The following is a 72,089-nucleotide window of genomic DNA, read 5'->3' as shown; positions in this document are numbered from 1 at the left end:
ATTTTAACATGTCCTAATGTATTATTATATTTTAACTATATAGAGAACTTAAATTAATCCTACAATGCAAATGCTTAATAAAAAATATAATCTAACCACTTAAAAAGAAAGCACAAGCAACCTATTTTAACATGTCCTACTGAATTACTCTTGATTAGGAGTCTAGAAATATAACTTTTTTATAGACATAATCAACCCAAACTAAGGTTGTAAGGTTGAAGAGCTTGATTTCCCGATTCTACATTGGTCTTGAATTTTCAATAATCAGAGTCCAGAATCTTAAGTTATGAGCATTTTAGTGCTTTTTTGTTGTTGAAAAATAGTTAGAAAACTAATGACATGATTAAGATTAGTGGTTAATTAATCATTAATCAATGTTAAACCAAAAATGAAATATAATACATATGTTTACTTTTTAATTAATTTAATGATTAATGATTAATTAATCTAAACTAGACTAATATGCAGGTTTTTACAGAGAGCAAAAAAGTGAATTAAAATGCATTTTTATGAGCTAGATGTTAACCAAATGCTTAATCAACACTCTAATCAATCCACACAAGCATAACCTAATCTAACACACACAAGCAACATATTGAATTAAAACATTAAAAAAAAACAATCAAATCCATGACTAGAAAACTCGTTTCCATTCACTTTATTCACACCTCTCTTTTCTTTGCACAAAAAGTATAAAGAGCAAGAAATGGTAGAAAAAAGGAACTTGGAACATGCAAAAGCTACCAAATAGGCTAAGGAGATCACTCTGTTCCCGGGACAATGGCACCAATGTTAAATTAAACTCAAAGGACTAAGGGGTAAGCTAAACCATTATACTCATAGTGAAGCTTGCAAACAAAAACTAGTGAGAGTACTTGTTTATTGTGGGGGTAAGAGTGTCTATCCATTCAGAGCTTCCCAATGGAGGCTCTCCAACCACTTATTGAAGTAGCTAGCATGTGTTGTAGCTTCCATTGTCACCCGCGTGGTGTTATTATAGCTCTCCAAGGATAAATCCCTCACAACAAGAAGCTATGGGGTATGAGATAATAACCTATAATAAGCTCTCACACACTCTCACTCTCTCTCTTCACACACACATACTCAAGAGATAAGGTAGAGTAGAGAAGATAGTGCTCTTAATCTCATACAAGGGAAAGTTTCCATTCTCATTACAGAAGTTATCTTTGAGGCTAACTAATATATATCCCTTTGATGTTGGCATCACACTTAGCTCGATCATCCATTGATTATATCGTTAGCACATTAGAGCAAAAAAATTAATGATTTACACAAACTGTTCAAAAATTGCTCAGGCGGGGCCAAAAATACAAAGTAACCCAAATGAATAAATTTGTCTCAATATCGATCACTTGTATGACTCTGGCTTTATTAAAAGTGTGGCAAAGAAACTCGTCAAAGCTGTCCGCCTCTATTAACCTATGGCGGACATTGAGATGTATTACTTTTTACGTCATATAATTATTTTACGTATTCTGAGTCATGGGCCGGGCTTGTCGGCACCACATGTAAAGGGTAAGGGGATTGGGTGATTGCCGATGAGAGGCGCACCTCGAATTTCACCAGGATAAGGGTTAGGATCGGTCGGCCATGTGTGGGCGCCCATGTGTGAACGGCCAGGTCACATATAAAAGTCAAGCGTAACCTAAAACCTCTCATTCTCTGAGTGTTGAATACAAGGAGTGCTCTTGCTTCATCTTCTCCATCTCCTTCTCCAATGTGTGTGTGTGTGTGAGAGAGAGAGAGAGAGAGAGAGAGAGAGAGAGAGAGAGAGAAGGAGAGTGTAGCGATCGAGCATTGCGTGGTGGCACGGCGGTGGTAGAGTGGCAGCGACGGCTCCTTCTTCATCATCATGGCACGAGAATCCTTCACGATGGCGGTCTGAGCGGTGAGTGACACATCATTGCTCCCTGTTTTGAGCTTGCTGGTTTCCTGGTTGTATGCTTGCAGCCATTCGTGGCTCGCACAAGGTGCTTGGAAAGTCCCTAGCTCTGGCACGTGCGACAAGAGCGCACATTTTTGGCACCGCTGCCGGGGAATTGCCCTGCACCAAGCTCCAGATGCAACTCGGGCTGCTGTTTGAAGTCTATTTTATCCTGCAGGAAAGGCAAAGAAAGGCGTGTTTGTGTGTATGCTACTGTGTGCAGGTTTGTGGAGCTGTGTGTGTGTGTTTGCTGCTATTCTTCAGTCATTTTTCAGTTCTGTTTTCTTCATTTTTTGCACATTTTAGTTCTGTGTGTTAGTGTGTGCGTGCGTGCACGTAGACAGAGGGTAGAAGAGTTGCTGCATGTTGTGCTGTTGTGTTGGTAGCCGTCGTAGCGGCGGCCAGCCCTAGGTGCACATGAGCTAAAATATTATCCTTAAGATTTTTTTTTAAAAAAATATTTTTTAAGTTAAAAGAAATAAAAAAACAAAAAATAAAAAAAATAAATCAACCCAACACATGTGGAAAGAAATTTTTTATTGAAAAAAAAATTTGAAAAAGAAAAAACCCCAATCGACCCCGACCTTGGTATATATATATAGGATAGTGAGCCTCCATAGCTTTCTCTCAAGTGAAAGCTTAAGGGGAGTGAAACTCTATATATAGTCTACCCTCCCAAGGAGTGGAGTGGGCATGTGGGACAAAGCCTTCACCTTTCCCCCCACAGGCACCCTTGGACTTTCTAATTTAAGCCACACCTAGGCACAAATAGAGTGTTCTGAGGGCCACGGGAGCTCCGGATAGGTGAACACTGTGCTGTAAAGCATGCTAGGATCCCTTGAACGATACGCTCATCTCTTGAGCTATTCACAGGCCTTAGTCCAGTTTCGACCATAAGTAAGGGTGTTAGATATCCGTAACGTCGCTACGGGTGTTACCACAAGAGGGGACGGCCTCTGGCTCACCACTCACAGCCATAGAGGAAGAATGAGGATTGCCCCTCATCCCCCAGGCTATATAGTGTGTGGCCTGCCGTCCACACTAGCCTGGCCGCCCATGACTCCGCATGGGCGTCCTCTCCCATTGAACCCCAGATATGGCCATCCGGTCTGCCGTCGGTCAACAGGCATTACAGCCTACGTGACATTACCCCCCCCTTAAGAAGAGTTTTCGTCCTCGAAAACAAACTAGGGAAACCTTTTGGAAATTGCACTACGGCATTCCCAGGTTGCTACCTCCTCATCCCTATCTGTCCATTTAACAAGTACCTCCTGGTACACTTTATGTTGGGTTTGTCTATCACGATACTGTAGAATCTTTTCAGGTTCATGTGGTATCTTTGGTGGCTCTATCAAGTCCACCAAAGTCTCTGGAGAAACTACGTTCTCTAACCCGTGAACTGATTTCTTCAGTTTACTGACATGGAAGACAGGATGGACTTGAGAACTCTCCGGTAACTCAAGTTTATATGCTACGTCCCCAATCTTCTTAAGGATTTTAAAAGGACCACAATATCTCGGAGAAAGTTTATCACACTTTCCCGTTTTCATGGTTTCTGACTGCGCAGGAACCTTGAGGAATACAAAGTCACCTTTTGCAAAGGTCACCTTTCTTCGTCCTTTATCCGCATAAGTTTTAGTGCGATCCTGAGCGCTACGAATGCTCTCACGTACGGCTCTGAGCATATCATTCATATCTTCAAGGAAATCCTTGACAGATTGAATCTTCTCCTTTTCTAGGCCTACAGCCATCGGAGATCTCGGCTGGAATCCATACATTAACATGAATGGTGTAAATCCAGTCGTCGCTGAGTGTTTGGAGCTGTTATAGGCAAACTCCAATAAGGGCAAGCACTCTTCCCAACAATTAGATTGCTTCTTACTAACATAAGAACGCAACATATCCTCTAGAATTTGGTTAACTCTTTCAGTTTGACCATCAGACTCTCCGGATGATCTGCCATACTCATACTCAGAGTAGTATCCAACTTTTTGAAGACTTCCCTCCAAAAATGACTGTTGAACTTTCTATCTCTATCCGACACTATATCTGTGGGCAGGCCATATAGCTTGTAGAGAAGTTCAATAAAGAGTTTTGCCAACTCTGGCGTTTTAACAGTTTTCTTCGTGGCAATAAACTTTGCCATTTTAGTTAACCTATCCACTACCACCCACACCGAGTCATTCCCTCGACTCGTCTTGGGTAAACCGGTAATGAAATCCATGGAAATGCTTTCCCATTTCCCTTGAGGAATCTCCAGCGGATGGAGTAGTCCTCCAACCTTAAGACGTTCATGTTTATTGACCTGGCACTTACTGCATTTCAGCACATAAGTCTAGACGTCCTTAAATAAACTAGGCCAATAAAACTGTCTTTTTACTAATGCATAGGTCTTCTGAATCCTAGGATGACCCGCACTTGGACTATCATGACTTGTGCATATTGAATTGCCTTTGCTAAGTCTTTAGGCTGTAAGGGCTCTACGTACTCAAGGTAATCATCTTTGAGGCCTCTCTTAAAGCCTCGCAATGTCTGGAATGCATCGATTCCCTTTAGCTTGAGTACTATCTCCCTGTAGTTTGAGATGTACCGAGTTAGGGATTTGTTCTCCATCGAGCACTTGTCCCATAACTCCCAGCTTCTCTCTGCCTCATTAATAGGAGTACTAGCCGCGAGGCGGCTGTCAGTGCATCTAACCGTGTGGAGATGCTCTGTAGCATCGTTACTAAATCAGCCTGGACTTTACCCATAGTGTTCAATTTGGCATTAAGATATTTAAACAGTCCACTAGAGAGCTCCGTCTCTGTCAGGACATCAGCAGGGTCCAATAGGTCATAGTCGTCGTCGTCATAATCCAAGAGGTCCTTCTCGGTCCCCTCGGCGACGTCAGTGTTCATGTCCTCTGGCTCATCGGCCAGAAAGGGGTCATCAGCCAATGCAGCCACTGCGGGCTCGCTGGGTCCTAAGGCAGGGTCAATAGACGAGGAGGGCGCTGGCGGATCACGAGTGATCGACGAGCGCACTCCGGACCGAACAATGGTTGGGCGTGTACGGCCTGACAATTCGGTCGGGGGGGGTCAAACCCACGACCGAGGACAAGAGATTGGAAAAACCTAGAGAAGTAGAAGGCGGTGGGGACACACTACGCCTAGTAGACATTTTTAATTCTTACAAAAAATAATGCGAGAACTTGAAAATTACTAAAAAAAACGCTAATAAAATGAGCAGTGGTGGAGAGAGAATAGTCACCCCCCTTTACGGTCGCTTGTCGATTTGTGTTGCACTGCGAGCCTCTACAAGGACGCTTTCGGGATGCTCCGATCCACGAGGAAAATGCCTGCAACTCATATCAAAAATAAATTTTTGTTCGGGATTATCCCTCCTCCCCAGCCGAGAGAGGGTTTGTTTGAATTGAGTTTCATTTTTAATTTCATTAAAAATGAATAAAATATATATTTAAAAAAATAAATATATTTTTTTCTTTTTTTTCTTTTTTTTTCTTCTCCTCTCGCTGGTGTTTGCTGCGTTGGTCGGCTGCCTCGTCAGCTGCTCTGGTTTGGCTGGCTGCCGCTGGCTGGCCGCCCATGGCTGGCCACCGCGCTGGTTGGCCACCTAGGCATGGCTGGCCGCCTAGGCGCAAGGCCCCCACTTCAACGCATTTCTTCGCTCATGCAAGTCGCCTCCACTTCAACGTGTACGAACTTCTTCGCTTACGCAAGTCGGCGCTCAACGCAGGACTCTACACTGGTTTTTGCTTCTCCACGCAGAGTTGTCAGCATTTCAACTACTAGTCGGCTGTATTTCGCCCTGGGCTTGCTTCGCTTCAGAAAGGAAAGGCCCCCCCTTGCACAACGGCGCCAAGCCCCCCCTTTGCACAACGGCGTTACGAGAGGTAGGGGGCTGCTGTTTGCCCCCCCACACACAGCATTAACGTAGCTCGTGGGACTGGCCGGGCTGGTCTTTGCCCCCCCACACAGAGTTAACGATTTCTTTCACAGCCATTCAACGCAAAGAAGAAAAAAAAACAAAACAAAATGAAAATTGCTTTGCTTACCTGCGTGGAGACTTGGTGTGTGTGACGGGGAGAGAGAGAGAGAGAGAGAGAGAGAGAGAGAGAGAGAGAGAGAGAGAGAGAGAGAGAGAGAGAGAAAGTTCTTCCCTTCAAAAATCTTGGCCCTCTCTCTCCACACACTCCCTTGTGGAGATAAGGGTGAGAAGATTGTGGATGAAAACCATTGAGTGGGCTCCGGCGATCCCCCGTTCACGCGCGGACTCTCACGATCCCCTCGAACCACGCTCTGATACCAGTGTTAGATATCCGTAACTACGGGTGTTACCACAAGAGGGGACGGCCTCTGGCTCACCACCCAGCCATAGAGGAAGAATGAGGATTGTCCCTCATCCCCCAGGCTATATAGTGTGTGGCCTGCCGTCCACACTAACCTGGCCGCCCATGACTCCACATGGGCGTCCTCTCCCACTGAACCCCGGATATGGCCATCCGGTCTGCCGTCGGTCACAGGCATGGGCATCCTCTCCCACTGAACCCTGGATATGGCCATCCGGTCAGGCATGGGCGTCCTCTCCCACTGAACCCTGGATATGGCCATCTGGTCTGCCGTCGGTCTCACAGGCAGGGGGTAAAAAAATGGGTTGAAAACAAGTAAAAACAGGATACGAAACACCTGACAAACCACTTGTGTGGGCTTCAAGGGTAGTTACTAATGCGCGTAGGATACCCACGTCACATGCATCTACACTTTGGTCACTCTGGTTGGGTGCTAGAGTCTGAGCAACTAGAAAGCGTTTCAATTTATGCAGGCTCACACCATCCCTCCACGTTAGCATCTTGGCCTTCAGTTGGAACAACCCAAGGAAGTGCAACCCAAGATCCACGAATAGCGGCTAGTGACTCGTCCTTTGACTCTAAAGTCATGGAAGGGCATCCTACCCAGAACTCTGAGGAAGCAAGCCAAAATGTGCCAGTTTGGGCCCCATAACCTGGATCTAGCATGTTTAGTCGTCTAATAGAGACTTTTACTAGAGCTACGTGCTCTGAACCTGCACAACAAGTGAAGTAAACGAAGGAGGTGGGGAAGTAGATTCGCCATTCACATCTCATGTAGACCCTGCCCTCCCAAAGAGTGTTCATGTGGATATTCTACCCACTTCATGTAATTAAGGCCCTATTGAGCTACCACCTTCTGACGCTCTTAATAAAGTAGAGGTCCCTAGAAGTCAAACCACAAGAAGTGACATTGCGTCCACTTCGAGAGAACCTTTTGGCATGCCAAGTTTAGATGGGATATTTCTCAATGAAAATTGGGAATATGACCTACACATGGAGACTCTGACTGACCTATACATGGGTTACACATACCATGTAGGTTGGTTAGAAGTCATACGATCTACATCTAGTGCCACCAATCTAGATGAACAACAACAAATGATATGTGAAGTTATCCATAGAATTATTCAATTTGAGAGGCAGAATAGGGGAGTGAACCTAGTTTCAACTGGCCCTATGAGATTTTTGGATACAGGCAAGGCTAAACAACCAACCCTGTCACAATTGGAGACTCTCTCGGTGAGTCCCACGTAGATCCTTTGTATGTTGTTTCGCATGGAGTCTCAATGCAGGTTGAGCCCACGAGCAGTAACTTTAGCTTTCGAACTTTGGCTCAACTTTCCATTAGGGAATCCACAATGCCTACTCCGATGATGAGCATGATGGAAAGTGCACCCCTTACCCCACTGTAGTTAGTACAACACCGCTACGTAGTGGTACAGTACCTACAACAGTGCGTACTAGTGCATATCGACCATATGTACCTATCGCTACTCATGCTCATGTAGCTCCTACGCCTCTTGTTATGCCAATGGCGTATGCTCCATGAATGCTTTATTAGGACCCTTATCCAAGAGGAGCTATGCCTAGTCACATATCATATCCTACGTCAGCTGCATACATACCAAGACTAATGCCAACTCCTATCAACCAGGCCATCCGAGAAGTGCCTCCATCAGCTATGCTTGCTCACTTAGGTGATCTAGCAGCATTTGCTCAAACGATCGGACGATCTTTTGCGAAAAACATGCGTGGCATACCTGAGAGAGAGCCTAGAAGCAAGGCGGTACAAGTTACCAAGCTCACTCAAAACTTCAGTGGGTAACGAAGATGTTAGGAAGCACATTGAAGTTTTTGAGCACGTGTGTGATTCCTTGGAAGAGCACAATGAGCTACATAAGTGTAAAGCCTTAGGCTTAACCTTGAGTGGAAAAGTCGGAGATTGGTATTATCGAACTTTAAGGGTTGAAGAGCTTACTCACTATCCCACTCTCAAGAGATTGTTCTTGAAAGAATACATACGTGAGGGTGTGCTTTGGGGTGTAGCATCTCAACTCCAAAAAGCTGAACACGAGGAAGGAGAGTCAGTGAGAGACTTTATTAGTTGACTAAAGAATATAAATTCTCACTGTACTCCCGAGATGAGCGCTGCAATAACAACCAACTTCTTGATAGATTCATCTGAGGATTATGCCACGAGGACATAAACAATGGCCTAGTCATTAGAGGTCTTACGATGTGGGAAGCAGTCACTGCCAATGCAATCCAGTTAGAAGACAACTTGATGATTGCAGGTAAAAAGGTATCTTCGGAGACAAAGTCTGTTAGTTCGCAAGTATCTAGGCATGAGCCAATGACTGTAAAACCTAATTCCAAGGAGCCCAAGATATCCGAAATGTCTATAGTTGACCTTACTAAGGCTCTCCAAGAATACTTTAGGGGTAATCGAGCTCCTCAAAATAGCCATATTTACCCAAGAAGAGAGAAACAATGGTGTTTGGTTTGCTTAGGACCACATAGCATGAGTGAATGTCCCACATTCAGAGTTAAATTTAATGGGACTTGCAATACATGTGGTAAGTATGGCCATCAATCTACGGATTGTATAGTACTTAAGCGTATGTTAGCAAATCAGGCACGAGTAGCCTGATCAAACACACCTCAAGTACCCGCACTGATGCCTGCACCACCTGTCAAGCAACCGTTACAACACAGTTCCAAGGAACCCAAATTTAGTCGAGTCTGTGTCGTTACCACCGCCAGTGCTAGGACCACAACCTCCACATCCCCGAGGGTTACCCCTATAAACCAGATGGGTTGTGAGTCACATAGTGCGTGTGGGGATTGTGAAGAGGATATAGACCCCATTGTTCCATATGGGATTGATACGTTTGAAATGACTCCCCAGTACTACATGGAGGATCATTTCGGGCAAGTCAAGCCTGTATATCAAGCGGCTGCTCTCGCCCACAAGAGGGCAAAACCTTAATACCTTTGCCACAGGAGACCACCTCTTCAATGCTACGATTGTGGTGGACCGCATCGTGTAGCGGAGTGCCCTAATAGGCTACAGAAGATCGCTACTCAAATGCAACCAAATCAAGGGAGCACATCGAGAATGCCGGTACTTACATATGTAATCATTGTATAGATCATTTGATTGCTCAATGTCCACATAATCCAAGTGCACCCAAGATTACACCATTGAATTTGGTTGAGGTCACCAATGAGGCACTAGGAAAAACCACACTAGTTGTACCTGCAAATGTAGTCACACGGTCAATGCTTCAAAATCAAAACTACATTCTTGAGGAGAGGGATACTGCATCAATTGCTTGAGCAAAGAAAAAGAAAATGCGACGGAAGAGATCGCTTAATGACACAAGCTCCAAACCTAGTTTAAAGATAATGTAGGGACAGGAGACGACCTTGTGTATATGAATGATCCTGAAGATGATTCTGATTCAATAGAAACCATGGAGACCAAAGCCACTACTTTAAGGGAGGAACCCACTCGGGAGCGCAACGAAGGAGAATCAAGCAAAGACATAGATCCGGGGAAACAAAAGGAAACTCCTTCTGCCCCACAACCAAGTCAGCTAATGCCCTCTCGGCTACCCAGACTGACTGAGACTCTCACGTGGGCCAAAAACCCTTAAGAAAAAGATTAGGACTTACCCAAACCTAGTAGAGGAGATTGAACGAGTGCAACACTTAAGGGGTTTGGTGGAAGAAACACAAAGAGAACTGGAGCCAGAACCTAGAAAAATCAAGATCCCAGACATAGTGTTTCCTACACAAGTTCAGCCTCACAGGAGCCATAAACCATTAGCTATACCTAGTATCATTTGGGAAGAAAGTGAGGATAGGACATCAGGATGTGGGCAGACACCCTTCTTGCTTGAAAGAATGTTTAGTGAGGGAATGCCTGACCCCATCGAAGAGGAAGTGATTCCATCTTCACCAGTCCCTAGTCAAGGGCCGATATCTCAAAAAGTACCGTTGAATGTGTCCAAACTAATGGATTTCATGTTCTCTGAAGTCAGAACCACGTTCATATCCAAGTTATACGGAGATCCTGAGCTATTCTTAGCTCTTCGGGCATTTCTCAATGGAGAACTGAAGGTGCCCAACCTAGATGAAGACTTGATCGTTGAAATACCTGTTAACAAGTTGGGATAGTACTTTGAAGGTAACGAATCTAATGCAACCCTCCCCATTACCACCAAGGGATTAACTCTAAAGGGAATCCTTGATGGTGGTGCTGGAGTGAGCATTGTGACTAAAAACTGCTGGGAATCTATGGGAAGACCTCACCTAGAAGTCACAAACATAGTGGTTAAGATGGCAAACGGAACTATAGCTAAACCTATTGGAATGCTAAGGGACCTTAAGATCAAGGTTCTGGGATACAAGGTAAGGCATACCTTCATTGTAATGGATTTCTCTGAGCATCCTATGTCATATCAAATGATCTTAGGATGTCCTTTCAAGAGGGAAGCACAAATGGTGCATGATTGGTCAGAAAAATGATGTCTACTTACAATTCCAGGACTCTGTCATTCGAGTTGATCTTGAGAATGGTTGCACACATCCTTTAGGAAGCAAGGTTATCATTGATAATCGATCGGATACCACTATTCACTCAGCCCTATTAAAGTATTGCTATACATGCAAAAAAGAGACCGATGATGGGAAAGATTCTCCTTATATGGATGTCCTACCGTGCATGACGACTAAGTCAGATAACGTAGATTGGGTACACCTAGCGGCAACCATAAACACATGGGGAAATAGAGGCACAAGTTGGGTAACACCTGAGGGGCAAGATATGCCACCATGAATGCCAGTAAACATGATAGGTGTTATGCACTTGACTTCTGATGGTGGCAAGAAAGTGGCAAACTCCCTTGACACTGAAAGTAGCGAAGACTCTGACCAATGCGACTCTGAGTCTGAATCTCAAGAAGAAACTGACTCTGAGCCTGATAGGGGGTATGAATTGAATATTCACCCCCGTGTGGAAGCCACATGCTCAAGGCCTAGGATAGTAACCTCTTGCAGTTCATCCGAGAGTGAGGGAGACACAAGTGAAGATCGATCAAGTTAGTCTGAATGTGATATAAACAAAAATCAGAAACTAGGTAAGAAGAAGACGAGACATAAGCGACAACCCTATTGAGCTAATGTACGAGCTAGAATAAACAAAGAGAGATCCACTGTAGAATGTCTTAGTTATGTAGGAGCATATGACGCTCATCGAAAGTTAGTGGATAATTGGGGAGAATACCTCCAAAGTGTCATGTGGTGTAGTCTGCAACCTCATGACATCGCCCAATTAAAAATCGAAGAGAAGCCGAAACTAAGTCGTACTACGGAGAAGGCGTCAAAACCGAGAGCTAGCTCAGCAAAAAAAGGAAGCAGAATTTAAAGAAAAAAGCATGGCACAACAAGAACCGGTAGACTTACACCCCGCACCCAAGCATTTCAAATCTTTTCCCACGGGGGAATGTAAAGTCGTCTACACAAAAGCCCAACAAATGCGTACCAATGGGAGTAGCGGTGTCTACGATGGCTCGGCGGTAGTTAAGGAGATAGAACAAGCAGATCCAGGTGAGGAGTCTAAACCAGTTTTTATTGCTCAAGACCTCACCGAGACGGAAGAAGCTACACTTAAGATGCTTCTTAAAGAATTGAAGGACATATTTGCTTGGACATACCATGATATGAAGGGTGTTCCACCCTCTGTGGTGCAATACACAATTCTAATGATTAGCTCTGCTAAACCAGTCCAACAACATCCCTACCCAATGAATCCTAAGTATGCAAAGATTGTACAAGAGGAAATTGAAAAGCTTATAAAATGTGGATTCATATACCCTATTGAGCACTCAGAATGGGTTTCTCTGATAGTCATTGTACCAAAAAGAAGAATGGGAAACTCAGAGTGTGCGTTGATCTCAAAAAGATTAATGCAGCCACCAGAAGAGATCATTATCTCTTGCCGTATTCGGAACATGTGCTTAAAGAGTTGCAGGCAAGGAGGCTTATAGCTTTTTAGACGGGTACTTTGGTTATAATCAGATCACAATTGCAGTAGGGGACCAAGCTAAAACAGCTTTTATAACGGAGTTTGGAGTGTTTGCCTTTCGCGTCATGGCCTTTGGCTTAACCAATGCACCTGCAACATTCCAACGATTGATAAACACAGCCTTTAAGGAATATCTAAGGGACTTTTGTGAAGTCTTCTTAGATGATCTTTGTGTTCATTCCTCTTGGGACGAGCACTTGATGTGTTTACGAAAAGTATTTGAAAGGTGTAGATTATATCGCATCTCATTGAATCCTTTCAAATGCCAATTTTGGGTTAAACACGGAGTTATTCTAGGGCATATAGTGTCCAAAAATGGGATTTCCACTGACGAAAGGAAAATCAAGGTCATTCTGGAATTGCCTCCACCCACCAACTATAAGGGAGTCTAGTGCTTTATGGGCCATGTTGGTTATTATCGAAGGTTTATTTTATTCTTTGCTGAGATAGCTCGACCATTGTACAAGCTTCTCATCGAGTTTATTTGGACCGAAGATTGTGACCATGCATATATGAGTTATTAAAGAAGGCCCTGGGACGAGTGCTCCAATCTTGCCAATGCCTAACTGGGATTTGATCTTCCATGTGTATATTGATACATCAAACTTTGCTATTGGGTGTGTACTAACTCAACCTTGAGAACATAAACTAGACTACCTCATTAGCTTTGCTAGTTGAACGATGCTGAAATTAACTACACCACTACGGAGCGAGAAGGGTTGGCAATGATATATGCAGTAAAGAAATTTTGTTATTACCTTCTTGCCACCACCAAGTTTGTTTTCTATGTGGATCATCAAGCATTGTTGTATATCTGGTGAACAAACCATGTTCCACAGGAAGAATCACATGATGGTTGTTGATTCTTCTTGAGTTTGATTTCACTGTTGTTGTGAGACCTGGCAAAAAACATGTCATGGCTCATCATTTGTCTCGCATACATAATGGTGAAGCTTCTACGGGAGTTGATGATGACTTACCTGACACTTCCTTGTTCATGGTGGAGACAATGCCTGAATGGAGTGAGAAGATTGTTAACTTCTTGGTTAATGGTTTTCCACCCAAAGAGCTTCGTAAAGATCTAGCTCAAAAGCTGATCAAGGAATGTGAACCCCATTGCCTAATAGCCGAGACTCTTTATAAAAGAGGAAAGGATGACGTTCTTAGGCGTTGTGCCCGAGAGGATGAGTATCTATATATTTTACAAGAGGCACATATGGGCGTAGCTGGTGGTCACTTTTTAGGAGACTTAACTGCGCGAAAGATATTGCAATCAGGGTATTGGTGGCCCACTATGTTCCAAGATGCATCACTTTTTGTGAAGGGTTATGATGAATGCCAACGCTACAAGAAACCTCAGTGGAAAGATAAGATGCCCTTACATCCAATTAAAGTAAACCAACCATTTGAAAAGTGGGATTTAGACTTTGTAGGTCCAATTAACCCAACGGCCCGTAACACACAATCTCGCTATATTATTGTGGCCACTGACTATGTGACCAAATGGGCTGAAGCGAAAGCAACACGTAAGACAAATGCGAGGACAACAGCCAAGTTCCTCTTTGAAAATATAATCACTCGCTTCGGTTGTCCTTTTGAACTTGTGAGCGACAATGGTACGCATTTTATAAATGAAGTGATTAAGGAGCTTACAACAAATTTCATGATATCCCATTATAAATCTACTCCTTATTATCCGCAAGCGAATGGCCAAGACAAGAGTACCAACAAGACCTTAATCTCTATTCTGACAAAGACAGTTGAGGCTCATCACACGGATTGGGATCTAAAGCTTACATTAGCTTTATGGGCCTATCGTATTGCGTACAAAGTGGCTATTAATTATTGCACACCATTCAAGATGGTATATGGCTAAGAAGCAGTCATGCCATGGGAATTTGTCATTCCTAGTCTTCATGTTGCTACTCAAGAGGGCTAGGATGGTAATCCCTTGGTAGAGCGTTTCTATATCCTTGAGCGATTTGATGAAGAAAGACAATTGGCGGTGTACAATGCCCTTGTAGAGAAGGATAGAAGGAAGAAATGGTTTGATCGCCACCTGAAAAACAAGGACATCAAAGTTGGGGATAAAGTCCTGATGTATGGAGTGCGTAACGAAAAGAAGAAGCTAAAATATGATGGTAAGGGATCGTACAGAGTATGTGAAATTACCCCGCAAGGTACCATGCGAATGGAGACTTTCAACGGAGTGAAACCGTTGGATTCCTCAATGGGAGTAAATTTAAAAGATACTATGATCCCCTAAGCTAAGAGGAATTACATGCAATCCATCAGAAGAAGGCAGCTAAAGAACAGGCTGAGCTTAAGAAGATACAAGCGAGAGTTGAAGCTAAAGAATGTCAGTAGCATGTTAGGCGCCAACGAGAGGCCAACTTGGGGATTACGTAAGCATTTTTTGAGGAGACAGAGGAGGATTCACTAGAATCTGACCCACCTCTACGATACCCAATTGAACTACAGAGTCCTTACGGGGAAGGTGCTATATAATGCATTATTGGATACGGGAGCTCAACACAATTTGCTGTCATATATAGAGTGTGGTGTCAACTTGGAAAACCACCCTTATCCAAGAGTACCAACCAAGTTAAGGGTATCAATAAGAAGAAAACCACTGTCTCGGGAATTTTACACACTCCTGCTGCCTATGACAAGGGGACTGTGGTTCAAAGCTTTTTGGTTATGCCTGCTAGTACCATGGAGGGAACTATAAACTTAGGGCGCAAATGGATGTTAGCCACCAAGTGAAATATTGATTGGGCAACCAGGCGAGTTACAACACAAGAACCAGACCACTCAGGGTCCCGCACCTAAGCCATCAACTCTGGACAAAACGCTAGATAAGGAAAAATCACAAAGTCAAGTAGCTACACCATCTTTGATTGTTTGCCACCCCTCTAACGCTTCAATGCCAAGAGTGGAGATAGGCAGTGTGGTCCCCAAGGCTCCGCTTACTTTACCGAAGAGTACATACAAATGGGTCCCAAAAGCTTCGTTAACATCTACCTCTTCTGCTCAATCTCGTTCAGACAAGAAGCCTCGTAGTAGAAAAGTAGCTACCCGCCCTAGAAAAGGCAAGGTAACATCACGTTGGATTCCTGAAATATTATTAGCAGCCCAAGGGTACTACGAAGGGAATGACAAGATTTGGGTCCCTAAACATAAGCTGAATTCCTCTGCATCGCCTATAAAATCTTGTAAGCCAAATGTTGCCACCCCAATGACAATTCAACACCGTGGTAAGGGAAAGGTAATGGAGTACTCCACACTACTTCTTCCAGGGCTAGTTTGGATTCCCAAACGATATCGATCGATACCACTTAGCTCAGGAAGGGGGGAGTCACAGGAAGCTTCTAGCTCCTCATGTCACTCACACGTTGATATAGAAGTTTCTGCACGCTCTACACCTACCCTTGTCAATACCCACCAAGAAACCAATGAGTCTACGTCTCCCCTTGTAAATGTATCATTGGAAGCCATATCCTCCGTTCGTTCATGGGAGCATACACTACTATCTCTGCAACTTGATGTGGCCACAAGGGTCATAAAAAGCTATTTGCCCACATCACCACCTATAACCCACTGGACAAATTGGTTTTCCAAGGGGCTACAACATCATTGCAAAAAAAAATGATCTACCCAAGGAAGGGGGGAACATGTACTCACGTTCGACATTCTATTGCTTCCTCCCTAACCTTCTCTCCTGACCATGTAACTCCCAAATTTGAGCGAATGTATATATATAGCTTCATACACAAAAAAGAAAAGAAAAGAAAAGAAAAATAGTAAAAAGAGCAAGAGCACATTAAGAGGAGAGTTATCTACACACAATTAGAAACAAGATTGACCTATCTTCATGAACATACTGATGCTATATCTGTGTTTGTAGATATGGCAGATGCACGAGCATCACACACTTCATCCAATCCCACCTTTGGTGAGAGGTATCATTTATACCTTTCTCAGATATTTCACATGTGCTATCCTGTAATTAAAACCAAATTGGGTCATATAGATGTACTAGCCAAGCGACGAAAATGTTGAAGAATTAGAATGGCTAATTTGCCTATTGACCACTGACCCTTACTCCCCGATAGCCCAAGTCTTTACTTTTCCACAGGCCTCGCATAGTTATATTCTTGACGAGTCTATGTGGATGGGAGGACGAAGAGGATATATCTGAGACGGATGAATGGATGGATGAGACTCATGGCACTACCGAGGCTGATTTTATTTATTTGGATGATGCGGATAGAGGCTTAGTCTTAGGGCTACAGCCAGAACTCTACAACATCCTCTTACCTTGATCCTCAGTATTAGTGTGGTGATTGGTAGTTAGGTAGGTTATTGTTTTTAAATTATTTCTAGTTTTGTGTCCTTAAACGAGTCCTTATTTTTTCCTGCTGATGTGCCTCTCGAAGTATAGTGCTTGTTAGTTAATTGTACAGGTTGAAAAGTTTGAGGTGGGTTCGCTTTCATAGTCCTGGGACTGCCGCAATGTTCATACATGGATATCTACATCAAATTACGGCCATTTCTCATCAAATCAACGAGATCTCCAAAATACAGGTGTAATTCTTCCATGCCCACTCTCTTTCATTTTTACTGTTCAATTAATTGCATGAACTATAATGCATGACCACATGGAATTTGTCAAGCACTACTTAGTTTTTGAAGTTGCATAAGGTGTTAGTGTAAATCATTAATTGAGTTTAACCTTATTTTATATATTCTTGGGAATGCATGATGTCTTTAATTAGCCTTGGAATATGGTTGTCTTAGGTCTAGGGTTCATAAGGTGTTAGTGTAAATCATTAATTGAGTTTAACCTTATTTTATATATTCTTGGGAATGCATGATGTCTTTAGTTAGCCTTGGAATATGTCTTAGGTCTAGGGTTAAAACCATCTTAATGCTTGAACAACCTGACCGTGTGTGTGTTGACCTCTAAAGACATAGCTTCTACCCCTTTGTCGAAACGATGTAAGAACGCATGATAATTTGGGAACAAAAATCCAAAGAGATAAATAAAAAATAAAAAGAAAGGCCTACAAAAAATGGCAATGTATGTCTGTGATGTGCTTTCATGTCGGCCTATCGCCCTATTGACAGTTGGTAGGTGAGGAGTATTCCACTCTAGACCAATGCCCTGGGTTGGTAGGGGGTAGCCTTGCCTAAGGTAAGCTAGTAGATTCCTGGAGAAGGCCTGTGGTGGTAAACATGGCACCAGGGTCAATATGCTAGTTTTGCTTTAGGGAGGTCACCATTGTTTGTAAAAATTATCACGTGCATAAAAGAAATAAAGGCAAAAGACTTCTATGACTTTGATGTTTCTTGTGTCCTTAGGCTCTTGGGATTAGCTTGTTCTTAGAATAGACACATTGTGGTCATCTGTTTATTTATTAAGCTTGGCAATTTTCCTTGACTTAGGCCAGTTGTTGTAGACCTTGATTAACCTTTGACACCTTGCTAACTCTTGAACTACTTTCAATAGTTTTAAACTCCTATTAATTTGCTACGCTAGCTCCTTAATGTGACCTCTTAAACTAGGTTCTCATGGCATACTTCCATTGTGGTCTATGCTTGATTGTATTTTTGATACACTCTATATCTTTTGAAGACCAAGCATGCTTTCACTCTACTTCCCTGTTTTACAGATACAGTCTACCACAACAAACCCTGTCGAGCTTACCATACCATGGCTTCCGAGGACAAAATCTACAACAGGAAGGGAGGCATGTTAACAGCGGACATTGAGACGTATTACTTTTTACATCATATAATTATTTTACGTATTCTGAGTCATGGGCTGGGCTTGTCGGCACCACATGTAAAGGGTAAGGGGATTGGGTGATCGTCGATGAGAGAATCGCCGATGAGAGGCGCACCTCAAATTTCATCAGGATAATGGTTAGGATCGACCGGCCATGTGTGGGCGCCCATGTGTGAAGGGCCAGGTCACATATAAAAGTCAAATGTAACCTAAAACCTCTCATTCTCTGAGTGTTGAATATAAGGAGTGCTCTTGCTTCATCTTCTCCATCTCCTTCTCCAACGTGTGTGTGTGTGTGTGTGTGTGTGTGTGTGAGAGAGAGAGAGAGAGAGAGAGAGAGAGAGAGTGTAGCGATTGAGCATTGCAGCATGGCGACGGCGGCGAGGCGGTAGAGCGGCGACGACGGCTCCTTCTTCATCATCACGATGCGAGAATCCTTCACGACGCCGGTCTGAGCGGTGAGTGACACACCATTGCTTCCTGTTTTGAGCTTGCTGGTTTCCTGGTTGTGTGCTTGCAGCCATTCATGGCTCGCACACGGTGCTTGGCAAGTCCCTAGCTCCGACACGTGCAGCAAGAGCGCACAGCCTCATTAACCACCATTAAGTGGCTCCTTGGTTGGACATTGTTACAAGCAACAAGGATTTATGCTTCCTAGAACTTGGGCATTTTATCTAGAACTTGGGCACTTTATCCATAGCTCTAGCGATAAAAATAATTTTTGATAGAGCCCCACCAAAGTCATCCACCTAGTTAACCGTAAAAATGGGGTTAACACTATGCTACGAATTTCAGTAATATATGAACACAAATTATAAAATGCATGAACAAAAATACAACTTTCTCACTCTAATCCACACAAAATGGAGCTTGTAGCTAATCACAATTACTACGCTATTTCTTGGCTCAATACAACAAAATCAAAGCCTTTTGGGCTTCAAAATCATTCAAATGGCCAATAAAAAAGAGTTTTTTCCTTCCAAAGAATGCAAATAGAACAAAATACATTAGAATGAACTAATGTGAACAAGAATAAAAAACAAGCTTGAAACATCACAAACACATATTTTTTAGAGCGTGACCTCCTAATAATCATCGGGTTATATTATGTGATCCCAACAGCTTGGAATGGATAGGACAAAAACAAAGTTGTGTCCTAGGCTAGTCCCTATCGGTGGTGCGAGATATGTTCAAGGTAATAGCCTATCTTAGTCTTTGTGGAAACAAGTTTGGTCTTGCCTTAGAGCTATAAATGCAACTTCTCGATATGGGTGTGCTAGCCTATCTGGTTGCATCCTCACTCCATTTGACACACCATGGCTATGAGGTGTTGTAAAACATGAGTATCTCAAGCTATGACTATGAGGTGTTGTAAAACATGAGTATCTCAACCTATGGCTATTGGGAAGCCCTTGCACCATAGAAAGAGTGTAAGAACTAACCAAGGTCGTGGGGCTTTGCCCAACCGCACTTGGGATCATAAAATAGCTGAACTGAGAAACTAATATTCCATAACCTAGCTTACAATTGCATGGGCTTAGATTCTCATAGGAGATGATGTTGCCACACAACCACACTCCAAAGCTCCACTCCAACGTCGCCGCCACCGCACTCCAAAGGAAGCTCGATCCTCCTCTCACTCAATCTCCTTCTCTCACATGCACTCACACATACACAATGAGTTTATAATAGCTCTAATTAAATTAAGCAAGTAAGCAAGACACATAAGAGAGAAAGAGAGTAGAGAAGAAGAGCACTCTATTAGTTGTGTAAGAGAATGAATAGTGAGAATACAAATTGACCCTTATCTTGGCCCCCCAGCCTTTACACCTTGGCCTGCCATACTTAAAATATAGGTCCATGGCTTTCCAAGGCCGCCTAGGCTTGTGAAAATACTTAATCTAAGCATGAAAACTCCATAATTAATCTCGTGACATGCCTTTCATAGACAAGCGATGATCACACACGTAAAATATATAATATTAGCACCAAATGAAGTAACAATTATTGCCAATGGATGGCATTAACGCTGGAAAGGTGACCAATGAGGGTTAATATGCCCCCCTTCTTGATATAGATTCCTTCCTCGAAAAAGGTTTTGAAGATGCTATATATAGGAAGGTGATGATAGTTGAAGGCCAAGTGTTGGATACTTGCGTGAAAAACAAATCAACCAGTAGAGAGTTCTTTGTAATAATAAGATGAAACATGGTTATGCATGCATGTTGTTTTTTCTTTTTATTTTTAATGACTGAGTAAACTTCAAGTTGTGCTACAAAGAGGAAAGGTAAGGCCAATTTAGCTTAGAGGTTAGTAATAAGCCTATATATACCTAAACTAGTCTTAGTCATATGCCTACGCTTATGGTTCAGTCTCAAGTTACACACACTTTAGTGAACCAACGCTAAGTTGAAAGGGTTTTTATTTGGGTGTCGTAAGTATATTATAAGGGATAAGGCACCAACCCATTTTGGAGACCAAGGTAATGGTTAAGAGACCTTCACCCCCAAGAGTATCTAAGGACCACCAAGAATCTCCTAAGATGATGATGGTTAGCCTTTCTTTTATTAGTTTTTCACGACGCAAGGTCCTATCCCATAAGAATTAGGGAATTAGTCTCAAGGTACCATCACTAGTAATCCCCAAAGTCCTACTAGGATCATATATAGCGATAGTTATCGTCTTGGTCTTTTTTGTGTTATTTTTTTATTTTTTATGGGTCTTTTATTCTTCTATATATATATATATATATATATATATATATATATATATATATATAGGTTTATTTTTCACCTACAATCTACTAAACTAAAGGTCACTAAAATCTGAGTGGGAATAATTCACATACTCCATCAACATAATTTAAGGTCAGTCATTGGACATACTCCATCAACATAATTTAAGGTCAGTCACTAAAATCTGAGTGGGAATACTTCACATACTCCATCAACATAATTTAAGGTCAGTCATTGGACAAGTAGAAACATTACTAAATCTAAGAAATAATATGGCCTTAAAGTTTCCCTAAGTGGCACTTAGAAATAAAATTTTACCTAGTCATAAGGTCTTTTATTTCTATGAATGCATGTAATGATGTGCAAGAATAGTTTTAAAAATGAGAGTGAGATAGGATACACCTGAGCAAGTGGAAAAATCCGATGCATATTGAGGTTGCATGTCCACTGCTGCAAGTTTGGATCTGGTCTACACAACTACACCTCAATAACCTATAAATCAAACTCATATAGCAAGCTCATCGTCAAATAACCATAGTTCGTAATCATGCTCTGATTTGACATCACTAGGTTGATTTTCCCCCTCATTTGGGTTTTCTTTATATATATATGTGCCCTATGGTATACTAGGACGGTCTGAAAGCTGTTCTAAAACAAATAACCGGTCTAATTTATTACCATCAAGCTTTTCACTTATAGCTACCCTTAAGCTAGGGATCATGAACTCCCAAGGCATTACTACCTCAAGTTTATACACTATCTTAAATGGCATGCAATCAATTGCAACTTTGTATGATGTGCGATAGGCCCATAAAGCTGTTATGAGCTTAGACTCTCAATCAGTGTGTCGAGCCTCAAGAGTCTTTTGTCAATATCAAAATAAGAACCTTGTTGGTGCTCTCTGCTTGGCCATTTGCTTGTGGGTAATATGGCATTGACTTACAGTGAGAGATCATGAATGTATTAGTGAGATTTTGTATTACATCTTTGATGAAATGCTTACCTTGATCACTCACTAGCTCAAATGGACATCCAAAGCAGGTAATGATGTTCTCATAGAGAAACTTAGCAGTCGCCATGGCATCCACTTTTCATGGAAGCTCTTGCCTCAACCCATTTGGTTACATAATCTGTGGTAACAATGATGAAGTGTGCTTGTGTGCCACGTGCAACAGGACTAATAGGGCCAATGAAATCTAAGCCCCATTTTTCAAAAGGTTGGTTGACTCTAATAGGATGCCAATGGCATCATGCCCTCCTTTTGTGGCTTTGCATAATGTTGACACTCGTCACATACCTTGACAAATAGTGTATAATATTTGAAGGGCATGGGCACCAACACCCATATTGGAGTATTTTTCTTGCTATAACATCGCCTCCTGTGAAGTGTCCACTAGCTACCCCTTGGTGTGCTTGTTTGATGATGTATAAGTATTCATCCTCCTCCCTAGGGCAACGTCTTAATATGTCATCCTTACCTCATCTATAAAGAGTACTAGCAATAAGTTGGTAAGGTGCACTCTCTTTTAGAAACTTTCTTGCCAAATCTTTTCTCAGTTTCTTTTCTTTCGGAAAACCATTAGCTAAAAAGTCAACAATTCTCTCACTCCATCTTGGAATAGCCTTAACCTTGAATAGTGTAGCATCCGGTAGCTTGTCATCAACCTCGATTGGTTCTTTGCCATTAGGTATGCGGGATAGATTATCTGCCACTATGACATGTTTCTTGCCATGCCTCATAACCATTGTAAAATCAAACTCAAGAAGAATCAACAACCACCTTGTGATCCTTCCCATGGAGCATAATTTGTTTACTAGATACAATAAGGCTTAATGGAGCAACATAGAAAAAAAATTATTAGCAAGAAGTTAATGCCATAATTTCTTTATAGCATAAATCCTAACCCTTCATGCTCATTGGTGGTGTAATTGATTTCAGCTTCATCTAGTGCGCCGACTTGCAAAACTAATATGATAGTTTAATTTATGCTCCCCTGGCTATGCTAGGACACATCCAATTGCGAAATTAGAGGCATCAATGTGTACATGAAAGATGAGATCCCAATTAGGTATTCTTAAGATTGGAACACTAGCCAAGGCTTGTTTTAGCGCATCATAAGCTTGTTGACCCTCCTTGGTCCACATAAATACAATCAATAGCTTGTACAAAGGACAAGCTATTTCTGCATAAAAAAGGATAAACCGACGGTAGCTGACATGGCCCATGAATCTCTGAACTCCCTTGTAGTTTGTTGATGTGGGTAATTCCAAGATGACCTTGATTTTTCTCTTATTAGTGGAAATCCCATTTTTGGACACTATATGCCCAAGAATAACTATGCGTTTCACCCAAAATTGGTATTTGTAAGGGCTTGAGAATATGCGATAAAATTGACACCTTTCAAACACCCTTTTTAGGCACACTAGGTGCTCTTTCCATGACGTATAATGCATAAAGCATCCAAGAAAGCTTTGAGAAACTTTCTTGAGAAGTCCTTAAAAGTAGTATTTTCATAAGTCTTTAGAACATGGCTAGTGCATTGGTTAGACCGAATGACATAACTTTGTAAACATATACACCATCCTCCAGTGATGATAAAGGTTGTTTTGGCTTAGTCCTCAGGTGTGATCAAAATTTGATTATAGCTTGAGTATCCATCCAGAAAGCTATAAGCCTCCTTGCTCGCAACTCATTTGAGCACATGTTCTGAATATGTCAAGGGGTAGTAATCCCTATGCGTGGCATCATTCACTTTCTTGAGATTAACACACAGTCTAAGTTTTCCATTCTTCTTGGGCACAACCATAATGGGTGAGACCCATTCTACGTGTTCAATCTCATAGATGAATCCACACTCAATGAGTTTATCGATCTCTTCCTTAACAATTCTTGCATATTTGGGATGCATTGGATAGGGTCGATGTTGCATTGGTTTAGTATTGGGTACCATAGGGATGGTGTATTATACCACCTCTGCGGGAACTCCCTTCATATCACGGTATGTCCATGCAAAGTAATCACTATACTCCTTGAGAAGAGCTACAAGTTTAGCCTCCTCGGCCTTGTTTATGTCCTTGGCTATGTAGACAGGCTTAGAATCTTTTCCTGGTTCAGCCAAGTCTACTTGACCTCTACAGGCCCGTCATAGACTCCTCCACTCTCACTTGTGGGGTTACGTTTGACATTATCAAACACTAACTTGCGTTCCCCTATGGTGTATGACTTGTAATTCTCAAGTGTTAGGCACGAATCAGACTCATTTTCCTTTCCTTTGTCAGTTGCTTTAGCTGTAGCCTTGGCTTCTCGTTCCTTTTATGCGAGTTCACGTTTTGTTTCCTTCCAGCTGAGCCACTCGGTTTTCGTTAATTGGAGACTTCCACCTTAGCTATCAATTGGGGGTGGTCTACAATACTTGACCTTTTGTAATTGTTTATAAACTTTTGATGTAAGTCAAGTGCACCCATATACTGGAGCCATTGGGTAGTAGTTGTTCTTTCCTACAGCCATTTATGATGGCTCACTCCATAGCGTTTATCTTTGGAGATGCTCCTTGGCATCTTGGCGAACTTCTTCCCTTTCTTCAAATTGGAAATTCACATTAGATTTGGAGCTTCTCCATGCAGTTTCTTTTCAGATGCCTCACCACTATTGATGCTTGAGCTTGAGTCATACCATGTGGAATCAAGTTCACTATAACCAATCCCATTGGTATTAGAAGGTAGAGCATGAATCATTCATAGGGGCATGACCTTAGGGAGCTCCTCACCAATGTAGATCCTCTAACTCCCTAGCTATCAGTTGTAGCCATCATATGTATCCAGTTTAGAACATCTTCAAGCTCAATAACTTGTTTTTTAGCATCTTTGTGGAGTGGATTCTTCCCTACATCGGTCTCTTCTCTGCAAGTATAGTAGTATTGGAAAGGGGTTGAATGGATGGTAGTATCAAATCTCTGGTCGAATAGTCCACCACTACACATTGGATGTACTTGACCAGTCACCAGGTCTACTCTAAGGATTGAGTTATCAAATTGTAGGTAGACATGGTTTTTGGACCAATCATGGACCATTTTAGCTTCATGCATAAATGATCTTCCTAAGATCATTTCATAAGAATCGGGTTGCTTGGAAAAGTCCATCACAATGACCATATGTCTCACCTGATGTTTCAACACCTTAATCTTAAGATTGTGTAACACCCCCATTGGTTTGGTAATAGTACCATCAGCCATTTTAACCACAATGTTGAATGGATGGTAGTATCAAATCTCTGGTCGAATAGTCCACTGGATGTACTTGACCAGTCACCAGGTCTACTCTAAGGATTGAGTTATCTAATTGTAGGTAGACATGGTTTTTGGACCAATCATGGACCATTTTTGCTTCACGCATAAATGATCTTCCTAAGATCATTTCATAAGAATCGGGTTGCTTGGAAAAGTCCATCACAATGACCATATGTCTCACCTGATGTTTCAACACCTTGATCTTAAGATTGTGTAACACCCCCATTGGTTTGGTAATAGTACCATCAGCCTTTTTAACCACAATGTCTAATACTTCAAGCCTGGCTTTGGTCATTTTTTCCTAGCATTTTATGGTGATTATACTGACTCCCACACCATCAAGGACTCCCATTACTGTGATGCCCTTAGCGGTGACTAGTAGTAATGCATTGGATTCATCACTTTCAAAGTATTGACCCAATTTATTCAGTGGAATTTTGACCATTGATTTGGTGTACTCATCCTCTCCTTGGGTTCTTGGATCTTCTATGATTTGAGTTGGTGAAATTCCATAGTAGGGTGAGTCTTGTGGGTTTCTACAAATGGTGGTAGTCCTATGTTGGGTTCTCCATTAAAAGAGCTTTCAAAGCTATAAAGAGTTTGGGATCTCCACAAAAGCACATAGTCATCGTGGTCTTTGTTTCAGAAGCCATGAACTCCAACAATTTAGGGATGTTCAAGGGAGTACCCATCACCTCTCTACCATATGAGGGTATTGGTAATACTGGAATTTCCACCTCTTGAAGAGTCTAGGGTTCTCATACTCAGACATTCTCCTAAAGAGTTGAGAATCCATGCTTGGGATAGGTGAGTTCTCACTGACCTCAAGGGTGACACCAGGTATATCCAAGGGTTTGTGGGTTACGATTAGCTTTAGGTTATTTGGATGCACAATGTCAGAGATGTTTACTTGTTTTGGTCTTGGTTCTAGCTCCTCCTAAGTATGCGTGACCATATCCTTGAGCTCATGAAGTTGTTCCAATTCCTTTACAAGGTCGGGATATGAACCGAGTTTCTCTTTATTTGGTTTCTTGGGGGCTTGAATCCCTTCCTTTTTGGTCTCCTTAGTTTTTTTTTAATTATCTCTAGTTTTCTCAGAACCAACATGTGTGTCCACCTAAGTTCACTCATTCAATTTACTTTTTTTCCCCTTTTTTATAGATTTCTTTCTTTTATGGCCTCTCTTCTTTTTAGATCTCACTATTGAAGTAGCTTGGTTTTCTACTTTCTTTTCTACAAAACACGTGTGTTTTGAGCCATGAGTCTCGTTATTACATTCACAGATGGGTTAGGATTTCTCAAAATTGATCCCTGTGTTTGCCCGTCCACTCCAGTCATGTTGAGAGGTGTGATAGTAGGACCATTCTACTGATTTATAACCACCACTTTCATTGGGAAATCTTTGATCCAATGATCTATGACACAACGATTATAGGTTATTGGTGGCATGCTAGAAGATGCAACTTGGGTGGTTGGTTGGTTTTTAATGGGACACTCAAAGATTCAGTGTGGTCCTTGACAATGATAGAATTGAAGAGGAGTTCTCTTGAGAGTAGATTTGATGTCTTGACCTCTTCCTACTACTGTGGCTAGTTGGCATACTGGTTTGACTCTGCCTCTTGCATCGACTACATAGTAGTCCGGATAAAGCTTTGTGGAGTCCTTCGTGACATGTGAGGCATTGTCCAAGTCAATCTCGTACTCTGAACACTCAAAAGGTTCCTAAAAACCTATTTGATTCAATGGTGTGATCCTTGGGGGTGGAGGTTGAGGTCCCAAAAAATTGGTGGAGGTAATGACACATTTTGTGCATTGTAAATCCCCCTTGCAATAGGTTGTCGTGTCATTTAATTAGCATTGGGTTGAGATGTTGCCATAAGCATTATGGCTTGTGTGGCTATAAAGTCAACTGTTGAGGCCTAGAAGCATTAGCAAGGGTTTGCAAATGCGTGTGGCACTATGAAGCCTCATGACCATAATGCCCACAAAAAGTGCAATTACCATTATAGCGTGCCCTTAGGACTCGACACTCACTGGTCGAATGTCCTTATCGAAAGATTGAGCACCATTGAAGCTCTCTCCTTAGGTACATGTACGTTTTCGAGGGCTCTATTGGCCTTCATTCTATCTTGGAGCGCTTTCATGAAATATGTAGAATTCATCTTTGCTAAAGTGTTACCTTTAGCAAGGGGTTTAACTGTGAATTGCTCTGTCCCGTGACTCCGGAAGCAATAAATTTAGAATCCAATGCTTTAGCTCCTTTGACCATGAGATTATTTTCTAGTTGGATGGAATTTGTTGTGACTTCATCCCATGTAGTGATCCCTCTAATGACTAAGCCATTATAGATTGCTTCATGGTTAAGCCCATGGATGAATCTATCCAACAATTGATTATTCGAATAGCATTCATGTGGAAGGCAACAAGAGTTCAAATGCTTAAGACGACATGTAATGAAATCTCTAACCAAATCCTCTTCTTCCCTCTTGGTTTTGTGTAGCTGTGAAGCTGCACCCCATAATACTCCTTCATGCACAAATTACTTCAAGAACAATCTCCTAAGAGCGGGGAAGTTCAAGCATTCCTCAACCCTGAGAGTTCTATACCAATCTACTAAGAGCGGGGAAGTTCAAGCATTCCTCAACCCTGAGAGTTCTATATCAATCCCCAACCTTACCATCTAATGTTAGACTAAAGGCCTTGGTAGTGGAAACCTCATTTTGTTCTCCTAGGGCCTCACACAATTGATCAAATACTTGCAAATGTCTCCTAGGATCCCCATCTCCAGTGAATTTATGGGTTAGCTTAGCTATTTGGGGGAAGCCTTCCATGGCACTGTCGAGCACCATCTCTCACAACACGTGCTATGCTTTCCGCTACTGCTCTTCCCAGGGCATGTGTAAAAGCAACTAGGTATGTGGTGGTGGGTAGAGATGGTGCTCGCATAACAGGAGCAATGATAGGACTAGATGGAGGTGCAACACGTGGCATTGCATGAGGATGCTTTGGTCTAAACCTTGGTGGGGGTAGATGTGCTACATAAGGTATGTGTCCTACTAGTGCCCCAATAGGTGCTTTAGTTATGTGGGCATTAGGTGTAGCCAGTCTTGCAGTAGGAGTTAGTAGCACACTCACTCTTGGGAAGGGATGTTTCATGGGTGCACTAGAAGGAGATGTGACCCCCCTAGGAATGGTAATACTAGATATGCCAAGCGACGCAAGGGGGATCCATGTGTGAAGTGGTGTTGGCTACCGTGGTAACCGTGGTGGGCATGTGGCTCAAAGGTAATTTTGCGTCAACTGTAGGTGCCATAGTTGGTGGTGTGGTGCTTGCCACCACTAGATGAGGTAATGTACTAGTATAGTCTTGGGTGGGGCAGCTCTAGTATCTAAGAAGGTTAAGCTCATGTTAGTATGCTCGAGTCCCTGCAGCATGGCCTTGTGGGTTGTTATAGGATGTGGGTTGGTCCATGGTATAGCTGGGTGATACTACAAAAGTAGGATCCGTTGGGCTCACAGGAGGTGTTACCACTTTGCTCACTATGGGCATTCTTGCTTTGGATGTCCCAACTTGTGCATAGGTCTTTGTATCCTTTCATGTTCAATGACCCTATATATGCAATTGCAAATACCCTACAATCATTCCTCCTCTATTATGGTCCCAAATATTGATTGGACAATCCCTTCCCAAGTAACACCATAAGCTTGGCCTGTGCGAAATCCACAAGAGTCTGTTGATGCGTCATACTCCCAATCATTTGTGAGGAGACGTTGATCCATGATTTTCAAGCCTAGCTCTTTCCCCGAGGAGGTAGACGCAATGTTATTGCTTATGTTGAGACTGTCGAGCACTACTTGCGCAGTCCTAGCTTGGGACTTGTTTTGGGCGTAGTGGGCTGTTTGGGCTACTATAATCGTTCTTGTGCCACTTGCAAAGTGTCTTCTTCCTTTACTCTGGAAGCTTGGATTAGTGCCTCTACTTACTGAACTTCTTCTAATTTCCTACCATTGGGCATAAGCACTTATGCAGGGGGTGGTTTGATGGTCACAGTTGCAGCAGGTGCAACATGAGCTATACAGACAGGGATATCAGTGTGTAAACGATGAGAGTACACCAGGTATCTCTCTGGAGTTTACCTCAACTCCCTCATCATATGGTCTATATGTAGTAAGATTTGGTTCAGAGGTAGCAGTAAAGGTTGAAACTTTGAGGTAGCTAGCTCTGCGGTCAAAAAGACTCGTAGCTAGCTGGATTGGTGAGGCCTGGTTAGGGTTATTACTTCTTGGGCTTGGGATTCTTCCATTGACTCGAAATTTGACGATGTATCATTGGCCCCTAGTATAGGTCCTTGTACAATACTAAACTGGGTTTCGACCAAAGGTCATGAGTCCAATGTAGGCTGGTACATGCCTAGCTCGATAGATGCACTATCGTCTATATGAGCCTCTAATACACGCCCAGATCATAGGTACATGTGAATATGGGGTGTTAGCCTAAGGTCCTACGGATGCCATGGACAAGTTGAGAATTTTTAGATTTTTTTGGATTGTCCAAAGTTTTTTTTAAAAATTTCTTTTGTGTTTCTTAACCTGTGTGGCACCATAAATAGTGTATTTTTTTCATGTGAGTCAAGCACTGGCTCCCATAGTTAGGGACGCTCCTTAACTATGTAAGCGTAATTTTTTCGTGTGCCACACAAGTTGCATCAACACAATCGCAACAACCTAAAACATATATTAAGCAAGTTTATGCATGCACTTTTTAAAAAAATTCTACTCTTCCTGGAAAATTTTTGGATTGTCCAAAGTTTTTCCGAAACATGTCTTTTGTGTTTCTTAACCCGTCTGACACCAAAAATAGTGTATTTTTTCCGGGTCAATCGCGCTATGGGCATGGCTCCCATAGTTAAGGAAACTCAACTATGTAAAAATACAAAATTTGCGGGTGTCACACAAGTTACCTCAACACGGCAACAACCTAAAATATATATTAGGCAAGTTTGTGTGAACACTTTGGAATCGAAATTAAGATAAATACTATGCTAGGAAATCGATTTTGTAGTCTATTTAATCCAATTCTTCAATTGACTATTTTTTTATTTCAAAATTAAAAAATGTAAAAAAAATAAGAAATACAAAAAAACAAAAATTAAATTTATAAATGATAATTGGGAATAACTCATAAAATATGCAAAACATACAGAAATTGAAAAACATGCAAAAATTGAGAAACAACAAAAATTGAATATAAATTTTTTCAAATTTCAACACTAATGCAGCAATAATTTTAGCATTTCATTTGTATCATTCTTGAAAAAAACATGGAAAATAGAAATATACAAAAATTAATCATATGCACATGCATTCAAAATGCATTATGGCTATGCGATGGGACTATTCCCCGACACTACGATGCCATTTATGGGAAGCCCTTGAACCATAGAAAGAGTGCAGGAACTAACTAAGGTCGTGGGGCTTTACCCAACCTCACTTGGGAGCATAAAAAAGCTCAACCGAGAAGCTAATCTTCTATAAGGAGGAACATGCCAAACCTAGTGCATGGCTATTTCTAAGTAAGAGAGAAGCTAAGGAGAACAAAGGGAAAGAGCCCAAGCAAAACAAGATAGAAAGACTAAGAGGAAAGAAGGAATTAGTACATTAGTAGGACCATCCGAAACACTTTGTTTGCTAAACTAGCCAACATACAAATTATGCTTTAAGTTAGAGAAGCAAAAGTATATCTTTTGTCCCATTTAAAAAAAAAAAGTTATAATGATTTAAAAATACCTTAAATAATAATTGTTTAAACACGCTACAAATACAATACAAATTTCATATACTAAACTTTTTTTTCCTATGTATGTAAACCATTGATGTGTTCCTACCATCAACTAAAGACATGCATGCTATTACAACATCTTAGCTGCATTACATAATTTTGAATATCACAACTTTGCTAGATATATAATTTCTTTTCAAAACTCTTATCATGTATAGATAAATACTAACCAAGCATAGTCAAGTAATTTCCTTCACAAGAACACTTTTACACAAGAATACTTTTACACAAAAATGGTTGTTTTGTGATAAAAATCACACATCATAAAGATCCTAGACTACAAAGAAAGAATACTACTCTTGACAACTTGTGGGAATAAGCCTGTTTTGAACTCCTGTATATCGAGATATCTTCCCCACAGTTGCGACCATTTCTCTTGCTCTATTTCATATGAAAAGAGTTCACAAAAGGTCTCCATGGACAAAAGAGTAGTGTGGAGTTAGCAAGGGAGTAAATTAGAAGCATGATTTGGAAATCATCCCATGCAAAGTGTGGCTCTATGTGATAACACTAGGTAGAGCAAGGAAAAGTTGATCCAACCAAGCCTCTCCAAGTCTCACCACAGTAGTCACTTGCAACTAGTGTGGCTTACCCTCATAATAGGATTCGTGAGCCTATGATCGTGTTTATAACAGGGATTTGTGCCACCACAAAGATACAATACCAAACTGCCCATTTTGCCTTTAGAAAGCTTTCAAAAAACAAAGCTTTGATTTTGTATGTCCTTTCAAACCTCCAAGTCAAAAAGACCATGGACTTGCTCTCAAAGTTTTAGTCAAAAATATTGGTAATGAAGTAAACTAAATATAATTGAGATTAAAAGCATTGTGAGCATTCAAAATAGCAAGAACCGCATGGAACCATATTTTCACTACCATTTAGTGCCTATCTATATATGCAATAGTGCCTAGAGCTGGTGACCCACTTCACACACGCACACGCGCACACACACACACACACACACACACACACACAAAAACAGAAACCGGCTCGAAAAAAGCGGCATTTCAATGTATTTTTACCGGCTGAAATTTGGAAAAATCGGCTAGAAATATATCAAGCCCTTACAGAAAAATGATTCAGATTTACTAGTTTTTCGTTAAAATACCAGCAAAAGATGTGTGTGAGGGTGTGTGGGGGGAGGTGTCGGTCACCGCCAAAGGAAAGGCCCTTTAAAACTACGAGTGTGGGAGACTCGTAAGAGAGACACAGAACGCCATGCCTGAGAATGGATCACCGCAGACTGGGCCCGTGGGTGATGTCCCAGAGAATGCCAACCCGCGTAAGTTCCGTCATCGCCCTCCTTCTCTTTCTTCTCTGCAAGTTTTTCTCTAATTTTCTTTCCCATTCTGTACGCGCAGATTGCCCTGGAACTGAGGCAGAGGCCGCGGGAAAATCTGCTGCCTGCGCAGGATGCCCTAACCAACAGATTTGCGCAACGGCTCCTAAAGGACCTGACCCTGGTATGCCCTCTTCTTTTTCAGCTCTTTCACATGGTCATGATGATGTGCTTCGAGGGCAAATCACTTTGTTAAATCACATGGAATCTATAAGGGCAAGCCACTTGGGATTCATAAGGGTAAGTTCATATGGGTGAACTTCATAATGGTACATCACATGATGAGGGTAAATCACACAAGGCGTTGGTCACATAGGGTAACTTATATGGTAAGGGTGAAATCATAAGGGGTAAGTCACATGGGATTTATAAGGATAAATCACATGGAATCAATTGCATAGGACAAGGGTATCACATGGATATATACGATATGTTTGATTGCATAAGACAGGTAATTACATGGGTATAGTTGTGCTTTAAAGGTGGTATTCTGATGGGTTAATTACATGTTCCCCCCCTAAGTAGCCTTAGGCCCCAGATCCTCCCGCAGTTACCATTTTTCACTGCGCATTTTACACGCTTCATGTAATCGTCATGGTGTTAAGATGATTTCACATCCTGCCTAATTGCTAGGATATTTGAGCTCACTGTTTTACCTAGAATACTGGTGTTGATAGTTATGTGCTGCCTGTAGATTTGGAGCAAATTGCAGAACGTATGCAGAGTGTGAAGCACAAAATCTTGGTGTTGTCAGGCAAAGGTGGAGTTGGGAAGAGTACATTTGCATCACAGCTATCATTCGCATTAGCAGGAAAGGATAAGCAGGTTGGTCTACTTGACATTGACATCTGTGGGCCAAGCATCCCAAAAATGCTAGGACTTGAGGGTCAAGAGATTCATCAGAGCAACCTTGGCTGGTCACCTGTGTATGTTGAAGATAACTTGGGGGTCATGTCTATTGGTTTCATGTTACCAGACCCGGATGAGGCAGTCATATGGAGAGGTCCACGGAAGAATGGGTTAATAAAACAGTTTTTGAAGGATGTGTATTGGGGTGATCTGGATTATCTAGTGGTGGATGCGCCACCTGGAACCTCAGATGAGCACATCTCCATTGCACAGTATCTCAAAGCTACAGACGTGGATGGTGCCATTATTGTGACCACTCCACAAGAGGTATCAATCATTGACGTGAGGAAGGAGATAAATTTTTGCAAGAAGGTTGGAATTCCAGTTCTTGGTGTGGTCGAGAATATGAGTGGGTTACTGCAGCCATTAGCTAATTTGAAGTATAAGAATATAAAGAACGATGGCGAAGAGGAAGATGTCACTGAAGTTGTTTTGGAAGAGCTCCGGCAACTCTCTCCTCATCTGCAATCAGTCTATGCCTTTTCAGAAGTTTTCTATGTCCTGGGTGGAGGGGCAGAAAAGATGGCCAAGGATATGAAGGTTCCTTTTCTTGGGAGGGTGCCTTTGGACCCAGAGCTAAGCCGAGCAGCTGAAGAAGGACGCTCTTGTTTTTCGGACAATCGGTGTGGATCAAGTGCTCCATTTCTTAACAGGATAATCAATAAGGTTCTGGGTATTGTTGAAGCAAAGACCATGTAAACTATCCAATGTTACACAGTTTTTTCCAGCTTTTTGATCCTATAGCCTTACACATTTCTAAGCAATTGGTGAAGGAGGACATGTTACTGTACTAGATGATACATTATACTGTGTCATATTTGTTTTCTGTTTTAGGCACTGGGTTTGCACTATTAACTAAGAAACAAACACATGCACGAAGGTTATGAAAAGGGGTTTGTGATGCCTAGGGAGAGATTCATGTATGTGCAGATATCTGCATATGTATCTGAGTCTTTTAATTTGGAGTTCGTATCGGGTTCTTTTATTGGCTTGTTAGCTCTGAGTTGTGCTTGAAAGGCTTTCTTTTGGCTTCAAGCTTGATCTACACTTTAATGTTATAATTTTGGTTGCAGGGAATGTTTGGCTTCAAGATTGATCTACTCTTTAAGGTTATAATTTTTGTTACAGGGAATGCTTGGGTGTAACAACCCATGCACATTGTTTATGAAAGTTGCAAAGTTTTTGCTACTTGCAAATTGTTTAGTCAGGCTCTAAGGTGGACTATGCTGTGGGAGTGCAACTTGAAGGCCATCCTGGCTGACAGGTTACAGGTCGGCTCACTGCATAAAGCAACCATAGGGCAGCTCTTCTTCCCTTAGTTCTAGGCACACTGAATTGTAATTTGTACTGTTGGACGTTCCCTTGCAATGATATTAAAAACTATATTGTATGTGGTGAAAGCACATCAACACCAACTTGTTTAGAAGTGTGCATAGATTGTGTATCTTCTAACTGCTACTGTTAAGACTGAGGAATGTGTATCAAGTGATTGGGCCATGTTCATGTCACTTGATATGTATGGTTCTTTGGAGGTGTGTACACATACTCTTGTTATTTAAAGTATAGTCGGAGCACACAGCAGTCCTCCTAAGCTCTACTTTTATAGGAGCTATTACCCTCATGAGTAGTCACTTGTTGGACGTGACAGACATTCAGCTTTTGGTTTTTGGGCTAACAAACACAGATTTTGGTTATGAGAATATGCCCCCCCCCCCCCCCCCTCTTTTCCCCACACACGCACACCACCACCAATTTATCCCACTTGTCATATACATATAGCCATGAATACATTCAAAAGCTCTCCTTCCTCTCTTCTGGTCTTATTAAAATCCCCTATGATGGGCCGGGAGTGCTACATATGACTGGGGAGCATCCCCATCCACGCTTTGCAGTTCCCCACCCATTGTTTAAAAATGTCAAAAGTGGTAGCTTTTTGATGGGGATATGTCTATAAAGAACTTGGTGCCGACCTCATTCTTTTTAAACTTTTTTTCTCATTTTAAGGGACGCCACAAATAGGGAAAGGACAATATGCCTCTATAGAAGGGAAAGTTGCCAGCTTTCGTACGAGGTAACCATCGTCGAAAATCTTGCTAAGGAACCATGGACTTGTAAATGGTTTATGATCTTTCCTTGTTCCATCCATGGCTAGGAAGACTCCGGTAGAATTGCAATTCCTTATTCCAGATAGAGTCTTCTAGCCATGTTGGTGCTTCCAAAGTGCTCTAATTGTTGCAAAACAAAAAAAGGGACTAGGAGCCCTAGTCGCCATTGTGTGATTAGGACTCTTGGGTCCTTTTTCTTTGCTAATTAGAGCACTCTGGGGAAATCGACATGACCAAAAGACTTCATTTGGTGTAAGAAATTAATGTTTGAAAAAACATGTTCATGCAAGAAATTCAAAACTACATATTCACACCTTTTTTGCAATTGGATCACTTTAGGGGAATCAGCAAGTCCATAAGACTACACTTGGTGCAAGAAACTGATGTTTGTGAATTGAAGTATAAAAACTATATGTTTACAAATCGGGGTAGATGGACAGGGACATATGCATGCATCAACACATGAAGAATAAACCCTACAATGCATTTGAACTTCTCAATCTACTAGTCTCCTTATTGCTCTCAATGTTAAACTCAAAATCCTTAGTGAGAATAGGATAGAGCTCAACATCAGAAGCTCTTTCCATTACCCTTCTTGATGGACTTCTTTCCACTCACATAAAACTCGCATATATTTCCAAGATCATTTGGAACGTTTGTTTCATTTAGAATGTTTGTAACAACTAAACTATTGCATTTAACAAGATTCTCCACAACTATAGCCAGTTAATCTTGGACTAATGTTGCTTTGCAAAGTGCCATCAGGCTTTAAAAACTAGAATTACTCATCTCGATACCTGTACTCGATAAATGTGCAGCTATAGAAGAGTGTGTAGCATTGAATTCCAACTTTCAAGGTCCATCCATGATGAACTACCCCTTTCGTCCAATGCTTAGTCAATGAAGATGTCATTGTAAAAAAAACCCTCCCAAGATCCATCTACAAATTTGTTGGATATAGTAGACCATTTCAACCTCTCCATTCATGATAATCTCATGTCGCTTTGGTTGTCACATTATAATCTCTATCGGTTGTTGTTGTAGCCCTGCGTCCCCCCCCCCCCCAAAAGCCTCCTCAACCTGTATAAATGAGAGGGAAATGCAGGTTGCTTTTTGTTGATCCAAGAAACAACTCCAAAACTAGGAGAGAAGTAGTAACATGTCACTCGAGCACTTAGTGTCTGAATCATCCACCCACCCAATTTAAGTTACAAAAGCCGATCAAAGTGTAGTTAATGTCACACTACTCCTATGTACCTTTCGTGCATTTTAATTCTTGCATTCTTAGTTTACAATTGTTTTCTTGAACTTAATCCCCTCAACACACCAAATTGAAAAGTTGATATTTGGCCATGTGGTGTTGCACAAGAAGGTTATACTTCTTATGAGACTCTAGTACATTATACTCAACATGCAACTTCACATCATAATGGGATGCCAACTTCCATGTGCGTAGCGATGCTAAATTCCTCCAACATATATTTGAAAATAGTTATGCTAGATTCCTTTTAGCATACATTTGAAGATACTATCTAATTACTAACATACTTTGAAGATACTGTCTAATTACTACTATATATTGAAGATACTGTCTAATTACTACTATATATTGAAGATACTATCTAATTGCTACCATAATTTAATCCCCAAATAAAATTTAACATTATAAGGTCTGTCATTTCAAACTCTTTGCATTTGTATATAAGTCATTTTTACCATTAAGTAATGAATATTCATTCCCTTACATTAGAATACGTGTGAGCTCTCTCTCTTTGCTTATATTCTCATGGATCTTTGCTTAAGCTTGATGGTTTGCTTGCTTAGATAGGATTGACTTTACTTCAAATCTAGGCAAAGAGAGCTCTCCCTTCACCCTTATGTTGAGGAATACGGTGCCATGGAGCACAAGGTAGGGAGTGAGTGTAAGTCTAGCAAGCTACCACATAAGTAAGCATGACATGAGCTACCACATAAGTAAGCTACCACATAAGTAAGTCTAGCAAGCTACCACATAAGTAAGCATGAATCGTCCTACATGAGCTAACAAAACCAAGATGTACCCACCTCATATAAAAGGGATCACTTTTAAGAAATCAAATCAAGCAAGCTCTCAACTCTTTCTATGAACATTGAATACAAGTCTCAATCTTGTAACCTATCTCAACTTGAGTCTAAATCTTAATTAGTTTATTTTCTCATCATTATGAGTGCACTTAGACATCATCCACCTTAGCTTAGGGTTTTGCATCAATTCTTTAGGTCACAGCTTCTATAGCCATAGCTTGAGGTACTCATGTCCCTCTCCCCGTGAGCTTATTCATTATCATTTCTTATCATTCTTAGCAATGATCTAAATATTAAAGCATTTGCTGCTACTAGGTCTATTACTCACTAAACACTAAGTTATCAATCTCATCTACAAGCTTCTCCACTCTAGCCTCTTGTGGTCAAAATTTAGAGAGTACACAGTTCATTGGTCAAAAAAATCCTCTCAGAGGATTATTCCTAGCATCATTACGCAACCTCTTATTAGAGGAATTGTCCAATTTTGCTACAAATATGCGCATTTTGCACTCTAACAGCGATCGCATTTACAAATCATGGTTCTCCTCAACTCATTGAATTTTGATCAAGCCCTCCTAAGGGAGGCTCATGCTCTACCTAAGGAGCTTCCCTCTTGAAGGGCTCAGCTATTGGAGCTTCTTCAGAGGTGGTGAGAACGAAGCAAAAAACAAGTTGGGGTTCTCAACAGTTTTGCACCTATTCTGTGGAGATTTGAGTAAGTTTCTCAACTTGGGGCTTAGTACTTCATTAAGGGCTATTACCCTATGCAAAAATCCTCATTAATCTCTACTCATATGAGCGCAATTCAATGCTCCAATCTCTAGTCCTATTAATCATCATAATTAACATATAATGAATCAATTAATAATAAATTAGCAGTAATTAGCAAAAATTAAGCTTATCACTCACTCATTTGGGTTGGTTTACAATTTGGGAACCATCATTTTCACTTCAAATCACTCCCAAACCCTTGCATTGCACATATCTCATTTGTAGTGCCAGATTTGTAAGAGATAAAGACATTGCCTAAGCTATTAAAGCTAAGGAAGGCCACCTTAAAATGGCAATAAACACAAGAAGTCATGTTGAGAAGTTTACTAGGGAAGGGTTTTACACTTAGGCCACATAAATGAAATACCTCTTAATACACAAAAAGTTAGGGAAGATGGTTAGGGCAGATACACCTAATTAAAAAAATGATGAGTGGGTAGAGAAAGATGAGGAAGCTATTGAAATATACAAGTGAATAGGGTGTGTGCGGGAACAAGCCCTTGGTTAGAGGCTGTAAAAGAGGATGTGTAAATGTGAGAGAACCTATGAAAAGGTGAGAAGAATCTACTGGGAGAGAATAAAGGGTAACATGAGAAGATTTAGGAAGTGTGGAGATATTCTGGGAAAAGTGAAGAGGTGGAGAGAATTAAGCAAAAGAGGTGGAGTGAATCAAGCAAAAGAGGTGGAGTGAATCAAGGAGAAATCAGTGGGATTAGATGCTTGGATGTAAACTCTATAAATTGAGGCATTGGTCTAATGAGAATTTGCTAGTTTTTGATTATCCATGCCTACATTAAGCCATTTTTTAGTTACTCACTAATCACGTCTTAATTATTATCTAATCACTTTATTAATGATGTTGATTCTAGCATTTGATCCACCATAGCTCATCACAATGCTGTAAATTTAACATGGTATTAGAGCCAAGCCTAGAATCCATCAATTTGTGAGCTCATTATCTTGCTAATTATTTTGCTAATCAGGATTAGTAGAAAATTAATATTTTTTCCTCTTTTTCAACTATTCTCTGCACCCCCAGCTGGTGGAGGAACTCTATCTCCTTACACACTCAACATTAGCTCCATTACTTCTAGCCATAGATAGCCAACACCCTTGTGCTCCAGCCAGTTGAATCAACGCAGCAAACCGCCCACGCAAGCGTCGGATTTTCGCTGATTAAGAAGCGTCGTTTTTCTGCAGAGCAAATCAAAGATCTCTACTTCATCCAATCAAATGTGTCTAATTCCTCTTAGCCCCAAGTGTTTTCAAGCATGCTCTACAAGCTGGTGAAGTCAGAATTGGATTTGATCAAGTCTACAGTGAGATCCAAGCTCTTCATAAAATCTGCAGGTGACTTTGGTAAAACAGAGATTAAGCATTCAATGTTTGGTCAAATCTTGTGTTTCTTAGCTTAATACTCTACTAGACTAATTGCTATTGATGGCCTTGAAAGGATTTGAGGTCATTTGAACTCTAAGGCCTCGGATCTGGGCTCCCCGCATACTCTGTTTTCTGCACACAAAACAGAGGATTAATTTGCTAATCAGTGATTAATCAATGCTAATCACTATATTTTGGTACAATTGAGGGTTCAAATTAACAACTAGGTACCTGATACAGATCCCTATAGCTTTAGATTGTAATTCGGAGTTGGTTTGATACTCCAACCATTTCGTACAAATTGGTTACCCTTGATTTAATGTAATTTCTGGTGATTTTATGCTATTGTAATCATCTCTTAAACACCAGATTGAGTTGTAAAAGGGTAGACACTGCCCTTGAATCTTGAAATTGGATCAAGAGGTAAGACCTCCTTCACATAATCATGAGTACAGTACAAGAAATAGCCAAATTTAATGGGGAGCAGTTTTACACATGGCAGACAAAAACCATGTATTTGCTCATGAGGAAAAATCTGTGGGGGCTAGTTGAGAGAAGAGATGAATGCCTAGAGGCGAGAGGAAAAAATGAGTGGAAGAGCAGGAATGAAAAAGCATTGGGACTTATTGCACTCAGTTTAAATGATGAAATTATTCATCACATCACAGGGATACAATGGGCAAAAGATGCATGGGATGAACTCAATAAATTATTTGGCACACAAGCTAAAAATTCAAAGATAAATTTGTTAATGCAATTCTACAAATTGGATATGAAGGAAAGTGAACCTTTAATCACACACTTGAACAGATATAAAAGCATTAAGCAACAACTGGCAGCTATTGGGGCAAAAAGGTAGAAGATGATGAGGCACTAGCTGTGCTTCTGAAGAGTGTGGACAAAGGTGAATATGAAAACATTGTAGCAACACTAAAGAATGTACCTGAATTGAAGCTACACGAGATAGAAGGAGCTCTACTAGAGCAAGAGAGCAGAGGCAAAGAGAAGAAATGGGTTGACTCAACAGCAGGAGAAGAAAAAGCATTCTTCACCCGAGGAGGATTCTCTCGAGGATGAGGACAAGGAAGAGGCAGAGAAGGAGGAAGGACCTTCACTTGCCACAATTGTGGAAAACGAGGACACATGGCAAGAGACTGCTACAACAAACCCAATGGAGAAGGAACGACATCGGCAAACTTCATGGAGGCTCCAAAGGAAGTGGAGTCGAATCATCTTTTCTGTGAGAGAGAGAGCGAGAGAGACCCCACAACCCAATGTAACCTGCCCCAACAAAGTAAAACCACCTCTGAGCCACCAATGATGTAGGCCACATGGTAGATAGATGTATGTGTGAGCACTTTAGTCAAGGTCGTGGGCACTTATAGTAGCCTTGGACACTTAGAGAGAGAGAGAGAGAGTGTTAAGGGCTATGAGTTTAGGGACTTGAGGCACTGGTCGCGGGCTATCAAGTAAGAGAGAAACTTGGTACAGGGTCCAGGTGTGCTAAGTTAACTTGAGGGGAGGTGTGCTAGTAGACATTGGTCGCGGACTATCAAGTAAGAGGGAAACTTGGTATAGGGTCTAGGTGTTCTAGGAGTATTCACTTGAGGGGAGGTGTTGAAATATACAAGTGAATAGGGTGTGTGTGGAAACAAGCCCTTGGTTAGAGGCTAAAAAAGAGGATGTGTAAATGTGAGGTGAGAAGAATCTATTGGGAGAGAATAAAGGGTAGCATGAGAAGATTTAAGAAGTGTGGAGATATTTTGGGAAAAGTGAAGAGGTGGAGAGAATCAAGCAAAAGAGGTGGAGTGAATCAAGGAGAAATCAGTGGGATTAGATGCTTGATGTAAACTCTATAAATTGAGGCATTGGCCTAATGAGAATTTGCTGATTTTTGATTATCCATGCCGACATTAAGCTATTTGTTAATTACTCACTAATCACGTCTTAATTATTATTTAATCACTTTGTTAATGATGTTGATTCTAGCATTTGATCCACCATAGCTCATCACATTGCTGGTTTTTGATTATCCATGCCTATATTAAGCTATTTGTTAAGTACTGACTAATCACATCTTAATTATTATCTAATCACTTTGTTAATGATGTTGATTCTAGCATTTGATCCACCATAGCTCATCACATTGCTGTAATTTTAACAGAAGCATTGTCGCTCATTGGGTAACATTTGGGGCCTAATCTCATTCACCACATTAATCACAAGGATAATGCCAAAGATGCATGAGAAAAGTTAAACACAGATAATGCGAACGATACATGGGAAAAGTTAAACTCGGTGTTTGGAGCTAAAGCAAAAAATCAAGAAATTCATCTCAAAATTCTATGATCACAATTTGTTAGCAAGATGAAAAGTATAATGACACAACTAGATGGCATAGATGCCAAGATAGGAGATAAAGATGCATTAGCCATTCTTTTAAAAAGCATGCCAAAAGAGTACAATGCATTGGTGACTACACTTTTTTTTTTGGCTAGAACTAACCTTTGAAGGATGTGTCTCCTCTCGTCTTGAAGAAGAAAAAGAGCTAAAGCAAGGAATCACAATTGTGCAACATGCCAAAAGAGTACAATGAATTGGTGACTATATTAAAAAAATGCTAGAACCAACCTTTGAAGGATTTGTCTCCTCTCTTCTTGAAGAAGAAAAAGAGCTAAAGCAAGGAATCACAATTGTGCAACATGCACTCTTCAACAAATTAACCAAGAAATGCTTTGAATGTGGAAGGATGGGATATTACCAAAGTGAATGCAGACTCAAGCAAAAGCCAAAGTGTGACCATTACAAGAAGCTAGGACACAAAGAAGAGGAATGTAGATTTAAGAACTAAGAAGCTAACTATATGGAGTCTTCATCAAGTAAAGAGGAGATTCCCAAATGAAAGACTCTTCTAAAAGCTACACTAATAAACCTCACTACTTAAGCCTATTTTTTAGCCTACATGTTGTAGAAATAAGTCACCATATGAGTGGACACCCATCTCATCTCATTTCTATTGTTTCCACCACACCTTACCACCTTAAGTAGCTATGTTGGCTCTAAGGGAGGGTGATGACATGTTATAACCAAACGTTACCACCTAAGAGTAGCAAATCAAGTACCCAAGGGAGGTATTGGAGTTATAAACCTCACATCTAACCATCAATTGCCAAACATGGCTACTCCTCATAATAAAGAGGGACTGTACAAACTAGAGAAGAGCCTTTCTAATAAAGAATATATCAATTGTATGGGACCATGTTGTTGGGCTTATTTAAGCCTAGTTTGCAAACTTTTTCCTAGAAAGGTTGTTTTTCCTCAAGGACTTTGCTGAGAAAGCAGACTTCACATCTATCTACAACATTGCCCATCTTGCGCCACCACTACTGTGGCCAAGATTGTTTGTATCATCGTTAACCTTGCTATGGGGAAAAACATCTCTTAGAAACCTTCCACTTGATTCAAGCCTTTTATAAGGAGCCTTGCCTTGTACTTGTCTAAAGTTTCACTAGACTTGTACTTGAATTTATTCACCCACTTAGTCCCCATATTCTTAGAACTCTCTAAACAAGGTCACTAGACTTGCACTTGAATTTATTCACCCACTTAGTCCCCATATTCTTTTAATTCTCTAAACAATCAAGAAGGTCCCATTTATGGTTCCAAAGAGTGGATTCGTACTCTATTTGCATGATCGCCATCTACTACAAGATCTCCTTCTGCCTCCATGACAGAGGTGGGATTATGGACCACCTTAAGCACAAGGTCATAGTTGGCATACACTCCTCTTCTTACCACCACTTAATTTCCCACTTCAAAAATAGGGAATCCATCATGCCAATGAGATGAGAACGCAACTTGAGTTCATGGGGATGGAAATGGAATTTGTTTGTTAACTTCCATAAATAGAAACCATTATTGAACCTACACGTGATGACATTTGACTTAAAAATGACCAACAAAAGGTGACTTTCCATTTAAACTCATTTTGTTCAAAGGTTTTGAAGAGCATGTACATACATGATGATCCTTGCACATAACATTGCACAGAGTAATCCTATAAGCAATGTTCATCCCTTGGGTATCTTAAAACTATGCAAGCTAAACTTCCTTAGCAAGTCTAAGAGTGTGCAATTCACATGGCTAAGTATGCTAGGCTGGACATTGTTCTTTACACATGGTATGACCTATGGCATGATAAATGAAGAGGAGAAGAAGATGAAGAACAAAGAAACAAGGGGGGACATCTGCTTCTTCACCAAGAAGAACTACAAAGGTATCAACAAGTGTGCCCTTTGTGGTAGGAACAACGATGCAGAGAAGGATTGTTACTCAAAGAAGTCGTGCAAACATTATGGGAAAAACAACCACAATGAAAAATATTGCTTCCATAAAAAGGAAGATGCCAAATCATTAAGGAGACAGAGCTTTCCACAGAGGAAGAAGACTATTGTAAATGATGAATGAACTTTTTAAAAGTCCAAGTTTGTGTTGTGTGTTGTGATTTTGTGACCTGATCCTTTATGTACTCTTTCCTTTGGATCCATAACTGGCTTGTGAAACTAAGGCATGTGATTTATCCTTGACTAGGAAAATTAGCATGAGAAACCATGAGCCGCCTAGATTTATCTTGGACACAGTACGAGGTAATCCCTTGAGGGGGGGATTGTTGGGAATCAAGGTCTTACTTGTGTATGTGAACCACCTCTAGAGGGGTCACTTATGTGTTTGTGCATGTGTGTGTGAACCACCTCTTAGAGGGGTCACAATAATATCTAGATATTTGTGTATGATGTGTGTGAACCACATCTTAGAGGGGTCACAATAATATCTAGATATTTGTGTATGATGTGACATAAGCAATGATGTCAAGAGAACCTTTGGGCCTATAAAGGTTTTGTAATTTTTTTTGAAATAAACACATAACTATCCCATCAGACTTATGCAAGTCTCTCTCTCTTGAGTGTATTTTAACATTCTCTCTCTTTAAGCTTTCACTGTCTATGCTTTAGCTTATCAACCTCTAGCTTCAGCTTATTATCAACCTCTATAGCATGTAGTTTAAGCTCCACCATATCCAATAAGAGACACCAAGATCTTACAAGCAATAAGAACCATTGATATATGTCTTCAAACCATCAACGTGATTTTCCAGTGGATTAAGAATCTCTTGTCAAGCCAATTAATATCCAATTTGGCTATCATAATGCAACACCAAGTCACCCTTCACAAATTTCTTCTTTGCATTAGCCTTGGCCTTAAACTTCAAGGCTTGCCCTTTAGCAAGTGTACTCACCGTGTATCATCCCTATACAAATCCTAGAGCTCAGAAATCCTTCGCTCCAAGGCTTCTTGGTCTCCCAATCCTAGCTCCTAGAGTCAAATCTCATTTGGTTGGCAAGGTGCACATGCTTCTATTCCCTTGGTTTCCCATCTAGTGGCATAGGACAAAGGTTTATTTTGGATTTTGTTTATGTCCCTCCATGTGGCACTTGCATCCCAATCCCTTTGTCTGCTAGCAAAACTTGTTTTGTGATATCAACATCAATAGTTACGATTTCTTGTGTAGCGGATGTTCCCACATCAAGAGTTTAATTGAGTCCCTTTCGTGAGACTCCTTTGTTTTTCATATCCTCATTTAAGCTTGTTTTAGCCTCCACCTTATGCTTATCATGGGTTTTTTTTGGTTTTTAAGGTTCTTGATCCCTTTTCTTTGGTTGAACTTTTAGTTGGTTCAGGGCTTGTTTGTCTCTATTTATTTTCCATTTCTATTTTTGGAATTCATCCTTCAACTTTGGATCCTCACTATTTTGAGGTGTTACAACATTTTTCTTGACCCATTTTGAAGTTTTGCACCTTGGCTTACAGTTGTGTTAACACATTCAATGGTACGGTGGTTAATCGTACCATTATGCATCTTGGCTTACAGTCGTGTAAACATATTCAATGGTACAACGGCTAGCCATACCATTATGCATACTAACAATGTTGAGTGGTGCAGCTTCTATTGTGTTTATTTTTGTTGTGTTTAGTTTCGGTCTTTGAACAAGTGGTGTAACACACATTACTCACATAGGGGCTTTAAAGTGTTGGTAACTACTAGAGATGGGGTGTTCCAAACAAGGCAATTTACTATCTTGTGTGGTCTCCACGACAGTAGAAACACTAGAGTGATGATCTTCTCACATCCTTAACAATTCCTACCCCTTATTTGGTCTCATTTTGGGCCTAGGGCACTAGAATTTCTAATGTGAGTTCTTGGATTTGTAGGGTTTGAGGGTTTTGTGTCTCGAGCTAATTCATGTGTGCTGTATTTCGTTGAGTTAAAGATGAAATACCAATGAAACAAGGTTTGTGCACAACGTGTATTTATGATTTAGTTGGTTTAGTTGCACAAACCTTAGGACAAAGTGTGGTTTCATGTCCTTGTTTGCAATGATTGTAATATAAAAGCATTGGCTTTATGACCCCAATCACAAGAGGTTTTAGATTTTGTTTATGTTTAGTCCCTTTCATCACGTGTTTCTCTCCCCATCAAGTCGGTATAAAGCTGTTAACTGGTGAGCTTCGAAAGCAATTTCTTTATAACCCTTTATTTAAATCAGGGATTCTCCACTTCTAGGTTATCATCCACCATGTTCTCATCCAATCGGATAGCCTCTTTACAACATTGATCAAAGGTCTCTAGATTTGATACAAGGGTAACATTGTGCAAGGACTTTTTCTTTAGCCCCATCCTAAAACATAGTTTCAATTGGGCATCATTCAGCTTTCACCATAGTTCACATTGTGAATCCAAAGTTTTTATTCGAAGGATAAAATCTTGTATAGTCTTATCAGTTCTCCGCTCAATTGAGTAAAGTTCACACGATGCACATCACCAGAAGTGACCTTGCCTCGAGAACCCATAGAGTTTTATTTTTTTATGCTCAATTGAGTAAAGTTCACATGATGCACACCACCATTGACCTTGTCTCAAGAACCCATAGATAAAAGTGCCTTCAAAGTTTTGAATTTCACTTTGATTTTGGGCCGCAGTGTGGTAAACCATCACGACTGGCTTTGCTCGTTAAGTTAATGTAAATGTTGAAACCTTAGACAAGCAATCAATAGCTCTAAAAGCATCACACAATGTTAAAACAATTTCATGAACTCATATGGGTCCGTGGAACCATCAAATTTATTCATATATTTGGATATTTCCCATGTAACATGTTTAAGGGCATCCCTTGAGCTATGTGCAGCTCCTTGGCCGCCTAGGATATCTTTTAACCCATGTGCAACCCCCCTTCCTAAATTATTCAGCATGCAAAGAGTTTATTCACTAAAGGAATAAGGGATTTGAGAAGTGATTGGGTCGAAATTAGTGTTATGCAAGGGACTTGAGATTGGTGGAATTAGGGTTATTATGCAGGCTTGAAACCAAGTGGAGCACACACGTGTATTATGTTAGGCCAATGCGGGTATGAAGTCCCTAAAGGAGTGTGAGGCCTCAATGCATGGCATAGGTCTTAATGGCTACATAAGGTTGGCTTCGAGGTCTAAATCAGACATCTGCATGTTTAGGGGTTTCAAGAGGCATGATTGGTGATGTTGCTGTGATCGGTGATATGGCAATTGTGATCGATAATATGGCAGCTATGATCGAGCCATGATCTCGATCGTGATTGATGATGTGGCAATCATGATCGGTGACATGGTAGAAGTGATCTCGAGCATGATCGTATCGATCGTGTGATTAGTGATGTGGCAGCCGTGATTAGTGATTTGGTTGTTCTGATGTGGAAATCATGATCACTGACATGGCAATCGTAATCCTAACCATGATTGATGACATGGTGGGGGCTGACATGGTAGTCTTGATCGGTCATATGGTAGGCCATGGATCGTTAATGTGATCGGTGATGTGGAGGGCCGTGATGATCGGTGACGTGGATTGGTGATGTGGTGACCGTAATCTTAACCCTGATCAGTGATGTAGCGGCTTTGATTTTTATACAATTTTTGCATGATTGGTGACATGGCACCATGAATGGTCACGTGCCGTGATTTCGCAAACTATAAAATCATGCCGATCAAAAAATAAGGTTTACTATTTTTGGTCTCATAATCTCAAAAATCACGATGGGAATCTTGGGAAGATAATAATCACGGCCATGACTGCAAGTTTTATCGAAAAACATGATTTTGAAAAAAATTCAAAATTCAATTTTTGAGAAGCTTTTGATGTTTTTGCTTGACCAAATTGTCTAGTATATAGGTCTCGTCAACATCAAGATCATGAATATGTGTTCAACGGAGCCCAATCTACCCTGTAAACCCCATTTTTTTATGATTTTTGTCGCTTGACTTCACTAATAAAAAAACTGGTGTATCAGTGAAAATTAGCAAAAATCAAGAGTTTTGTTTTGTTTTTTATGAATTTTTTTGTTGGTTAAGCTACCTACTAGTATGAATGCTAACATGCTAATGTAATCCACTACAACAAAAAACCTAGTTAACATGCAAAAATTAAGCACCTAAGCTCTATGTTAACACATAAAAGAGAGCAAAAGAAATCAAAAATCACACCATTTTCACACAAATCTCCATTGAATCTCACTCTCATTCGTGGCACTCCACTATTCAAGAGTGTTAGCAATGGGTAAATTGTTCATTAGAGAGAAAAAATGATAAAGCCAAGGGATTGCTCCTCCCGAAACGCAAAAAATGTTAAGGCTAAGAGGGAACCACTCACCTCAACATGTCGTGGGTGAGGATATTTCCAATGGCTGAGCTCGTAACCCTTAAGGTCTCCAAGCTCAACACTGCCTTGGGTATCTTACTATTTTCCTTCTCCCATGAGCATTTAACTCACACTATCGCATTGCACTACGGGCACTACTCCCTCCTCTCACCTCAAATCACTCACACACACTCACTAGCATGTATTAGAGAGAAGATTAGAGAGAGGTTTAGGAAGAGGGAAATCTCAATTGCATAGAGAGAGAGTGTTCTTGTATTATGGGAGAAATTGCATTATATAAATGGTCATAAGTGTTCACACACACTTAATTATGGCCGAACAAGTGTACAAAGCTTCTATTTGGCCTATTGTTTGTACATTGCTTCATCTCATAATACATTGATGTATTACAACACTAGGGAGAACATCCTAGCTCACTACTACATGCTTTTGGTATTATCCGTCGGACCTTTGTGAGAGCACCCATCCAAGTTTGAGATTTGGACATCATTGTTTCATGGCTTGTTTTGTACATGAGTTTGATGTGTCCGTCCTTATAACATTTGATGTAGATTACTCATGCTTTGGCATATAATTGAGTGTGGCAAACCTTGTTAATCCCCCTTAAATGGGTTAACACCCACCAAAGACATACACCCACCAAAGACATACACAAATGGCTTCTCCTCATACTGGGGGGGCCTTTACAAATGTGCACTAACATACATGCTAAGTAGTAGTAGGCATTGAGTGTATACTAATAGAGAAGGAGCTAGAGGGCTATCTATGGAGCTTTTGGCATGAGTAACTAAATTGGAGACCCAAGTACCTAATGACTAGTATAATAATTACGTGCAAGTGTGCTGTAAGATTCCTCCCCTCTAGTATCTTCTTCTATAATCAATCCCTCTTCAGAAATATAAAAGACTTGTTTCTAACTGTTTTAACCTAGCGAGAGAAAATATTCTAGAGAGAGAATATTCAGATTTTTAATATTTTTGGATAGAAAATTATCTCATCTTATTAAAATAAATTCCCTTGAAACAGAAATTCAAAAAGAATTTTTCAATGTGCAATTGGAATTAATTGGAAATAGGTATAAAGAACCTTAGTCTAAGGGTCTAGATTTTCAGAAATCTTTAGACTATGGTCCAATTAAGGTTCGTATGGGCCAATAGCATCAATCCATGTGTAGGGAGTAGATAAATCCAATTTGTAAAAAAGAAGATACCCAAAAATGAGTAAATGCTCACATAAGGTGAAGAGTTGAAAATGTACAAGGTTTATTAGTAAAAAACTATGAGCAATATTAAAAATATGAGATATTTTGGGAATAATGATTTTATTATGACACATATGTAAGGAAGGGGAGTCCCTTAAATGCTCACATAAGATGAAGAGTTGAAAATGTACAAGGTTTATTAGTAAAAAACTATGAGCAATATTAAAATGATTCCATTATGACACATATGTAAGGAAGGGGAGTTCTTTAAAGGATGTGCATATTTCACATAAGATGAAGAGTTGAAAATGTACAAGGTTTATTAGTAAAAAACTATGAGCAATATTAAAATGATTCCATTATGACACATATGTAAGGAAAGAGAGTTCTTTAAAGGAGGTGCATATTTCACATGCTTGAATGAGTTTTAAACTCATAAAAATTGAGATATTTCATCTCTCCTCTCTCCTCATTTAAGTCTAGTTCCAAAAAGTTAGCTTAACTGACCTAAAAATGGTCAAATATTGACCAAACTGATTTAGAAAATTCTAGAATCAGTTTGTTTGGTTAGGAGCTCAATTTTTCCTATAAATAGAAGCCTCCCCCTTGTTGAAAAATAGATAGTGTTTATGCATCGTTACTCTACTCCACCTAAGCCAAGAACTGTGAATTCATTTAATAATTCACTAGTTTTTGGAGCTTCCCTCTTTCTTCAATCCCCATTAGTGGCTCCATCAACATACTTAACCAATTGATTGGTTGGGGGCCTCTACCGTGAACAAAGAATCAAGCAAGTTGTAAGGTAATTAGTGAATATTGATCTTTCTATAATTTCTCAATGTTTCTCTCTTCTCAACCCCTCTCAAGCTTGAGAAGTTTAATTGGTATGGTTTTTTTTTAATGCTATTGAAGTTTGAATAGTAGTGAAGAGTTACATAATGCTATTGAAGTTAATTTTCATTTATGTTTAAATTCTAATGATTTTTATGTAAATTCTCTCTCTCACTCAAGAAATGGTCATACTCATGACCCATTCTCAATCCAAATCAAGCTTTTCATAAAGCTTTTCCTTAACCCAAGATTAAGCTATGCTTGAGGCCAAATTAATGGCTTTTTTCTATGCTTTTAGTTTATGTATATTAATGATTCAATCCATTATGGATTAATAATCCAATTAGAGATCATTTTAATTATTTTCTTAATGATAAGCATTATCCCTTAGAAAAATTGAGATTTATCAATCATAGCAGCGGAGCTATGGCAAAATTTTTATAAAAATTATGCATAAAATAATCTCATTCAAAGCATAAAAAGAGGACTTCCTACCATATTCTAGGAATTATCATCCTAGATTAATTGAAAGAATTTCATTACAATCATGGAGAAATTGAATTTTAATATCATGCATAAAGGATAAGTTTTTATATCAAAAGTGTTATTTTTACCATTTTTATTTCATGCATAAGAGTATGCATAATGATAAATTTTTATATCAAAAGTGTTACTTTTATCATTTCTATTTTCATGCATAGGAATATGCATAATGATAAATTTTTATATCAAAAGTGTTACTTTTATCATTTCTATTTTCATGCATAGGAATATGCATAATGATAAATTTTTATATCAAAAGTGTTACTTTTATCATTTTTATTTTCATGCATAGGAATATGCATAATGATAAATTTTTATATCAAAAGTGTTACTTTTATCATTTTTATTTTCATGCATAGGAATATGCATAATGATAAATTTTTATATCAAAAGTGTTACTTTTATCATTTCTATTTTCATGCATAAGAGTATGCATAATGATAAATTTTTATATCAAAAGTGTTACTTTTATCATTTTTAATTTTCATGCATAGAAGTATGCATAAGAGTTGATTATTTTATTATAAAAGTGTGACTTATATCATAATTGAATTTCATGCATAGAGGTATGCATAAAAGTTGATTATTTTATTGTAAGAGTGTTACTTTTATCATATTGGATTTCATGCATATAGGTATGCATAAAAGATATTCTTTTTATACTAAAAGTGTGATTTTTCTCATAAATGGATTTTATGCTTAACTTAGATGCATAAGAGAAATTCTTTTATTCTAAAAGTGTAATTTCCTACCAAACTCAATTTATGCATAAGAAGATGCATAAAAGATTGATTTTAATTTCGAAAGTGTTAGTCTCCTTAAATGGAATTTATGTATAAATAAATGTGTAGAGAAATCTTATATCAAATATAAGAATTCTCTTTTAAAAAAAAGATATGAAATGTGATAAGATGTGATAAGAGGTGTATGAGATGTGATAAGAATTGATAAGATGCGTATGGAAAGTGATAGGATGTGATAAGATGTGTATGGGATGAGGTAAGAAGTGTATGTGATAGAATAGGATGTATATGGGTTGTGATAAGGCGAGAATGGATGTGATGTAAAAGATTAGATGTGAAGACATATGGGGTTACATGAATGGGAATGTGGAAATGGATGTATGTATGTGGATGTGTGGATGTGGAGATGGGAGTATGGATGTATGAATGTGAAAGTGGATGTATGAATGTGAAAATGGATGTATGCATGAAGATGTATATGCATAGATGTGAATGTGGATGTAGATGTGGATGTATAGATGTGAATGGGAATGTGGAAATGGATGTATGTATGTGGATGTGTGGATGTGGAGATGGGAGTATGGATGTATGAATGTGAAAGTGGATGTATGAATGTGAAAATGGATGTATGCATGAAGATGTATATGCATAGATGTGAATGTGGATGTACATGTGGATGTATAGATGTGAATGGGAATGTGGATGTGGATGTATGTATGTATGTGGATGTAGATGTGGATGTATAGATGTGAAAGGGAATGTGGATGTGGATGTATGTATGTGGATGTGGATGTGGATGTATGTATGTATGTGGATGTGGGTGTATGAATGAGGACGTGATAATGGATGTATGCATGTAGATGTGAATGTGGATGTGAATGTGAATGTAGATGTGGATGTGGATGTATGGATGTGGATATGGATGTGTATGTATGAATGTAGATAAGGGATGTGGATGTATAAATGAGGATGTGAAAATGGAGGTATGCATGTAGATGTGGATGTATGGATGTGAATATGGATGTGGATGTGGATGTATAAATGAGGATGTGAATGTGGATGTGAATGTGGATGTATGGATGTGGATATGGATGTGTATGTATGAATGTGGATATGGGATGTGGATGTATAAATGAGGATGTGAAAATGGATGTATCCATGTAAATGTGGATGTATGAATGTGAATGTGAATTAATGTGTCATCGAGATGGGAAAATGGATGAGAATGAGTACACATTGAATGGAATGTGGAATAAGTAATGTGGACTAAGGAGGGATAATGTGGAAAGACGAGAGTTTGATTTAGAAACTGTATTTTGTGACTGTTTGTAAATGACTGTTTTATGTCAAGAATGCTGGGAAAGCATTTTGACCATCTTGTGGATTAAGGTCATGAAGACCTAACTGTTAAAGTTGCAACTGCTGACGGAGAGTCAATGGAGGACGTCTCGCGTAGCAAGGTCGACCGAGGTCTTGACCAGCCTCGGTTCGATTTAAATGGTGAGCTTCCGGTACGGTGGATGAGGGACCAAGGAAGCGGCCTATGAGTGAAGCGCTAGGTCACCTGCGAAGGATCCTAGAGGGTGCTGACCATACGGTGCTCGGGCTCTGGGTCGCCCAGGATACCCACGCGTGCGTCGAGGAAGATATTGGAACAAGGAGTAAGAGTTGTTTTGTGAAACCGGGCATGGATCTGGTTGATTGACCTTGCTGGTCTTCAATGGATGAGTCCATGGCTCTTTATATGGATCTGTTGGTTGATCTTGCTGATCTTCAACGAGAGTCCATCTTGATTTTTATAAGTGATTATATTGCCGAGTATTATGGGCTAGGAACTATTGAAAAGGCCCCTGTGTGGACAGGTGGTGAGCGTTCTAGTTGCCAATGATGCCATAGATACTCTGATGAAGGAATGATGGGAAATTATGAATCAACCGGATAAATTAGAAGATTATGATCAGTGGTACTATGGTTTCATTAAAGGATTGTTTTAAAGTTAGTTGATGCTAAGAAAAAGGCAATTTCATATTGGGTGTGTAAGTGGTGTGGCTAGTTCTATGTTTGCATGAACTTCCGGCTAGGGGGCCTTGGAACTCTTTTCCTTGGTACCCGGGACAAAACCTAACCAAATTCCAAATTGGATCCCATCACTACAGTGGTTGGGCGGTTGGCTAACCCATGGGATCGGATGGGGTTAGGCTGGACTGATGGATCCGTAAATCGAGATTTAATTTCTATTATTACGATAGATGAAGTAAATCCCGGATAGAAATTGTTCTATGGATAGGAATCAACGGCTGTGCCTCTTGATGGGGAAAAAAGCGTTGATCCCAATGGTCCAAGTGCAAGTTCTTCCTTGATTTGACCAAGTACCGTTAAAGGTGCAGTCAGATCAGTTTGATCAGTAATGATCTTGACTACGTTAGAGTAAAGAGTTATCCTGGTGGAATCGCCCGTGTTTCCGGGTAAAGGAAGTTTTTCCGGTTTCGGTTTTGGACAAACCGACGGATTAGTCTCTTGTCCGGATATCCGTGGGCGAGGCCCGAGTGTGGGACCTTGTCCCGCGCGAGAAGTGCTACTTCCGCTGCTAGTACCCCGAATCCGTTGCTCGGTGGGAACAGGGATCCCACAGTTGGTATCAGAGCGGTTTTGAAAGCTAATAAAGATAATTAAATTCTTATCTGAAATTGGTAATAAGAATTCAGAAACAGCATTTTCATAATGTATTTTCATTCCGTAAGCTTCTTTAATGAAGAAATTTTAATCAAAGAAATTGTTTTTATAGATGGAAGTTCCACATTTATCTGGTATTCTCGACCTCACCCAGTCTCAAGATATGATTGCATTTGCCTTCGAGCATCTCATCTCTTCCGCTTCAACTCAAACAAGCCGAGCAAGACTCGCACGCCATTTCGCGGATTTATATTTTCCTACCCCAGCGGAGAGAATACAACATAAGTGGTTTGCAGGGCAATATGTCCATGCCCATTGCAACCACCATACAATGCTGTGGCAGAATCTCTCATTGACTATGATCCTGTTAAAGCTGAAAATGGTGCGTGGTGTCATTCTATATCATTCGACACCTCGAAATTTCAGACTTTCATGTCGAATTTATAGACTCCTTAGTCGATTTATCCCTAAGGAGAAAATAATAGCTCCCTTCGCAGTTAGAGAACTTATGTAACAGGGCATGACTATGGCCCAGTACCGTCGTCGTATGCGTCTCTCGAAGAGATTTTGAATTTTGGAGCCGAGCCGCTCTATGTAATTATTGCAACTTGTATATAAATATACAAATGTTTTTTTTACGGACGATCGGATAAAGAAAAATCTATTTATCAGACTTAAGTCATAGATCTCCAATAAGATCAACTGAGGAGCAAATTATTTCAAAAGTTTATCAAGACGCACAAAAAGGTTGTAATTGTTTGATATAATTCAAACAAATTGTTAATTCAAATTGAAATTCGTAAATTAGTAATTGGGTCTTCAATTGGAAGTACCGCAATTGTATGGAACCCTGACTTGCTTGAGACCTAGACATGATGGTATTTACCTTATAGTTTCGAGTATCATGACTATCCGTATATACCGAGGGTATAACTGCAGCTCTTTACCGACAGTATATACGAGTAAATCTAAGACTTGAAATTATAAGCGTTAATGCTATCCAGATGATGATTTTGAATGTGGTTGATATGATTTTTAATTCTGTTTGGGAACTGATGAATTGATTTGGATTCTGATTGAAAAATGATGATCCTTGAAAATGGGTTGAAATGTAATAAGCTGAGCGAAACCACAATGTGGATGATTGGGACGAGTCCCTATAATGATAAATGATGAAAATGATTCAGCAAATCACTATGAGATTAGTGGATTATGTTGTCAAATTGCTACTGTTAATACTTGAGACGGTAGATCAAGTTAAGGGATGACAAATTGAGAACTTGCTTAACTTAAATCCTGTGGAGGAATGTTCAGAAGGAAATTTTCGGTCTAATGGACCATTATCGTGTTAAAGATATGAATGATATGATTTGAATGAATTGTTATTTAATGATGAATTCTATATAAGGGATATTTATCCCCATATTCTGTTGGGTTGACCGGAATATAAGGAACCCCAGAATAAATTGGATCTTAAGCAAAAAAAGTTGTCCTCTACTTGCGAGATGAGGACATCTTACACCTTTTAAGTGGGGTAGAATGTAAGATTCCTCCCCCAACCTTAGAGGTATACAGGAGTAAGAATCTCCCTTTCTGATCTTATAATTATTCTCTCTCTAAAATAAAAGAAAGATTCTGTTTAAAAAAGGAAGAACCTTTTTCCTGAATACTTCTCAAGAGTCCCACCTGTTTTAAGGATTCAGAACAACGAGTTCAGAAGTGAGAATCGATGTTTTGGATATCAAGGTTTTGGTCTCGAGTACGGCCCAAAAGAAGTTCTTTATCTCTTGGGAAGTATAAGAAGTTATCTCCCAGATATTGTGGACCAAAGAAAGTAGGTGATTTAGCTTACGAACTTCTTTTATCTCTTCATCTCAAAGTTCTGAATGCCTTCTATAGAAAAATGTGCCAAACCTAAATCATGAAAAGACGGTAAAACTTCAGTGGCAAGTTACCGTTGGCTTCTAAGTTACGCTAGCTCCTTCCTTTATATAAGTCGCAACTTTTACTTATCGTTCACAGTAATCTTACTTCCATCGATCTTCTTTCTTTCTTAATCTCCTTCATGGCTTGGCAACAAGAATTAGTTTTATCCATGATGATTTCTCACCTTCAAGACGCAAGGGAGTCTGTGAAGAAAGATTTTATAGAGCAGTATGAGCGTTCACTTTTCCCTCACTTGGGAACTTCTGTAGCACAAACAAAATGGCGGACCTATCAAGACATAACTAGGGTAACACCCTGGGGTCAGCAGCACTTTCGTAACAATGTCCGCTTGGCCATGGTTATTGAAGCTTTGGGTTTGGGTCCCCGATACTACTGCGTCATGAGATCAAGGCATCCTGGGTTTTCTGAGCGGGTCTTCTTACTGGCGTGTTTTCTTCCTCATGAGAAGATATGCCTTTACCCCGTTTTTGGCTTGCCTCTCAGAGGTCCTTTTGTTAGAACACCTCATACCACTGAGATAGGTGCGGCAATAACCAACAGAATTATTCCCATAGATGAGTTACCTTATACTTGTGCAGCTTGTGAGTGCTGCTTTTGTGACCATATGATGGACGGGCTTATGGAAGTGTAAAGAGTTCCTCTATCTTTACTGTATAAGTTCCGAGAATGAATAAAGTTTAAATCTTGTTCGTATTTTGAATCTTGCTCTCTTTAAGACTTATCTTGGTGGTTAATCTTGATTAAAATTTTTGTCTGTCTCATATTCGTGAATCTTGCGAAATTATCACAAGTTGCGAGATGAGGACATCTCGCGTTTTTTAAGTGGGATAGAATGTAAGATTCCTCCCCTCTAGTATCTTCTTCTATAATCAATCCCTCTTCAGAAATATAAAAGACTTGTTTCTAACTGTTTTAACCTAGCGAGAGAAAATATTCTAGAGAGAGAATATTCAGATTTTTAATATTTTTGGATAGAAAATTATCTCATCTTATTAAAATAAATTCCCCTGAAACAGAAATTCAAAAAGAATTTTTCAATGTGCAATTGGAATTAATTGGAAATAGGTATAAAGAACCTTAGTCTAAGGGTCTAGATTTTCAGAAATCTTTAGACTATGGTCCAATTAAGGTTCGTATGGGCCAATAGCATCAATCCATGTGTAGGGAGTAGATAAATCCAATTTGTAAAAAAGAAGATACCCAAAAATGAGTAAATGCTCACATAAGGTGAAGAGTTGAAAATGTACAAGGTTTATTAGTAAAAAACTATGAGCAATATTAAAAATATGAGATATTTTGGGAATAATGATTTTATTATGACACATATGTAAGGAAGGGGAGTCCCTTAAATGCTCACATAAGATGAAGAGTTGAAAATGTACAAGGTTTATTAGTAAAAAACTATGAGCAATATTAAAATGATTCCATTATGACACATATGTAAGGAAGGGGAGTTCTTTAAAGGATGTGCATATTTCACATAAGATGAAGAGTTGAAAATGTACAAGGTTTATTAGTAAAAAACTATGAGCAATATTAAAATGATTCCATTATGACACATATGTAAGGAAAGAGAGTTCTTTAAAGGAGGTGCATATTTCACATGCTTGAATGAGTTTTAAACTCATAAAAATTGAGATATTTCATCTCTCCTCTCTCCTCATTTAAGTCTAGTTCCAAAAAGTTAGCTTAACTGACCTAAAAATGGTCAAATATTGACCAAACTGATTTAGAAAATTCTAGAATCAGTTTGTTTGGTTAGGAGCTCAATTTTTCCTATAAATAGAAGCCTCCCCCTTGTTGAAAAATAGATAGTGTTTATGCATCGTTACTCTACTCCACCTAAGCCAAGAACTGTGAATTCATTTAATAATTCACTAGTTTTTGGAGCTTCCCTCTTTCTTCAATCCCCATTAGTGGCTCCATCAACATACTTAACCAATTGATTGGTTGGGGGCCTCTACCGTGAACAAAGAATCAAGCAAGTTGTAAGGTAATTAGTGAATATTGATCTTTCTATAATTTCTCAATGTTTCTCTCTTCTCAACCCCTCTCAAGCTTGAGAAGTTTAATTGGTATGGTTTTTTTTTTAATGCTATTGAAGTTTGAATAGTAGTGAAGAGTTACATAATGCTATTGAAGTTAATTTTCATTTATGTTTAAATTCTAATGATTTTTATGTAAATTCTCTCTCTCACTCAAGAAATGGTCATACTCATGACCCATTCTCAATCCAAATCAAGCTTTTCATAAAGCTTTTCCTTAACCCAAGATTAAGCTATGCTTGAGGCCAAATTAATGGCTTTTTTCTATGCTTTTAGTTTATGTATATTAATGATTCAATCCATTATGGATTAATAATCCAATTAGAGATCATTTTAATTATTTTCTTAATGATAAGCATTATCCCTTAGAAAAATTGAGATTTATCAGTCATAGCAGCGGAGCTATGGCAAAATTTTTATAAAAATTATGCATAAAATAATCTCATTCAAAGCATAAAAAGAGGACTTCCTACCATATTCTAGGAATTATCATCCTAGATTAATTGAAAGAATTTCATTACAATCATGGAGAAATTGAATTTTAATATCATGCATAAAGGATAAGTTTTTATATCAAAAGTGTTATTTTTACCATTTTTATTTCATGCATAAGAGTATGCATAATGATAAATTTTTATATCAAAAGTGTTACTTTTATCATTTCTATTTTCATGCATAGGAATATGCATAATGATAAATTTTTATATCAAAAGTGTTACTTTTATCATTTCTATTTTCATGCATAGGAATATGCATAATGATAAATTTTTATATCAAAAGTGTTACTTTTATCATTTTTATTTTCATGCATAGGAATATGCATAATGATAAATTTTTATATCAAAAGTGTTACTTTTATCATTTTTATTTTCATGCATAGGAATATGCATAATGATAAATTTTTATATCAAAAGTGTTACTTTTATCATTTCTATTTTCATGCATAAGAGTATGCATAATGATAAATTTTTATATCAAAAGTGTTACTTTTATCATTTTTAATTTTCATGCATAGAAGTATGCATAAGAGTTGATTATTTTATTATAAAAGTGTGACTTATATCATAATTGAATTTCATGCATAGAGGTATGCATAAAAGTTGATTATTTTATTGTAAGAGTGTTACTTTTATCATATTGGATTTCATGCATATAGGTATGCATAAAAGATATTCTTTTTATACTAAAAGTGTGATTTTTCTCATAAATGGATTTTATGCTTAACTTAGATGCATAAGAGAAATTCTTTTATTCTAAAAGTGTAATTTCCTACCAAACTCAATTTATGCATAAGAAGATGCATAAAAGATTGATTTTAATTTCGAAAGTGTTAGTCTCCTTAAATGGAATTTATGTATAAATAAATGTGTAGAGAAATCTTATATCAAATATAAGAATTCTCTTTAAAAAAAAAAGATATGAAATGTGATAAGATGTGATAAGAGGTGTATGAGATGTAATAAGAATTGATAAGATGCGTATGGAAAGTGATAGGATGTGATAAGATGTGTATGGGATGAGGTAAGAAGTGTATGTGATAGAATAGGATGTATATGGGTTGTGATAAGGCGAGAATGGATGTGATGTAAAAGATTAGATGTGAAGACATATGGGGTTACATGAATGGAAATGTGGAAATGGATGTATGTATGTGGATGTGTGGATGTGGAGATGGGAGTATGGATGTATGAATGTGAAAGTGGATGTATGAATGTGAAAATGGATGTATGCATGAAGATGTATATGCATAGATGTGAATGTGGATGTAGATGTGGATGTATAGATGTGAATGGGAATGTGGAAATGGATGTATGTATGTGGATGTGTGGATGTGGAGATGGGAGTATGGATGTATGAATGTGAAAGTGGATGTATGAATGTGAAAATGGATGTATGCATGAAGATGTATATGCATAGATGTGAATGTGGATGTACATGTGGATGTATAGATGTGAATGGGAATGTGGATGTGGATGTATGTATGTATGTGGATGTAGATGTGGATGTATAGATGTGAAAGGGAATGTGGATGTGGATGTATGTATGTGGATGTGGATGTGGATGTATGTATGTATGTGGATGTGGATGTATGAATGAGGACGTGATAATGGATGTATGCATGTAGATGTGAATGTGGATGTGAATGTGAATGTAGATGTGGATGTGGATGTATGGATGTGGATATGGATGTGTATGTATGAATGTAGATAAGGGATGTGGATGTATAAATGAGGATGTGAAAATGGAGGTATGCATGTAGATGTGGATGTATGGATGTGAATATGGATGTGGATGTGGATGTATAAATGAGGATGTGAATGTGGATGTGAATGTGGATGTATGGATGTGGATATGGATGTGTATGTATGAATGTGGATATGGGATGTGGATGTATAAATGAGGATGTGAAAATGGATGTATCCATGTAAATGTGGATGTATGAATGTGAATGTGAATTAATGTGTCATCGAGATGGGAAAATGGATGAGAATGAGTACACATTGAATGGAATGTGGAATAAGTAATGTGGACTAAGGAGGGATAATGTGGAAAGACGAGAGTTTGATTTAGAAACTGTATTTTGTGACTGTTTGTAAATGACTGTTTTATGTCAAGAATGCTGGGAAAGCATTTTGACCATCTTGTGGATTAAGGTCATGAAGACCTAACTGTTAAAGTTGCAACTGCTGACGGAGAGTCAATGGAGGACGTCTCGCGTAGCAAGGTCGACCGAGGTCTTGACCAGCCTCGGTTCGATTTAAATGGTGAGCTTCCGGTACGGTGGATGAGGGACCAAGGAAGCGGCCTATGAGTGAAGCGCTAGGTCACCTGCGAAGGATCCTAGAGGGTGCTGACCATACGGTGCTCGGGCTCTGGGTCGCCCAGGATACCCACGCGTGCGTCGAGGAAGATATTGGAACAAGGAGTAAGAGTTGTTTTGTGAAACCGGGCATGGATCTGGTTGATTGACCTTGCTGGTCTTCAATGGATGAGTCCATGGCTCTTTATATGGATCTGTTGGTTGATCTTGCTGATCTTCAACGAGAGTCCATCTTGATTTTTATAAGTGATTATATTGCCGAGTATTATGGGCTAGGAACTATTGAAAAGGCCCCTGTGTGGACAGGTGGTGAGCGTTCTAGTTGCCAATGATGCCATAGATACTCTGATGAAGGAATGATGGGAAATTATGAATCAACCGGATAAATTAGAAGATTATGATCAGTGGTACTATGGTTTCATTAAAGGATTGTTTTAAAGTTAGTTGATGCTAAGAAAAAGGCAATTTCATATTGGGTGTGTAAGTGGTGTGGCTAGTTCTATGTTTGCATGAACTTCCGGCTAGGGGGCCTTGGAACTCTTTTCCTTGGTACCCGGGACAAAACCTAACCAAATTCCAAATTGGATCCCATCACTACAGTGGTTGGGCGGTTGGCTAACCCATGGGATCGGATGGGGTTAGGCTGGACTGATGGATCCGTAAATCGAGATTTAATTTCTATTATTACGATAGATGAAGTAAATCCCGGATAGAAATTGTTCTATGGATAGGAATCAACGCCTGTGCCTCTTGATGGGGAAAAAAGCGTTGATCCCAATGGTCCAAGTGCAAGTTCTTCCTTGATTTGACCAAGTACCGTTAAAGGTGCAGTCAGATCAGTTTGATCAGTAATGATCTTGACTACGTTAGAGTAAAGAGTTATCCTGGTGGAATCGCCCGTGCTTTCCGGGTAAAGGAAGTTTTTCCGGTTTCGGTTTTGGACAAACCGACGGATTAGTCTCTTGTCCGGATATCCGTGGGCGAGGCCCGAGTGTGGGACCTTGTCCCGCGCGAGAAGTGCTACTTCCGCTGCTAGTACCCCGAATCCGTTGCTCGGTGGGAACAGGGATCTCACATGTGCCAAGATACTTTATCCTACTTACTTTTTCCAATCAAGAGGAGGTGAAATTGGAAAGAGTTTAAAGCCTTGAAAAAGAAAGATCCATAGTAATCCACATGTATGTTTCAACTTTCCCTTCTTTAATCCATCAAATTTTGACACCACCTCAGCGCTCAAGTATCAAAAATGGAATACATGATTGAGCTTTGGAAGAGCATATCAATGTGGACATTATTTCCCCTGTGCAAGTTCTTTAAGCGGCTAGTAATCTTCATCCACCTCAAAGAGTAGGATAGTCTTCACAATCTAAACTTCAACCTCACGTAGCTAAGAGAATCTAGTATACTTGTGTGGCTACTTCCTCTAGAGGATATGATACATGTCAACTTACTACTTAGTAACATTTGAGGACATGTTCAACTGGTGTTAAGGACTCCTCTTCTTCTTCACTCAAAGGTAGCTTGAAGATGGCCTCCTCCAAGATATAACTAATTATGATATCTCTTCTTCTCATCTCTCAATCCCTTGTGAATAAGCTTTACAATGTTCCACCCAAACCCTTGTGAATAAGAGCTTTACAGTGTTCCACTCAAACAACTCTCACCATGAATTTAGTGGACTGATTTCTCTCTCCTTGCACAACATTGACCCAAAAGCCCCAAATGAAAAATAAGATGATAATTAAGAGATTAATATATAATTACCTCACTCACTAATCCACACAAGATAATGAGCAACAAAAGCACTATGGCTTTGATACCAAATGTTAAAAATCAGGGCTACACAACATTAATCCACAAGCTAGATATTAATCACTCAGATTAAACATGATCTTAGTAAAAAAAAAAGCTTATAGAATGAGTTAGCAAATAGAGAGTCCAAAAAGTAACAATTAGCTATGCTATTATCAATAGGGCATAGAGAAAAACACTTAATATTATGAAAGAGACTAATCAACCACACAAGTGCACTTTGGACTAAGATTACTCACACTAAGAGGTGGTACACAACATTTTATTAGAGCACTTTATTAATCAACCACACAAGCGCACTTCAGAGACTAAGATTACTCACTACTAAGAGGTGGCACACACACAACCTTTTATTAGGGCACTTTATTAAAGCACTATATTAATCAACCAAACAGGTGCAATTCATACTAAGATTAATCACTAAGAGGTGGCACATAACCTTTTATTAGAGCACTTTATTAAAGAACAATAATTTTATTGCATGGACTTTTATTAGAGAATAATAATTTTATTACATAGCCTCTTATTAAAGCATAATAATCTTTAATTATTTATTTACATAATAATGTTTACATAGCCTCTTATTAAAGCATAATAATCTTTAATTATTTATTTACTCACTAAGAGTTAGTACATGGTATTTATTAGATCATCACCAACAATATTCCTACACACAAAGGATAGTCTCAAGCACACAAAAATGAGTGCTATGAGCTACCTATAAGAATACACCCATCAAGGCGAAACCTATAGATTCCTTGAGCCCCAAGTTTAACTCCATTGAATACATGATATGATGTAAGCAAACTTTTACAAGTCAAAATTCATACATGCATCATTTTAAGATATTTGGATACATGTGTTACATGCATATTCTTCAAGAAAAGTTGGATCTAAAGGCAGAGAAGTGTGTCTTCTTTAGGTACTCAATGGAGTCAAAAGGGTAAAAGTTTTACAAACCATCCAATTAAAAGTTTTATGTAAGCATGGATCTGGTATTGATGAACTAAATGCATGGTAGGCATAGGAGAAGATATGTGGGTAGCATACTAATGATGACTAGACAAAGTTGACACAAAGTTGTTACATCGAAGTGATGCAAAACATCCACACATGAACAATCCATCAAAGTGTGTGAGTGGTGGACTAATGCTAGATAAAAACCTTTTTTGAATCAATGAAAAAACGTGCTCCTCCAAACTTAAACCAAAACCAATGAGTCTCTAAAGGCTACAAAGTTTTTCAAACGGTTTTCACAAGACAAATCAATTTCTCAATCATTCTTTGAGTATTTAAAGAAGAAGTAAAAAAAAGAGCCGTTGTGCTGTACAATAACTTATGTTGCATACACACCATTTCTCATGATACTATGATTAACATTAATCTTTGTACTTCACTACCTACTATCACACCCTCTTTAGTAATTTTCATGTACTACTTGACCATACATGGATCATCAATGACCAAACCATGAATACTGGTGGTGGGTGGCTCCAACTAGTTTTTTAGATTCATAAACATTAGTCTCTACACTTCAATGACCAACCTACAACCTATTATAGCCAAGAATGGGATACTGGATTACTACTAAATCCAACTAGATTTTTAGCTACACAAGCATTAGTCTCTGACTTTAATACCCATCACAAGATCTTCAGTAATTTTTGTGTACTTCTTGGCCATGCCATGGATCATCCAATGTTGAGAGAGAGAGAGAGAGAGAGAGAGAGAGAGAGAGAGAGAGAGAAGAGAGAGAGAGAGAGAGTACCTACTTTCATCCATGGCTTGATCAAGGCTTCTTTTGTGACATCTTAGTTCTTCATTGTGCCTTCTCACTCTTACTATCGTGGCTACAAAAGCAGACACATAAGTATGCTAAGAATCAAGCTATACTAGGCTTTGAAAATTGAAACATGCATACTTGATCTAGTTAAGGGCTATAATTATTGCTTCACCAAAGCCTAGGATACTCGATGGTGGTTGTCTACTATTCAATCATATTTTTATCTACACAAGCTTCATCCAAGCTACCTAGACCTTATACCTACTTGCCAATCATGTACACATAACACAATTGTACATGGCTAGAAAGTAGGGTACATGACTCGTACAATCACCACACCTACACAAGAAAGAGCGAGAGACAGAGAGTACCATTTCCTTAAAAAGAACTTATAATACTTATAAAATATGAAAAACGTATGGATCATCCATTGTTTTCATGTATCCTACAATAAGAGAAAATTATCAGAGCCTTTTTAAAAGCCAAAAACATATGAAATAATACGTACATAACTACCCACAATAAAATGATCACTTTACCTTACACTCTCTCCATAAATGTGTGGGCTAGCTTTTGCACCCTTTTTCCATGATGCTATTGCCTCAAAAAAGTCAAACTCATATGAACTTTCCCCCTTTCTCATTAATGCAACATTCTTTATACATTAAAAATTTCTTTTTTTTTCTTTACGAGATTTTGAGTACTAAATTCCCTTTCGCAAGCCATGATGGTGCTACACCTTGGTGTTACCATTCATACCCCAATCCATTATGATTTATTTCATAGTCTTCTTGCATTTACAGAAGATACAATTGTTATTAAAACCATAGCTTGTGATGTTTGGGGATGGGCTAAGCCAAAATTATAACTTTTAAGTGCTTATTAATAAATCTAGCTTCACCATTTAGGATTTGAATTTGAAAGAGTTGGTCTCTCTTGATTTGTTTATTACAAAGGGATTTCCTCACACATTATCTGTCAATCTAGCTCACAAATAGCTCTTCTTGGTCTCTCTTCTTGTACCAAAATGCGAGCAAAGTTCGTGCCATAATTATAGGTACTAATCTTAGTGTTTATGTTTTTTAAGGGTCATTCTTGTGGCTTTTGTATATTGAAAAATAATGTTTATTTAATCAAAATAAAGATATTCCTTCACCATAGTACTCACAAGGTATCTATAGGTTTTTCTCCCTTTAAGTTAGTATATTGTGCGCGGGAATGGAGCGAGGAATGGTCAAGGAACTAGGCACTGCTCTAGAATCCAAACCATCCTAAATGAAGCCACACATCATTTCAAAGCTCATACAAAAGTTCTTTGAGGATGGAGATCTGATTCAACATGTAGAGATCTTTGAGTCCACATGCGAAGTGGTGGCATACACAAGTAGCCACAAGAACCTATTGTTCACATGGTGGACACAGTAGGGAGCCACAAGAACCACTACCTACCAAGGTAGATTGCCATAAGAACCTCCCATGAACACAATCTAGTGAATCATCATCAAAAGGAGTGCAAAGGTCAAAACTTCATCAATAGCTAAATGGATGTTGCCAAGAAGAAAAGTCAGCATAAAGGGTCAGATTGGACTCATGGGTATCCAACTCCTAGCAATCAAATACTTCAAGGGTCAAATTAGACTCATGGGTACCAACTCCTAGCAATGAAATACTTCAAGGGTCAAATGACAAAGGATAGACAAGGATTCAAAAAAATTTCACCACCATGATTCTTCCACACTCACAGCCGCGATTTCTAACACCTACAAAATCACGAAGGCTAAAATTCACACAAATGTGTAACCACATGGTCACACTGTTTTCTCATCATATTTCCAATCCAAGAAACCATTCTTCTATAATTTCATAAAAGTTTCACCACCATGATTCTCAAAATCATGCCTATGGTTCATTCATAAAGAATAATAATCATCAACTGGCTAATCCTTCTTGTATGAGAAGGAAGAAGTTTCTCAGTGAGTACACTTTTACTCACCCACTCTGGTAGAAACCTCATCATCAACACCTTCCATGTACATTTCTGGATGGGGGGACCATAGTGGGTGTATGCTTGACCCATGCTTTGATCCATCACCTAGAATTCCTTAAAATTTGGCCTCCCTAGTAGCGTAATGGAGAGAGAGTGGGTATTCAGAAGGAGTGTCTTCAGATGTAGAAGCCAATTGTCTCTTTCAGACAGCTCATTTCAAAACCAATTTCTATTCTAGGAATCCATTGGAATGGTTCAGGTTCTAGAGTCTTAGGTTTTGAAGCTTCAAGTTGTTATGCTTTCAGCTATTTTGACTTTGGCAAGATGATTCAGACTCTATAATCTCACTTTCAAGCAAGGGTTCATCTGGTCTCATAAGAACAATGTGAAGGATGTTTCAAGGGTATCCAAGAAGATGGTTTAATTGCTTTCATCAATGGAGTACCAAGTGTTGACTAACCAATCACCACCAAGGATAACCTTCATCAGGGGTAACTTGAAATTCACAATGCTATCATCCTGAGTGAGAATTGTGTGTGAGAAATAACCCCAAAAAATTTATTTGTCTAGAAGTGAGTGTGGTTTGGCCTAAAGATGCCCAAATCTTTCCTGAAACAGTATTGTGAGAAGTGTTGAGGCTAATCACTGCTCGTTTTCATTTAATATTTTTGCCCAACATTGATTGGATCCTCAAGAGGTAGCATAGATGTTTCGGTGAATGATTCCCATTCACTTTCAAATTCATTCATTTGATCTTCACCCTCCAGCTCATATTCTCCTAGAGTAATTGTAGGTCTACATTTATTTATCAAAGGTTAAGAGTTTGAAGGGCATTGTTAGGGTCCACAACACTAATTGTGTACAAACATGCATATTGTTTACCCCTTCCAAGTGGTGGTTATGTTGACATTTGTGGTGTCTCATTTGCATAGATACTTTTAGTTTCTTTCACTTCTAGCTTATCATTGCAATAAGTTAATGACATCATTCTGCCTCCATACAACACATTGAGGTCTCTCCAATCACCTTGTCTCAGAGGTCAATTTTCATTTGGCAAATCTCGCTCATTTTGAAAGGGAAATTTATATCTGACATAGAACATCAAAGGCAACCAAGTAGACTGGTAGATTACAAGAGCGACAAAGATTTGGGAAGAATTGAAAAGTATAGAGTCTGATTGTGAGAACGAAGAAGGTGAAGCACAAGGTGGTAAGCTAAAGAGACAAGGCCCACTAAGCAAGCTTCTCAAATAAGAAAGGGGAAAAAGCATCGTCATTTAACTCAAGGAATACCAAGGCAACCTAGAGTCATCCAGTGAGTACTAGAAACATGTTCACCTTGAAGAAGAGACTATTGTATGAGAGCTCTTTGGGAGATTCAAGACTACCAGAAGTCCATTAAGCTTTTAATTTGTAGGGGTTCTTTTTTAAGAACAGTACAAGAGATTTTGTACTCATATAGCATGGCCTTTCGCATGTAGGGTGTGGTGCTTGATGTGATCCAAGAGACTATAAAGGCTTTTCTAGTGAATCTTTTTAAGGATACAAATTTGTGTGCAGTACATGCCAATCATGTGATAATCATGGAAAGGATATGTAGCTAGTAGCACAAAGATTAAGGGGGGACTACAATTGAAGACTACAAATGTTTTGATGTACAAAGCTCTATGTAAATCTTCCATATAAATACAAATTTTCTTCAATGTTTTATCTTTTGATAAAAGTCTGTCAAATCTTAAAATCAATAGTCTTAAGAGAAGTTCAATTAGGGTTTTAGAAATGCTTGTTCAATTAGAGTTTTAGAAATGCTTGTTCAAATTGAGTTTTAGAAATGCTTGAAGTTTTAAAAATGTCTAAATTTTCTTAGGCTTAAAGTTTCTTAAACAAAGGTTCATGTGACTTCAGAGATAGTTGAAGCTTATTAACTTCTAGAATGATGTGTTTGAAATAAGCATTACATCTTCTTTAGTGGAGACGTTGGTTAGTGTTGCATGTGGTGGCAGTAATTGTTCGTTATGCTAGTATTACATGTGGTAGTTATTGTTGGCATTACATGCTAGTATTGCATGTGGCAGCAATTGCATGCAACAAGATTATACAAGATTGTACTTGTGTTTAGCCACCATGGCTTCTAATGAAAAATTTTATTAAAAAATAAAAAAACCCACCATGGCATGAAATGATCTTCTGTTCGCAAAGTGCAAGGCCATTCCACATGCCATGGGTGAGATTTTTTATTTTTTGACAAACCGCCACAATGCACGAAATGGCCATCTACCTACTGCTACAGGTGGATGACCATTTCGTGCTTTGTGGTAGGTTTTTTATTTTTTGATAAAATTTTCCATAGTGGCATCACAAAGCACATCATTTGTGTCACATTAACCATTTGCAACATAAAACCACATCCATCCATCACCATCATATCAATATGCATCATTGTATATCATCATATTCACATCACTTGTGTTACATTAACCATTTGCAACATAAGACCACATCCATCCATCATTATCATATCCATATGCATCATTGTATATCATCATATTCATATGCATTATTGTACATCATGCATAATTGTACCATACAAAAATAATTTCTATTGCAAGCATTATCTCAAAGTTGAAAATGAAAGTATGCTCTCAATACCATAATAAGGTAGGAACAATCAAACACCCTTTTAGAAAAAAGTATATTTATAAGTTGTGATAATGCCAATCTTATAGCTATAAGTATTAAGCATAACAAGTTGTCAATACAAAGTCTTATTCAAAATTCAAGACCAAATTATAGTAAGGTATGATTATTAATCATAATAAGTTGTCAAAATATAAAATCTTATTTTGAAGAAGATTGAACGAGGTGTTAAATTTTGAATATCTAAGGATTCATCAATAAGACCATGGATAATGCACCATGTATGGCATTAAATTTCCAGAAGCAAGAAAACACGGTTGCAAAATTACATAAGAAAGATCTTGATATTACTTAGAATTTACAAACTTCAGCAAAGTTTCATACACAATAAGAAAACAATAAGAAAACATGGTTGAGAAATTACATATGAAAGATCTTGATATTACTTAGCATTTAAAAACTTCAGCAAAGTTTCATACACAATAAACCTATGTACACAATCCAAAGTTAATTTTGTTTAAGTCTTTTAATGCACTCCACTTTCTCATCAAGCCCATGAGTTTGTGCATAACATTAGGGGGCATTTGAACATATTTTAGGCCTTTCGCTAATGAAAGTAATTAGCACAACGGACCAATAGGAATAGAGGATTGTGCACATTTGGTCTCCTTTGAATATAGTGAGGGAGACTAGGCTATAGGGAGGGGGACTAGGCTTTCAGCACTAATAATTACACTTGTCCCTTTCAAAAAGTAGGGGGGTTAGGGTAGGTTTGGTCCCATCATTCTCGTGGCTCAAAAAATCCTTAAAATTTTGAAAATTTTGAGATTCTCCCAAAAGTCACTTTTTCCCCCAAAAACCCATCTCAAATTTCATTATAGTCAAAAAATTCATTTTCAAGTCTGCTTTCCCTCTTGAACGTCCAATTTAAACTCTCGTTAACCTTCCTCCCTTCTTCTTCCATCTCTTCAATATCCATCAAGCCCGAAACCCTAATCTACATAGCATCTTCGCATTTTTTTTCTCTATCTCATTTTTCGAGCCCTAATCTCACTACTATAGCTTCACAATTGATATGGCTGCACCACAAAGAAGACCAAAAGATGAGATTAGGGAGATCTCACTGTACAACAAGAGGGACGATGATTGGGTGAGAGAGGCATTTCGCAAGGGTGCTTGGGTTTTCCTACAGCCTATTGCTATTGGTATGCACCCGAGTTCGTTGAGACGAGATGTGATGATTGGGTGAGAGAGGCATTTCGCAAGGGTGCTTGGGTTTTCCTACAGCCTTTTGCTATTGGTATGCACCCGAGCTCGTTGACGAGATGTGATGGAGCTTCATTGGAAGGGTAATTTAGAGGGATTCAAAAAATCAACCAATGGAGACCTGGTGGCCATTGTACAACATATGTACATGGCACAAGACATCCATCTTCGTAAACAAACTCAATTCCCATGCAATTGTAAGTATCATAGTAGGGAAGAAAGGAGGCATGTGATATTACAATAGCTACATCTTTAATGTTTAATGATCTTATTTTTGGGTTGCAGATATTTTTCCTTCCAACTTGGCAGAGGAGCAACCATTACAAAGCCTTACCATAACATTTCAAGCACTCTATGCAGACATTGGTGAGGCACTATTTTCTTGTAAAACCAGTGCAGACCTTAAGGAAGAGATCTTCTTTTACCGGCACTCCTATGTGGTGCCAATGCATGACGGTGGGTTTGGTAAGCTAGAGATCATCACATCTCCTCTCCTCTCTTCTGTTGAATGGCCAACTCCTGATGCTTGGACGGTTATGGTCATGAAATCAAAGATGCTTTGTGACATACAAGGATCTTTGAAGATTGCAAAGTCATCTCGATCTATGGATCTCAGTTGGGTATGCCCAATTCATCTTTTTGCTAACATGTTCAATCAATTTACTTTCTCACAAACACTTACCATGTTTGTGTGCAAGAAAGTACTAGGTGATGACATGGTTGCCTTTCTTGGAGAGCAGTGGAACATTATAGAGGGGCAGCATAAGGATGATACATTCAAGTGAAAAGTAGTAGAGTCTAGTGTTACATTTCAGTATCTTAAAGCTCGTGCTACCTTATACATTTGCTTTTATTATGAACGGTGGATGAAGAAAAACAGTAGTTGGGTCCCATTGCAAGCGAGATGAACAATTTGTTTTGCCTCTTGACATATGCGTTAGGTTACCCAATGGTGTGGTGGAAATTGTGCAAGCAGGCATTGGAGTCTCCTAAATATTAGGGAGCACCTCAGTATCATGGGAAGTGAGGATATAAGTGGGACACAGTTCAAGGTGAAGCATAGAAAGATTCGAATGCGAATGGAGTCAAAAACCTTGGTAGATGCTGATTGGGAATATGATGGTATGAGCATGACTTAATAAGAAAGCTTTGGAGTTTTTTTTATGCAGTCTCTTTAGAATTATAATATTTTCCTTCAACTCTTGGGCTTCACTCAAACCAATTTTGTAAATTTACTTATCTAATTCATCAATGAAAAGTTTTGTCTTGTGATTGTTGTGCCTTTGTAATTTTTTATGTTGTTCTTTTAGAATTACAATATTTGGATCTTTTTTTATGATGCCCTTTTAGAGTTCTAATATTTTCCTTTTAGAGATGTACTTGAGTCACCTGACATTTGAAGGCAATTATGGCACAATATCTCAAAACCATAGCTAGCCCATTACAAATTCA

General features: G+C 39.2%; 1 protein-coding gene across 1 annotated transcript; it reads left to right on the top strand.

The window, feature by feature from the left end:
• The first annotated feature begins 32,146 nt into the window (after positions 1-32,146).
• LOC147607519 (cytosolic Fe-S cluster assembly factor NBP35-like) lies at positions 32,147-34,268 on the top strand. The gene is made up of 3 exons (XM_086790316.1): positions 32,147-32,317; positions 32,397-32,498; positions 33,069-34,268. Exons 1-3 carry the CDS (start codon positions 32,254-32,256, stop codon positions 33,980-33,982), a joined length of 1,080 nt encoding a protein of 359 aa, XP_086646442.1. The 5' UTR covers positions 32,147-32,253; the 3' UTR covers positions 33,983-34,268.
• Positions 34,269-72,089: the final 37,821 nt, after the last annotated feature.

Source organism: Cibotium barometz, chromosome 55 (assembly GCF_041138505.1).
Source record: "Cibotium barometz isolate CiBa-2024 chromosome 55, ASM4113850v1, whole genome shotgun sequence".
Classification (NCBI taxonomy): domain Eukaryota; kingdom Viridiplantae; phylum Streptophyta; class Polypodiopsida; order Cyatheales; family Cibotiaceae; genus Cibotium; species Cibotium barometz.
Note: the sequence above shows the minus strand (reverse complement) of the source record. Positions and strands in the feature narration are given on the sequence as shown.

What these genes read in the sequence shown, in the direction of transcription:
- LOC147607519 (XM_086790316.1), top strand. Translation starts at nt 32,254, where the DNA reads ATGCCTGAGAATGGATCACCGCAGACTGGGCCCGTGGGTGATGTCCCA. An exon ending in CCCAGAGAATGCCAACCCGC is followed by an intron (nt 32,318 to 32,396) that starts GTAAGTTCCGTC and finishes CTGTACGCGCAG; the next exon opens with ATTGCCCTGGAACTGAGGCA. An exon ending in TCCTAAAGGACCTGACCCTG is followed by an intron (nt 32,499 to 33,068) that starts GTATGCCCTCTT and finishes TGCTGCCTGTAG; the next exon opens with ATTTGGAGCAAATTGCAGAA.